Source organism: Oryzias latipes, chromosome 9 (assembly GCF_053564925.1).
Source record: "Oryzias latipes strain Hd-rR chromosome 9, Olatipes_Hd-rR_3.1".
Taxonomy (NCBI): Eukaryota; Metazoa; Chordata; class Actinopteri; order Beloniformes; family Adrianichthyidae; genus Oryzias; species Oryzias latipes.
Genome location: NC_136245.1, coordinates 25,749,445 through 25,820,540, shown reverse-complemented (window position 1 = coordinate 25,820,540; position 71,096 = coordinate 25,749,445). Strand labels below are relative to the sequence as shown.

General features: G+C 37.9%; 4 protein-coding genes across 8 annotated transcripts; 1 reads left to right on the top strand and 3 right to left on the bottom strand.

Annotated features, from left to right (window-relative positions):
* The first annotated feature begins 24,563 nt into the window (after positions 1–24,563).
* mier3b (mesoderm induction early response 1, family member 3 b) lies at positions 24,564–33,938 on the top strand. Of its 5 annotated transcripts, none has more exons than XM_023958365.2 (13): positions 24,564–24,688; positions 25,734–25,758; positions 26,002–26,147; positions 27,003–27,119; positions 27,479–27,602; positions 28,245–28,312; positions 28,395–28,467; positions 28,574–28,722; positions 28,885–28,966; positions 30,189–30,283; positions 30,374–30,501; positions 30,608–30,759; positions 30,831–33,938. In XM_023958365.2, exons 1-13 carry the CDS (start codon positions 24,680–24,682, stop codon positions 31,301–31,303), a joined length of 1,641 nt encoding a protein of 546 aa, XP_023814133.1. In that variant the 5' UTR covers positions 24,564–24,679; the 3' UTR covers positions 31,304–33,938. The 5 variants fall into 5 exon arrangements, with proteins under 5 accessions (XP_023814133.1, XP_078809239.1, XP_023814135.1 ...); XM_078953113.1 differs by having other exon boundaries at positions 27,003–27,123; positions 27,483–27,602; XM_023958367.2 differs by lacking the exon at positions 24,564–24,688 and adding an exon at positions 24,693–24,744.
* elac1 (elaC ribonuclease Z 1) lies at positions 33,649–37,001 on the bottom strand. The gene is made up of 5 exons (XM_004072235.5): positions 36,707–37,001; positions 35,703–35,909; positions 35,481–35,539; positions 34,825–35,035; positions 33,649–34,498 (listed from the first exon to the last, which is right to left on the bottom strand). Exons 1-5 carry the CDS (start codon positions 36,999–37,001, stop codon positions 34,026–34,028), a joined length of 1,245 nt encoding a protein of 414 aa, XP_004072283.2. The 3' UTR covers positions 33,649–34,025.
* A 212-nt stretch (positions 37,002–37,213) lies between these two features.
* On the bottom strand, positions 37,214–51,317 carry me2 (malic enzyme 2, NAD(+)-dependent, mitochondrial). The gene is made up of 15 exons (XM_004072321.5): positions 51,098–51,317; positions 49,092–49,241; positions 44,590–44,723; positions 44,296–44,445; positions 44,034–44,109; positions 43,665–43,826; positions 43,235–43,448; positions 42,766–42,863; positions 42,227–42,340; positions 42,013–42,124; positions 41,777–41,919; positions 41,576–41,678; positions 41,365–41,435; positions 40,225–40,323; positions 37,214–39,018 (listed from the first exon to the last, which is right to left on the bottom strand). Exons 2-15 carry the CDS (start codon positions 49,203–49,205, stop codon positions 38,857–38,859), a joined length of 1,752 nt encoding a protein of 583 aa, XP_004072369.1. The 5' UTR covers positions 49,206–49,241; positions 51,098–51,317; the 3' UTR covers positions 37,214–38,856.
* A 245-nt stretch (positions 51,318–51,562) lies between these two features.
* mapk4 (mitogen-activated protein kinase 4) lies at positions 51,563–66,795 on the bottom strand. Its single transcript, XM_004072322.5, has 9 exons — positions 66,578–66,795; positions 63,754–64,902; positions 63,231–63,406; positions 57,388–57,532; positions 56,355–56,437; positions 56,134–56,212; positions 55,702–55,918; positions 55,154–55,319; positions 51,563–54,762 (listed from the first exon to the last, which is right to left on the bottom strand). The coding sequence occupies exons 2-9, from the start codon at positions 64,118–64,120 to the stop codon at positions 53,821–53,823; spliced, it is 2,175 nt and encodes a 724-aa protein (XP_004072370.1). The 5' UTR covers positions 64,121–64,902; positions 66,578–66,795; the 3' UTR covers positions 51,563–53,820.
* Positions 66,796–71,096: the final 4,301 nt, after the last annotated feature.

The following is a 71,096-nucleotide window of genomic DNA, read 5'->3' as shown; positions in this document are numbered from 1 at the left end:
AAGTGAAGGAATTACTGATGAAAATGTGGTGTTTGTGTCTACAAATGCAACACATATTTGCAGAGAACATAAAGAGGATTGATTTAAGGAGCAGAATTAAATCGTAATTCCTCCTTTACAAAGATTGAGATACTTTTGTTTCCTATTCCTATTTCTTTGCTTCCTTTATTTTTTTCTGGCGTTATAGAATTGTTTGTTGAGCTCAGAGATGCATAGTGGGACTGTTAACACCATTGCCACACAGCAGGAATCCTTTAAAGAGAGATCCTTTAAAATCCTCGCTCAGCTCTTGTGGCTTGCTGTTTGCTTCTTCCTCATGCATGTATGGGTATTGTGTGGACTCTCCAGCTTCCTCCGTTTAGTCCAACAGCATGCTGACAAGGGATTTTAACTAGCCTCTTAACAGTCAGAGTAACTTTCTTTTCATTGAGACGAAGAGGAATAGATAAAGGCTGTCAGAGTTTTTTTAAAGACACTGATGAATATTGTGTTTTTGGTGTTTTTTAACTTGTTCTTGTGACACTTTTCTTATGATGGAGGACATTTCTAAACAAATTAAGTTTAAATTTGTATTTCTGAGTATTTCTTTATTCAAATTGTTGTAAATCAGGAGCAGTAAACAGAAAAGCTTTTCAAAGTGTTGCCTGTTTGTTCTGTAGAAAATACGCTGGGCGGGCCACAAGCTCCCTGCTCCGCTTCATTCTTGCAGAGAACTAGATCCATGTACATCTTCATTTTCCTTGTCCGAGCTGTCATCTGGCCCTGAACTGTAGGACTGGATAGCTCGGATACTGCTTTCCATTTTTGTTGCATGGCTAATGTTAGGTTGGCGGTGTGAGAGGCTGTAAGCTTGGGGAAGAGGGCGCAAACAGAGATTCTCTCAGCGATGGGTTGCAAATTAAGGGTTCAAACCTGGTGGCCTTTTGTGAAACCAACATGGCTGCTACTTCCCTTTTCTTTTACGTTCTGAACTTGTTCAGTAGCAAGAGGTTTTCTAGATACAGGTTGCCAGGGCAGTTAAACCACACAGTTTCAGGTAAGACTAAAGTGGAAAGCTCTCACGCTCAATAACCTGTCAGTTTTAGAATATTTGAATGAAGCAAGAAACCAAAACTAACTGAAAAGTATGTGAGGATGAAACTCTGTAAGAGGAATCAACACAGACTGATTTAAGCTGTTGATTGCAAACTGATATGGTTTAAATTTTCCTTGTCCATCACATTGTCCCAGTGAATTACCACAGTCACTGGTCTAAATGAAAGAGCAGTTAATGAATGCAAGTTTACTGCCTTAAAAAAAGCTCTCTTATCAACAGAAGGAAGAGATAGTTTAGGTAAGTTCCCATAAACAACTTGAAACTCAGGTTGTCTCATGCCACAAAACAATGTCAGGATGCCACTCATTCTTTGAATGATAGAGAATCTCAATGACATTCCCTGCACATCTAAGAAATCAGTGTTCATACATTCTGGTAACAGCATTGAAATGCCACACACGTGTGACATTTTTCGAATGGAATTCTTTTAAAACATTTTTAAGGGTGCAGGGTTTCATGGTTTTCATTCCACGTCTTTCATGACATTTTATGACTGAACACACAAAAGGCATATGTTTGACTGGACTTTCACCTGTGACAAAAAGTTATGAGCAGGAAATGAGGGGATAGAGTTCAGTAATTAATCGTGTTTGTAATAGTTTAAATACCAAAAACCATGTACCTTTTTTTGTTTTTTACAGAATAAATGTCTAATAAAATTATGATGTTTTAATGGTGTTGTATGCATAGGAGGCTCTTGTAATACATGTTTATGCATTTCTTTTGTACGTTCAGTAACTATCTGTTACAGTGTTAAGTCACAGTAAAGTCTATTTTATGTATATGTACAAAGTTTTTATGTATAAAATGTACAGCTGGTATAAAAAGCACAATATGCAAAATGTTAAAATACATGAATTTATCACACTACATATATTTAGTTGATGTGATGTGTATATGGAAGTATAGAATAAGTAAAAGGCAAAATCAAATAGTTTTCTAAATCCTTTTATTACTCTATCTACAACAATCCTAAAAATATATTGACAATTTATTAATTTTCAATGTGAAATAATCTGTGCTGTTTTTTTAAACATGTTTTCTTTATTATCTTTTTAATATTTATTAGCTATTAAACAAAAATAAATTGTTTGTTGTTGTGAATTCTTCATATTTCTGGCATGTCTTGGACAAAACAATCATTGGCAAGGGGAAAATACCCACCTCTTTACCCTCTTCTTCCTTGATTATGTCTATATGTGCCTTTCACACATACCCATACACACCTTTCACTTATATATTGCTTTTCTACCTTCATTAAGGGCAAAAGCGCTTTACAGTGTTCAGTCCCATTCACCCATGTACACACAAATTCACATGGTGATGGTGACAGAGCTGCCCTCTAAGCAGCCAATCAGTTTCCCAATGGCAATGTGGGGTTCCATGTCTTACCCAAGGACACTTTAATACATGGATAGGCAAGGTTGGAACCAAACCTGCGACCTTCCAATCGTAAGCTCACCACTCGACCTCTGCTCAGCCCTTTCTGAGTAAAAAAATATACAAACTAGAAATTTTGATGGAATAAATATTGTGTCTGGGGTTAGTCATGATGATGAAAAGGATAGCCAAGAGGAGAACTTGCTTTTCTGCTGAAATAAAATCTGCTCGACACAGAAGTCCTGCCCTAAAATCATATGTTCTTATATAAATTCAGTGACTCATCGTGGCTTTCCCGCATCACAGACTCACTGCTTGACTGTGCGTCAGACTGAATCTTTACTAGATAGGACTACGAATGAGTTAAGCCAAGCTCTTGGCACTAAGTAATACTTTTCTAAAGGAACAATATTTAAACAATCTTTCTTTTGTCAGTAACTTATCTACAAAAAGAACTTTTGCACAAAGAAAATCTTCAGAGTAATTATTGCTTTAATATGTTTCAATCAATCACTTTTATTAATATTAATTTTCTTGGTTTATGTGTCATACCCATATAACATGTGTTACCATAACAACCTTCAACAATATTAGACTCTTCAGTGGTTTTCTTTTAATATGATTGTCTCTCAGGTTTGACCTCAGTTGTGTCACTGTATCTTTGGTGAAAAACACCAATGACGTATTAAGGAGCCCTTTATTCTGAAGGTCTTTCACGTCAAGTAGCTTCCCAATCCTGCACAAGTCACTGTCTGTGCTGCAGAAGAGTGAATCTGGTGCAAAAATAGAATAAAAGCATCTGCATGACCTAGGACAGCAGCATGACGGAGAGATAAAAAATATATATATATGCATTTGAGAGAAACCCAGAGGTTCATTTTGGAGGTATGTGCAAGTGTCAACACGCTTGTACAAAGCCTCAAATTAAAATTAAGGGTAAAGTTAAAAGAAAAATGCTGCCAGTTATTGTCGGTTGCACTGCAGCCTCTGTCCCTGCAGCCACACACAAGTAAATTCACACAGACACTTTGTCAAGAATCATCATGTCCTTTCACCAAGCAACACCAGCCACCCTTGCCCCATGTGGCCATTACTTAACACATTTGGTTGACGTCCACGGAAACGAGCACGGATGAACGGTGGCATTCAAACATACCCAAACAGAGCTGCTTGACCAATGCATATCCTTCACCCTTCCTATCTTTTAATTTAACACAAACACATAGTGGTTGTTCACCTTCATTTATTAATATTTTGGAGTGAATATTGCATTAATGTAAAGCTGCATATTGAAAATTGCATTCCTCAATGCAATTTCCAATAACTTCAACTATGACTTTAAAATGGACTTACAGATCCCCTCCAATGAAAATTTAATATTTGGTTATTTTTACCATGTTCTTGTAGCATTTTTTTCTCAAATTGGCATGCATGAGCAGGAACTCTCACTGCCAGACCTTTGCTGCTCCCTCTGTGTCACCTTCCTAACACACTAAAATTTTATTGCAGTAAAAAATCCCCTATTACCCGATCTGACTATTCAGATCTGACTATTGTGCTGCTCTTTGCAGTCTAAGTATGTTCAGCAACGGTGGCACATTGTGTTTTAGATCCACTTTTCCGCTGAATTTATTTTTCTCTCTTTGTACTTCTTTGCATAGCAACATCATTTATAGAAATGCATTTTTTTCAATAGAACTGTCCCCATTAGAAGAGTTTTTCTCTGTTTTAGGAGACTTGTGATGATCTTCATCTGAAACAGGCTTTTCCTGATGTGGTGAACTTTACTCCACAAAGTTGACATCAACAAGCCCCCGTGAGCAGTAAAGCCAGCTGCACTCTATGTTTAAATGATGACACACGCAGCTCGGTAAACAGAGGTAAGAGCCAGTTGATGGCTGGAGGTTACAGAGGCTGCTCTTTCTCTCAAGTACATGAGTAAACATAATGACAAACAGGTCTGAACAATGTAGAATCCGCTAGCCATACTGAGGGATGGACATTCACATACATATTTTTTTTAAATCCTGCATTCGTATTTTCTCAAACAAAATAAAATATATTTTTCCTTCCACAATGCCTATTTGTTCACCACAAGTCTGATGATATATTTCATTTAGCATACAAAATAATCTTGCAAATTTTGAAGAGAGTAATCACCCAGGTGTTACAAGTTGCCAACTACAAGTAAGGCTGATTGACTGGGATGAAATATTTCAAACCAAATGAGTGAAAAAACCCTCCAAGAACACAGAGCCCCCCTCTTCTCCCTCTCATTTTCTCTCTCCATACTTATCCCTGATGACTCAGTGCACCAGAGGCTTGACGCCATTCCGTGTGACAAAAATGGGAACAATGCCAGTTAATGAGCTTTATTTTACCTGCAGGTCTTTTCATTCAAATGCAAGGTTGGCAACGCTGCAAAGACAACTGAAACCGGAAACAGCAAACTACAGATAAACAAACTGCGGAACACAAAAATGTGACAATAATTCTGTCTGGCAATGGAAATTCAGTCATGTTAAACTGTTTCACTGTTCAACTTCCTGTCTAACAGGTGTTTTGCAACTGAGCTTTTACTTTGGAGAATATTTAGGTTTTAATAAAACCTGGAAATTTTATAAACTAAATACATTTATTTTAAATGTTTTTTATAATTTTTCTAAATAAGAGATCCACTCAGCCCAAGCTCGAATTTAAAATAAGTTTTTTTTCACTGACTTGCACCTGAAAATGAAATGGTTCAAGTTTTTCGTTTATATTAACTTGTTTGTTCTTGACACTGTGCCATTTTAATGTAGTGGGTCTGTGTTCTCCTTTTTATTGATTGGACTATGAGTCTGGAACAAATCTATCTATCTATCTATCTATCTATCTATCTATCTATCTATCTATCTATCTATCTATCTATCTATCTATCTATCTATCTATCTATCTATCTATCTATCTATCTATCTATCTATCTATCTATCTATCTATCTATCTATCTATCTATCTATCTATCTATCTATCTATCTATCTATCTATCTATCTATCTATCTATCTATCTATCTATCTATCTATCTATCTATCTATCTATCTATCTATCTATCTATCTATCTATCTATCTATCTATCTATCTATCTATCTATCTATCTATCTATCTATCTATCTATCTATCTATCTATCTATCTATCTATCTATCTATCTATCTATCTATCTCAGTTTACAGAAGAGCCCCAATCCTTGTTGGCTTGATGTCTTTTAAACTTCTAAAGTATGGAGAGCAGAGGATCAGATGGCCATAAGGCAGAATAGCGCATTTGGACAATTAGCATTTTTCTCTCCACATTTGTTTATATGTGGAGGGGCAGCTGTGGTGGAGTGCTAAGGCGGTCGACCTCCAATTGTAATATTGTGGGTTCGATTCCTGCCTTGCCTGCCCATGTCTCGAAGTGTCCTTGGGCAAGACACTGAACCCCACCTCACGTCTGGTGGAAGATTCGGCAGCGGAGCCGCCACCAGGGTGTCAATGGGTGAATGGGTGTCTGTGACTGTAAAGCACCTTGGGCATTCCAAGAAGGTAGAAAAGCGCTACATAAGTATACGCCATTTACCATTTCTAAAGAGCAAAATTCATCTATTTATTTGATGGCTAATATTTTAAAGTTTTTCGTAATATTTTTATTTAGTACATCAAGTAAAGAAGCCTACCTGTAAATATATATTACAAAATAACCATTTCTTAAAAATTATTCATCTGATTACAGTTTTTCTCAGTCACTTTAGTACAATTCTCAGATCAGAATGAAATTCCCAAAACTATTTGTTCAATTTTCACATCATGATGTCACTTGTGCACATCATATAAGCAGTTTCTCACTTCTTTGAACAAGTTGCAATTGCTTTGGTACATCCATGCAAATGATTATGTACAATTCTCTGCTCTTTGCTACATTATCAATTGTTTATGTCATGTTGATCAAAATGTATTATATAGTTCACTGTGCAATAGTCTTACTCCTCAAAACACCTAGTCATTAGTTCATCGTATAAGTCATTAACTGCAAAATGGTTGACCAAGTTGTCATAATGTGACAAACATATTTCGCTGCATTGCAAGAGAGGATATTCGCTGTGATGTGGATGAGATTTTGTGGCCTATCATACAGGAACGACAAGAGGTGTAGGAAGACCACACCAATTCCTACTGCACTGCCTGTACTGTTGTACAGAATATTGTCCTATCTTTTTTTCCCTTTGTGTTACTGTGTGGGTTAGGGTTGTTTTTTTTCTATGTTGGTATGACATGGTCTGTCAACAAATTACAATATGAACAATAAAAGTGTAAATGTGAATCTTGTCCAGTCTCTGGCAATCAAACAAAAAAGGTGTAACTTACATTTTACAATAATTGTCATCAAAACTTTAGCCATAGTTTACATCAGAACTTCCCTCTAAAGTACACGGTTATTGACAACATGACTAAGTAATTTGACTGTCTTGTTCGTAGACAATGACACAAGGACTTGACATTCTGATGGCACTGACATGTTCAGTGACATAAAGACTTAGTTTTGAGAGATGAACTAAAGATTTTGAGCAAGTTACAGGCTTTTGCAAGAAATCCATAGTGTTTTGCCGTTTGTACAAATTGTTTTTGATTGTGTGCAATCGTTGCACACACGATTTTGCAAACTTCAATTCTGATCTGAGAATTGTACTAAAGCGACTGAGAAAAACTGTAACCTCTTGACACCTGTTGATGTAATATAGGCATCAAACTACTTCTGCTCCAAACTTACCCCAATTTACTGTAACATCTGCTTCAAAGCAAAAACAAGTGATTTTTTTCTCATCGGTGGAAATACATTTAGCTGTCAAGTGGTTAAAAGCAAGTAGCAGCATAAAAATGACTACACTGTCAATGTATCAATGTAGTTCCAAAAACTATAATTTAGATCAGATTCAAATGTATTAGTTTAGAAGAAACAATGTAAGGGAACTGTTTTGCTGCAGGTGTTGTGAAAGAGTATTCAAGTAAACCTTTTGAAGTACTCTGCACAGGTAACCATGTGAACAGATTTAGTCATGTTTATCCTGTTTTTTTTTTGTCAAATGGCAAGAATAATATCTGCACACAGAATCATGTATGGATATTTAATCCACATGATCACATTTCCTGTCTGCCTCAAAAGCTTGTGCAATTTCGAACCATTTTTCAACTGGAACTAACATACGATAGGTGTATTTCTGCAGTAATCATCTCATGATTCAGTCATACACTGTTAAACTAATGAATGGGTGGTTCAAAAAGCAAAATACTGGTTTGCTTTTATTGTAAAAAAAATTTTTATCACTGCACACGGTAAAAAAGCCACAAATACACAAAACTGTCTGAAAGTGGGAGGTGTTTGTTGTGCATAATTACTGGCTGTCGTGTTATCCTCAAGGTACCTCAGGGTTTTTTTCCAGAGGGAGGGGTCCGTTTATTCCTTTCACATTATTGTTTTGGCCTTCCAGCTGCACACAGTGAGAACCTTGTCCTTCCTTTCCTCTCCTCCTACCCTAAATCACTCCTTCTTTATTCAGCTCTTTGCCTCCGTGTTGAAACCCTCCCATGAAAATATTTGCTGTGGAGCGTTACCTCATCTGTTATTTGCATGATTAACTCAGCAGCTATGAACACTGGTAAACCTGCAGTAACAAGAGAAACCCACTGTTTGAATATGGAGAAGCCACAATCCCTTTGGGTTTCAAGCTGATTTGACATAACTGGTTGAAGACCATTGAACCTGAAAATGATTTGGTGGGAGCAAAATGTACGTTTCCATCAACTAATTTAGAAGTAGTTCAGAGAACATTCATGATGACTAATTATCAAAAAGGGACTGGCAAAGTCAAGCTGAGTTGAAAAAAAGTACCTTTCATTCAATGCTGTGGCCAAGCAAAAATAATATAAAGCATGGTGTTAATATGTCAGCTTTTTACTCAAGCAGCCAAGCAAAAAAAAAAAAAAAAAAAATTGGACAACTTTGTTGCATTTTCTTACTGACAAAGGAAATATTTTAAATGATAGTATCTAAGAAATAACTGTTTGTCTTTGTTTATCAACTCGCTTAAACGATAGAGAGTCTGAGACCGTGACCCAAGAAGTATGTCTGCCGTACTTTATCCCTGCATCAGACCCAGAATGTGCAAATAGTAAAGATCCACTCCGATCAGTTATTTAAAAGCTTCCTTGGTGGTCTATGATGATGCCGTTTTTCTGCCCGAATCAAGAAACTTGTTTTGTTCTCTTGGACCTTCTGCAAAGCAGCAGATGTTCATCTGAAATTTGTCTATAAGTCGGTGTAGAGAAACCCAACCCCCCTTCCGCTTCTTGTTTCTGAGAGGTTTCTGTTTACATGCTCTCCCGCTTACCGCAGCCCCTCACAACTCCAACTTAACATTACTGGTGCAACAAAAAATGCAGGCAATGTCTGAGCTATCCAGTTGTACATTTTTTAACCAGATGTCAGCTCTGATGAGGAAAGTGAAGACAAATGACCCTTGAATGTATTAAAATGGTCCAAAAGATTTCTTTGTTTTCAACTGGATGCATCAGAGCATCCACTTGCAAACAGAGTGGAGCAGGGAGACTTTGGCCCCGCCTAATTCAGTTTCTACATCACAACAGATAACTTTTTCAAATAGAAATTTTCACACTTCGAAATGGAGTTCTTTTTCTGTATAGCCTAAACATTTTTCAAACTAAAATTTGAAATTATCAATATTTTGAATTTTCATTTACTAGTCAGTATCTGTGTTAAATTGTATCATTATCTTTCAATTTCCATTTTCCTGATTTTACAACACGATGTAATTTTAATTTTGGTACCGTTTTTTTGTACTGTAAAGAAAAAAAATGGCTATCAAAACTTCTTTTACTTTGGCTTTATGCACGTAATGCTGCTGCTTATGATGGTGATATAATCTATTTTCTGAGTTTTCTTTCATATTGTTTGACAAACACTGCTTGCAAGCATTACTTTGATCTGGTTAAGTCTCTCTCCCACTGATTCCATCTGTTGTCTTATAGGGCTGTTAATGACATAAGATGGTTTTACAAATTCTGGTGTGTTACGCAAACAGGTGTGTGAAGGCTATGCTTTCACACGTGTAGCCGTGCAAAACCGAGGCCCATTCACAGGGACATTCCCACACAGGTGTGAGAAATCACATAAAGCCTCACAGGGCACGTGAAACAGTGCTTCAAACTTGCCAGAAATGTGACTTTAATTTTGAAAAACGGGGAAGAGGTGTATTTGGTTCAGCCTTTCTTAAGTCATTGCAAGCTTGAAGGCAAGATTGCAGTTCCTTTCATTTAAATTCAAATGCATTTTCTACAGTGAGACTGCTGTATTAAAGTTTAATAAAGGCGGACTGGCAACGACCTGCAGCAAATTCAATTATATAAGCTATTTGCCAGGTGTGATCCCAAAAGTTTTTTGTTTTTTTTCATCCTTGCAGGTGGAAGTTCCCTGGCTCTCATCTGATCATCACGTAGGAGAGGCTTTTTTTCTGCAGTTGCTGAGGGGGAGAGGATTCACCGTCTGCATTGTTCATGGGATCCCAGTGATGATTCAACCTTCTTCCTTGATCTACAGCTATGTATCCTCTTTTTTTTCCCAATCCGAGCAGCATTTCACATTCCTCCTCCTCTCTCACGTTAGCATGGGAGCTGTTCCTTTTAGCTTAATGAGTCACAAGCACATCCACACATATAGATGCCCTGTGTGGGCAGACGGTGCCCCCTGCTCAGCTGCAGCTATTGCAGCTATAAAGCCTATCCGTCTTTGGACTGCGGAAAAGAAAACTCCTCCACATTGTCCCTATTCTAATTGAAATATGTTTCACTTGAATTGTCTGGAACACGAGGCTATGATGATTTCAACAGTCTATCAATGAAAACATTGCTTTTCAGGTTGAGTTTCCACTTGCACATAACCTGATTGTAGACTTACTGAAAGCAATTCTGTATTGTAAACTCAGCTGTCTTGGAAATAAAACATTCTTAGGCTAATTTTGGCATAAATATTTTTAAATTCTTTAAGATCCATATGTAAGATTATTTAGTAGACTTTTGTGGAGAAGGATATAGCTTTTGTTAGAGCAAAATCAGTAAAAAAAATAAAGTTTTTCAGACCAGAACTGATAGGGTGACAGGAGAGGTTATTACAAAAAAGAACAAAATCTGAGGAATGAAGGATTTTTATGCTACAAATATTAATAAAGGAGCAAAAACAAAGGGTTGACAAGTAATTTACAAACCCCTGCAACAGGGAACAGGAAGTGGAGGACAGCAAAGGGTCATTTTTATTTCCTTTCATTTTAACATCAGTTTTGTGCACAAAGTCGAGTCATGCGTCAAGCCCACATAATTAACACATATGCCCTTTTGTTCTCTGCTAGATAGGGGGAGGTTTTCAAGCTTTAATATTTCACACCCCAGTCTAACCTTCCTGATAAAACTGACTGGGCTGAACGTCGGAGGAAAGGGTGGAACCCTCAAAGGAGGTGTGAGAGGAATCCTTTTTTAAAGGAAACACATGGATGCTTTTGCAGAAGAAAGCAGCTTCTCCTCTGGGCTGAACAAAGGATTTGGAAAGGAAGTCCTATTATTTACCGGGATGTTGGAAATGTTTTCACATGGTGTGGCCCAGCAAGAATCTTTACCACATTTTCTTTTACTTGGCATTTAAGAAAAATTAAAAGCCTTGCTCATTCACTTATTGAGTCATTTGATTACACTTGCCAGGGCAGAATAATTTTAAACAAAACAGATTGTTTTGTTTTTTGTTTTATTGTTCAGTTTGAGGGAACAAAGCTTTTTTTTTATGTCATAAGGGTTTATGCATGATAAGACTTTGTTTTCTCATATTTCATTTAAAAACTGATGTGGGCAGAGAAAAATAACTTAAAAGGAATTTAAAGCATGTTATGAAGTGCCTTCATAACATCCTTCAGCAAGGATAACTGTCATGCTTCAGCATGAAAATCTTTCATTCTCTTTCTGATGAAGGACAATAAATCAGCAGCAAAGTTGCTCCTCCCTGAAACAGGAAATAACTTAATGTTTCTGTAATAATACCATTTCCAGTTCATTTTTCAGCTTCTATTACTTAACTAGTGTAACCCTTGTGCTATCCTAAGATCTTTAACGTTGGGAGTTGGGTCATCTAGACCCACTAGACAGTGCTCTGAACCTTTTTTCTTCAATGATTTGTGATCTTCACTGGTGTCCATGGATTACATGAAATCCTCTTCACCTTTATCCACCTTTGTCATGGTAGGGATAACACGTCAATGTAAGGGTGAGGTCAGCAGCACAAGGGTTAAGGAAAAGGTGAACAAAATTTGGACATATACATTTATCAACCCTCAGAGGTCGCTGAGCTCACTGGTGGGTTCGCTAATCACATCAGTTGTTTCCAAACGAAGGAATGGCACCAACGCCATCATTGGGATAGTTTTCATTTAAAATTTAATGTGAAGATTACAAAAAAGCCATTAGCTTTGAAATTTTTGGTTTGAAACAAACATTACAAGAGTTTGTGATACCCATGAATAGTTAAACCCTTGGAATAAATCCTTGGGAGTACTTGAAATAGTTTTAGGGAGTTTAGCCGTTTTTTAAAGTGATTTTTCACATTGTCTTGCGCTTGTCTTTGCTTTTTGGGTGGTGGGGGAGTTCATGCAATTTTACTATGTCTTTACACGTTTTGATCTTTGTTATAAAAGCATAAAATTAGTTTGATAAAAATGTTTGAAGGGATTTTTGCAGTTAAATAAAGCCATAATTTACGAGTTAGTTTTTTGTACATTTTCAGGTTTGTCATAGAAATATTGTGAAATATAAGGGAAAAAATGTCTGTTAAATAAAAAAAACAAATGGAATTGTTGTCACAAAATACTGTTTAAAAGATAAATTATCAAATTGCCTCCTAAGAAACTGCCTTTTTTCTTAGACAGGTTAGCTCTCGTTAGCATCAAGTTCAGACCAGAGCCTGAGGTATTTCATCATAACTGTCTGTCAGTGCTTGCAGACGGCACTGTTTTAAGGTATTGCAAGATTAAAAATATGGAAAAAATCCAACAAAATTTTGATCTTTACCCAGTGCTTATTTGAAACACCTCAGGATAAACAAATTATGTAATTCCCCTTATGCATAAGATAAGATTGTCAAATGCTTTTAAAAACTAAGATGCAAAATTGATTTTTAGAAGGACACATTTTTGAATGAAAGTGGAGGTTATTGCAATTCCCCCTTTCAACTTTTATAACTTAAATTATTAGTAAAAAAAAATCTTTTATTTGCACCTGTTCTGTTTTAACATTTGAATAGACTAGTGCTGTAACTGCTTAATAAATAGCGCATTTAAATGCATTTACGCATTTGCAGGTTCAGTTTCTGTTTCTAGAGAGAGAGCCTGCACGCTGTTGGCCTCAACCAAGGCCCATCATGTATAGGGGTCATCTTCACATCAGAGAGGGCCATCCTGGAATCAGGCTGAGGGGAAGCTGAAAGGAAAAGGATGTGTGCTTTCTGTTGTGTGTGTAGTTAAGTGAGCGCTTTTGCTTGTTCCTGCAATAAGGCTCTTCGGTTCACAGTCCTGGGAACAGCTGCAGGCCAGGCAGGACTTCCTGTTCAGCACAGGAAACAAAATGGCAGAGCATGGAAGGCCTGGAACAATGCTGTGAAAGTCAGCCACCACCCAGGTTCGGGGCTGAGGGGCTTGTGAAACGCTAGGTGAAGAGGTGAACTGAGCACGTCCCTTCAATGACGTAAGCACAAACTGGAACGCCTTCACTGCTTGCATATTTTTTATTCCAATTAGGCTTTTTTATGTATACCTCTAAAACTGACTATTTTTGACAGCACAATAGTAATATATTTGCATGAAAATTAGGTGTGAACACATTTGTCTAACAAGATTCAATCATACCCTTAATTGTTTTTGGAGAATATAACTTCCTTTTGTAAAAAAACATTTAAACATAAAAAACTTAGCAAAAGAATGCTCACAAAAAGAACAAAGCTAAAAGGATGAACAGAAGAAAAAAGGGCTTGTTTCCTTTTACATCCGTGATGTGTCACAAATTTCAGGCATTCTGCCAACGAGACTTTTGTCATGAGCATTCTCACGTTTCCAGACTGATCAGAATAGAACAGAGGATGGACGTTTACAGCTGTGACTTTGTTTCCAGGATGTTTCACTGCTGCTATATTTAGTATCGTTGACATTTTACATTCTGCCACGTCTCCAATTTCATCTCTGGTTTGGACCAAGAGCTGCAGGAATTGTCAAGCCCCAAGCCCATACCAACATTCACAGATCACAGGATAAAGTTTCGTTATTTTACATGTGGGTTGTGCATTGCTGGAAGCAAGTAGCAATGTTAGACAATGGTGATATTTAGGCCAAGCTTAATTTAAGTCACATACTGGAAAAAGCAAGTAATTCCATGATGCCAAACTAAATGCTACTCCACCAGAGAATTCCATTGGCTCCTTTCCTTTGCCACTTTCCAGTCTAATCGCCTACAGTCTTCTGATAACGCCCGCAAAGATACGGTGGTGATGAATCCAGAATTAGAAAACTCAGGGGGTGAACAAACTTTGAACATCTTACTTCCAAGACAGACGGCATTAGTCTTATCAGTGCTTTTCTGCTTATAAATATACACAAACACGCACTGCTCTATGTATTTTTGCATCTAGCACTGTGGAGCCATAATTAAAGTTTAGCTCGTTAGAAAATGATGAAATTTGCTGTGGCCTTGAGCTTTCCATGGGGAAGGAGCTGACCCTTTCTCCCACACTAGATAAGGACTGGTTTATCTATGTCAGGTTCACTCTGACCATGTGGCACGTCTTATTGTGTTTGGGGAAAGTTTCGCTTCCTCATCATTTTGAGTTCTGTGAAAAAATCTCTTTTAAAAAAAAGAGTATAACTAAAGGAGCATCCTGTACATGCTCATTTTTTTCACATTTCCCCTGCAAAAAATTTAAGCAACAACAGCAACAACAATACAAAGTTTGTCTTTGAAGTGGTTTAAAGTTAGATACAACCTAAAAGTCTTTTATAAGCTAAAATTTAACCTATGTTTAATGTCATCCTGTGGACAATTATTAGCTGTATAATTATTAGAAAAAATCTTCCAACAATATAACATTTCTTCTTTAATAAAAACTTAACTTAAAGATATTTAAAGTCATATCAAACTAAAATTAGGAATCGCCTCCTAACGTCTACTAGCATACGCTCAACCTAAGCTTTGCTCTTCTTGCAGTCGGTTAGGTTCATGTTTCAGACAAATCATGTATTTTGTGGTACAAGCACCACATTTTGCCATGGATGTACCTGAGGACCTCCTCTTCAGAAAAGCATGTTAGTTTGTAAAGATGGCAGCCATACACCCAATTTCTACAAAAATATCCAATTCTATTTGCGCAAGTCTCAACAAAATAAGCTGTTAATGTATTTAAACTTGAGTGGCACCTGAAGAATATTATTATATTTATACTGAAAATATTTTAGCCTATATTTTTAAACCTTACATTTTCTCGTAGCCAACATGTTTTACTAAACGAGGGAATCCTAATTCCAAATTTGGTTGTTCTCAAATATAAAAAAAAAAGGTCCAGATGTTTACTGGCATGAAAGTTTTCATTTAACCCTTGTGCTGTCTTAGATGACCCCACCCTTACATTGACGTATTCTCCCTACCATGACAAAGGTGGATAAAGGTGGAAATATTTCATGTAAATCATGGACACCAGTGAAGATCACAAATCATTGAAGAAAAAAGGGTCAGCGCACTGTCTAGTGGGTCTAGATGACCCAACTCCCAATGGTACAGTGCCTAGGATAGCACAAGGGTTACCTCTGCTGACAGCACATCTCACATCGGTCTTGACGTCCCTGTAAGAGGCCTGCGTTCCGTCTCTGCTTTGACGTCGTTATCATAATTTGGTGGGGTACACAGAGGACTGATTGCATGAGACAGTAAACTTTGAAATAAGGTTTGTCAATGTATTATGGCTTTAATAAGTAGTTTGAAGTCACTATTTTTTGGGGAACAGAATAATGTTCATAATTTTTGTGTTAAATTAGAGCACTCTGAACCAGGTGTTCTGTTCTTATTTTTGTTTTTTCTTCTTAATGTTTGATATTGAAAAAGATACTTCTTATTGATGTAAAAGCTAAGATCGGAAGTCTTTTATAATGGAAACGTCATAAAGACATTTTTTAGATTTGCTCTTTTACTGTGTCACACTATAATGAACATAAATGAAAATACCTAAAAAAAATAGATTAATTCGATTAATTAGTTAAAGGTCATGATTAATTAATTTCACAGAAAATTTTTTGCATGACAGCACTAATTTTAATAACCACTTTCTGTAATGTGGATCATGCAATTTCTTGATAAGATCCTTTGTTTTATATTTCTATAAAGATAAAACATTTCCAGGTCTTTCAATAAAAGCAAAACTACTGTAGCACATCTGAGGCATAACAGGGTCCATCTATTTTTGGCCTCCTCATGCTCAGTGGTTTCTTCAGGAAATGAACCAAGCTGCTTGAAAGCTTTTCAGAAATAGCCTATGCTGAATTTTTACATCATTTCCAGCCAAACCCGGTACTTGGGACCCAATGAACAAGAGGTTAAACAAAATGATCCTGTTTGAAGTTAGTTTAATGTTTACATGCAAGTGAGAGAAATGAATGGAGGACGGAGATGGCCAGCAGCCGTGTGAGTCTGCACGCCTTGTTCTCATTCCCCATCTTTATTGTTCTTGCCTTAAAATTGCTTTTTCAGTCTACCAGTTTCTGAAACATACACACAAGAAACAGATAACACACCTGGCTCCCTGTACTCAACACTTTTCTTCAGTACATTGAAAAAAATGTGACTTGTGCTGATGGTTGGATCTATAGTTTGAAGCAGGTTTATCAATGTTTTTTATGTTGTTAATTAAACATCCACTTAAAGGAGTGGATTACTGCTTGCTTCAATGCATGTTTGTGTTGGTCACTAAAGCAGGAAAAAGGCTTCTGTTCTTTAACTAGCATTTGTCCGAGCCCGTAAAGCATGAAAAGTTTCAAACTGACTGACTTCGCTTGACTCCAGTGATTATGCTACTGCATGTAATAATTTAGGGTATTGTGGCTGTCCCTAAATAATAAAAAAATCAGCAGTGTGTTTTTGTTGGATACATGTCTAATTCATTATGGCCTCACCAACAAGAAAGCCTGTTTTGTTAATTAGTGTGTAGGTGGCCAAGAGTGGCAGCTCCCTTTTGTGTTTTCGGGAACTGTAAGAATGTCTCCATACGAGCACCGGACGTTTGATCGGCAAACGAATTGTACTGTGAAGTAAAGAAAAGAAAAGAAAATTACACAAGTTTTCACCTTCTGTCCCCCTCCTCTGTTCTTTTTTTTCTTCACAAACTGTTCTTGTGGTAGAATCTTCGGTTGCTATGGAGACGTGATCACCCACATGTCTCCTCATGAGGAGCCTCTTATCCATGACAACACAGCTGTTTCCTCTATCCTTCATGTTGGTGTGTTGCTCATCACTTTGCATATTCTTCACCAGACTCAAATGAAGCAAGCTTTGGAGCACAGCATCCGGCCCAAATTGCTAAAAAAAAAAAAAAAAGAAACAAAAAAAAACTTTCACCGTTACTGCCATAAAAGGAGGTTCTGCAAAACTCCCACCAGAGCTGACAATTTTTAAGCAATACACCTACACAAAAACACATGAAAGAGTACTTTGAAAGAGAGCAGGTACTCTGGAGATGAGAAATAACAGATCTGCTCTGTTGTTATTTTCCTGTTTTTCTTTGTGTGCTGAATGTTTTACACCTTTTGTGGACAAAAGTGTATCTATCTAGGACTTTGGAAATGTTTCCGAAGCACTTCCGCACCGACTCATCTTCACAAATATGGGCACTTCCACAGGTGTTGCCGCTACCCAGTCACTCAGAGGACTAACCTCGTCTGAAACGTGAGAGCCCGGCATGACGCAGATCATGAATATACACAAACACCTACACATGCCTGACTGCAGGAAGACAGGAAATTGCATTGCCCACTCACTTTTACACCAGCTAACCATCTATAAAAGCTTACTGGCTGACAGAGTGTCCGTTTTGTGGATTGACTTTGCACTGATAAGTAGTAGAGTTGTGGTTTGGTTGCATTTAAAGTTAGAAGACTGAGGCTGAAGCAATTTTGGTAATCATCCCTCTAATATCCTCACAGCATCATATTCTACCTGAATCTGATTTGTCAAACTTCAAACTACTTAAGGTAGTCGACGTGACAAATACTGTATGTGCATCTGTACATGCTGTGTCATATCAAGACACTCCTTGAGCAACATGGAGCTCAGTTAGGGGGCCAGTACAAAGGGAGGGGTACTAATTGTTGAACTCCTAGCTGATGCATGCTTTGAACTCACCAACCTTAACAAGACACAACAGACGTCCCACAGGCTGCAGGAGTTCGTGTGACACTTTGCAGTTTCTGTATTAACCTAAATCCAATGTGTGTAGCAAAAATTGACTCAAGCTTTCAGTCTGTTTTTTTTTCATAAACAAATTAAATGTTCCAATGTTATTACATTTTTTTAGTTTGAATTAACCATTGTGAATAATAACACAAGCCATAATTGTAATAACTGAGACATTCATAATGATTATTCTAGCTCAACTTCATCATGCACTTTTGGATTTCCAACCATTGGGACATCACTAGTTTCAAAGTCTTTTTAAAAAAAGGAAGCATTTTCCATTCATAACAATTAATATTCTCTCAATGTAGGAGAATAATTATAGGAGCTAAGTCTGTAACTTGAAGCTGCTGAGGTGTGTGATGCCAGATTGACTTGGTTGATGCACTCCGCTGACTAATCTATCATTTTCCTGTATGACGAGCAAAATGAAAGTCTTTGCATTTCGATCAAGGTTATAGATAATTTTTGATTTTATTATTTTACATAATTGAAAACAGAATTCACTCTCATTCTTTCATTTCTTTCTGCAACAACGGCCAAAGACCTTTAGCCTTTCTGGCAGAAGCACACCTGGCTGAGGTAAGCTCATTAACATGTATTTAGTATTGACAGCAAAGATGACATAGCGACACCCACAGGATGAATTACTCAATATGGCTTCTACACGTAACAATTTGTTAATTTAGTAAAAGAACTACACTTAATTTATCAGTACCACTTAATACTATGGACAAAACTGAATACTTCCAATGTGTACAAGTCTGATGCAGGTTAAAAGAGGTTGTTAGACTTTTATTGAGGTTATTCTATGAAAAGTACAAAACAGAAGGACACTGTTTTCAAAGATTCATTTAAAATTATCTAAAAGGACAAGATCAGTGGAACAATGGAGGAATAAAGGAAAGTAGCGGAAAAAAGCTTGAGGCGAGTCCGAATTAACTCAAGGAGGCATTCGGCAATAATCAGATTTGGAGACAAAAATCAAGCAAATGCTACATCGCTAAAAATGCACATAGGCATCAGTGGGACTCACACTCAAAAATTGTCTTTTTTTAACACAAAGTAGCTTTTGTCAAGTTTTCGCCCAGGGGGCACTATGTTTCATAATCTGTTCATGTGGTGCACTTTTGTGGAGCATTTCACCTTCGTGGAAAATGACACTTCCATGCAGCAGTTCCTAGTACATTGTTACTAATGTACCATCAGTGTACGAGAAAAACCTCTTCAAAGACAGAGTGGGCACATTTGGAATTGGACATACTCAGCTTTTTTATTATATCTCAGTACCCTTTTAATTTATTTATTTTTCTTTCAGTGCACAAAGTAACCCCCTCTTTGGTTTATTTTAGAGATAAATACAACTGAATGAATGAAAAAGTGTCTGAGATTTTATACTGAGTGATGCTTGCACCAGCCCCAGTTACTTATTTTAACCAACTTGAATATGAAAATAAATAAAGTGCTGTATTTTAGAATCAGAATATTGATTTATTGATTTTTATTACATAATTTCATCTTTTTTTTCAAACATGTTGTTAAAACAACATCCTGTTTTCTAAAGCATTTAATCGTAAATAGTAAAATGCATTTCAATATAGTTATATTTCGCGTCATAGATGATACAAATGTCATGGAAATTGCATCACTGTTGCCTACAGAAATACCAACAGGATTTTGAGGGATAATATAAACTCTGAAAGGTCTAAGTCCTTTAAAAGAGGCTCCAATGGTAAACTGCAGCTACAGAGAATTTATGTCAGAATATATATACTTCAGCTGTAAATACACAAAGTTTAGTCATTGCACATGTTGGAGTTTTGCAGAACTCACACAAAAACACATTAACAATAACATACACTCAGTGTGTCTGATGGGGGTTTGAGAGCAGAGAATCTCCTCCTGCTGAGTCATGGGGAGCTGGACGCTGTCACACACTGCCACCTGCTGGTGCTGCTAGATATGGAGATGTTCTCTGTCCAGATCATGAGAAGTACACAATGAACTAGCCAGCACAGAACACAATGAAGCTCATTGAAGCATCATTCAATAATGATGCTTAAATATAAATTGTAGATTCCCTTTTGAAATGCACTTCTTTGGTTATTTCAAACATGTATGTTTTAACTGAAAATAAAACAAATAATAATAAGCACTATTTTTATCTTGTAAATAGAACAAATTTGGGAAATTCTTAAAGAAAGAATAAAAAAAGAATAAAAAAATTAAAAAAAAATTTTTATGAGGAACCAAACATTTCAACTCTACAAAAAAATAGTCCGGCTGACATGACTGAGCTCTCATATCTTAAATGCTTTACCAACATATTGTAAATTTTAGTTATCCTTCACATTATCCTTCCTTGAGTGCACAAAAATATCTTGTTATGTTATCAGTGCAATTCATTTTCTATCACAGTTTCTCTGTAGAATATTTGGGTTAGTTTAAGTCATACAGAGATCAAAGTTAACCTACTCCTAAATCTTCAAGGGGATGATGGGAGTTTTGGTAGTCAAGGTAAAGAAAGGTGTAGGGGTCAACAGTCTAAAGCAGGCATGTCCAAAGTCCAGCCCGTGGGTCGAATGCAGCCTGGTTTCAAATTTCCAATGGCCCACAGGTTCCTGTCATAAAGCTAAAAAATATGCAGCCCCTAGCATTTTCTAAAAACTGTATGTATACGATTTTTTGATTGTGGTTGGTTAAATTGCATTTTAAGCTTTTTAAGCTGTTTTAAACCTGGGGCAACATGATCGTGCTGCCCTTCTGTAATGCTTTCTAGACCATTTCTAAATGTAAGCTGTAAATAAAAAAGAAAAAACTGATAGTGAGGGCCACCACTGCCAGGACAAGAGAGAATTGGCATATTTTCTTCAAGGAAATATGAAACAACTGTGTCCACCTATAAGAGACTGTGGCTGTGTTCAAGGAGTTCAATATCAGAAGAGACTACCATACATGACAAGCTATCTCTAGGCCAACTGGAAATGAGCAGAGCAAAATACTGACAAATCAAAACTAATTTTGGTTAAAAAAAACATTCGTTCAGATTGGATTATGTTAAGAAATGAAAGGTATGCCACTGCAATAAAATGTTCATAAAATCGTTCATATGCATTTAACGTCATTAAAATAGTTCAGAGAATCTGCTTCTGTGCCGGTCCCAAGCCCGGGTAAATTGAGAGGGTTGCGTCAATAAGGGCATCCGGCGTAGAACATTCCCAAGTTAACCATGCAACTCATCCACGAAAGAGAGGTTGTTTCGCTGTGGCGACCCTTGATGGGAAAAGCCGAAAGAGAAAGAAGAAAATAGTTCAGAGAATGTCAGGCCGAATGATTGACCCTCAAACATTTTGACCTCCCCAGATCTGGCCCTTTCTGCAAAAGGTTTGTACAACCCTGGTCCAAAGCGACATAATGGGGAAAAGTGTGGATCAGGCGTGTGCAACCAGGTTGGAACAGCAGGAGGAAAGTTTCATAAAGTTTCAGCAAGAATGATAAGAAAAAAGTGTACAGGTTCAGAAGAGGAATGGTGAATATACAAGTAAAAAGATGCTAAAGACATAGCTGCCAAGCCTAGAAGTACAAGACAAAGACAGTAGACGACAAATGGAGGTGGCAAGAGTATTCGGCAAATAAACCTAAATGATCTGCTCTAGCAACTCCTGAAAAAAGAGACAACAATAACACTATTCCAATAAATGATTCCGTACTGAAGTTAGTGGTTGCAAGACACTTGGAAAGTCGGTGTAGGTGTGGACCAGTGTTAATCAGGAGCTTCTGTTTTGCACTATAACAATGGACTGTGACCCTTCGTGACCCACATCTCTAGAACTTACGTCAGAGGATAACTTGGTGACCTGACAGTTTCACTCATTAGCTCAGGACCCACATCTTCTTGACCACATTGTTTTGTTAAAGTAGGCGTTGAAAGCACTTTTAAATGACTCATCATAAATTATTAGACAAAAGTGCGAAGAGAATTAGATAATAAAGATTACTTTTGTTGTTGCATTCACCGTGCTCAAAGTGGAGGAATCAGCAACAAAGAAATATATGTTTAAGCAGACAACCTTTCTAGTAAATGTGTACAATATTGTATTTTAAATGTGAAGGTTAGGTAATCACATGAACGGGTCTTTTATTGATTGTGATGGCTCTTCTAAAGAGATGTGCCTCTGAATTGTCTGAAAGAGTGACTCAACTCTAACAAAGGCTGCTCTGCCCTCCTACACCTTATGCAGATTTTTCAGTACAGTAACTTCCTCTAACAAGTTTTAAAAAGGAAAACAATTAAGATAAAGCATCCATCTATTCTCATTTCATCATGGTTACTGCTGAACAGGTCATCGGTTTGTTAAAGGGCGTTGAGTCAGACAAAACTGTAAATAACAGCTTGAGATTCTGCAGTCGTCTAATTGAAAAGTCAAGTTGCACAGGCAGCAATTTTGAATCATTTCAATACATATTTTGCCAAATTGCACCTCAGAATAATGACTGTTTGTGCAGTAGTAGTCTAAATATCTTTTTTATTCTGCATTTGAGAGCCAACATATCCTTCAAACTGACATCCAACGCATTAATGCAAATGTAACGGGTTTTTTTAGGCAGACATGTGAAATGCAAAACAAACAGCAATTCAGAAAGAACATGCTTTATTTGTGGTGCAAATGTAACACTGCAACCGCATCTCACACACACAAAACATGGCAAGATTGTTATAGCATGGATACTAATTTTATTAAAACTCCTAGATTTCTTTGATACAGAAAGGTTACAAAAAACAACTCAAAAAGTAAAATACAAGTTATATTTGTATGGAATAAAGTAGAATCAAACATGTCCTTTTGTTGTTCTTGGCAGGAAATATTGTTGGAAGCATCTCCTGTCTTGGATGTGCCCATGCCAAAGGAGCCAGATTATCCAGACTTTCTTACAGCAGACATCCATGTAGTTATTACCTTCGGGGCCAGTGGGATCAAGTTGCATTCAATACATGACTGAAAAGAAGTTGCAAGTTTTAAGCGGAATTTACAAAGGACACAATGATTATCACACCAGAAATGTATCACTAAATGATTGACAATTGGATGGTCAACTGTTTAATGACAACCCACAATTGCACCACTCCTGGCTTTGAAAGCTAATGCCTTAACCCTTGTGCTATCCTAGGAACCTTAACGTTGGGAGTTGGGTCATCTAAGCCCACTAGACAGCGCTCTGAACCTTTTTTCTTCAATGATTTGTCAACCTCACTGGTGTCCATGGATTACATGAAATCTTCTCCACCTTTATCCACCTTTGTCATAGTGGGGAGAACACGTCAATGTAAGGGTGGGGTAATCTAAGATAGCACAAGGGTTAAGCATTTGACCACTGGGTCTTTTAAAACATACAAATTGAGTTGATGGTAAGACAAAACAATTATCTCACAGTTCGGCACCTTTATCATGTCTCAGTTAAAAAAAAAAAACGGAAGGAAAAAGAAATAGAAAGACAGACAATTTAAGTGTGAAAAAATTGAATTACCGTAAACATTATTTGACCCACTAGTGCACTAGTGGGCTATTAAAAGGTTCTAGTTTCTACGACACGACTTTTAATTGAAAGTCATGTGACCAAGGATTATGAATTGGTAGTGTTCTTTTTCTCCTATATTCTTATATATATTCTGTATATTCCTAAATTGTTATTAAACATAAATAGATAATAAAAAGAACCACATTAAACCTTTTTTTTTTTTTCCAGAATGAATTAGGCTATTTTGACTCTTTATGTACTGGTATTTTATACAGATATCAACAGAATTTTGTCTTTATTTTTTTCAGATTAACAGTCATTTTTTTATGTAAATTGTATTTTGCATTTCTTTAATAATATATATTAAGACATTTGAAGTTTTTTTTTTATTTTATTTGTTCATCCCTATGTATCATATTTTATGTAGACAAGACCATTTCACCATTTCATCGAGGTTTTTATCTATTTTTTGGTCACTTGGTCATTAATTGTTGTATTTTGTTCTTAATTTGTTACATTTCTCGGATATAACAGAGAATTATAACGTTGTTCGTTTAGGAACCTTTCTGGATATTAAAGTTCCAATTGACTTATTTCTCACTGGTGCATATTTCAGGTATTTTATTGTCCACCTTTTGAAAAAAATCGACATAAAAAGAAATTGCCATCACAGAATGAAAGAAAACAAGCGTACACCCAATTAACAAAATTTTCTCTAATTTTATAGTAAATAGTGCACGTTTAGACGCTGTTAAAACCTTGACTGAACAGACAAAAAACTTGTGGTTAAAATAAAATTTGCTTTATTTTAGAAGGACGCAACTATGGGTAAGGTTGGATGCTGCAAAGAACATTCTGTGAATATTCTAGAAATGTATCTTGACAAGGTAATACCCGGATAAATTGGTAAATATATACTTAGATTGAATGCAAATCCATATTTTTGTACATTTTTGCATTCTCCCGTAAAATTTGCTTGAAATCAGCGTTAAAAAATCCTACATATTTTTCTCCACAGCAGTCGGTAGGAGCGGCGTCCAGCGGCGTCACGACTCCAATGGTCACCTGGATCTCTGATTGGCTCATCCGGCTCATCCGGGTACTGCGCTACAGCGAGCCCATTAGCTAAAGGTACCAATATGGCGGAGGTAAGAGGGAAAACAGGGGAGAAGCAAACGGTCTTTAATCGATATTTTTTAAAATTGTGTGTTGTATTTTCTCTTTTTAGCTTATCGATTGCGAAAATAATGTTTTTTGCCTTCCATTGAGCTTGTTTTTAGTTGTATATGTTGACTTTATTGGTCTAAAATGTGCTTGAATGTCTGAACCGATCCAATATTACGAGGCCGCTGCGCCTTTGCTCTCAGCTGCTTCGCTGTAGCCGCTGTGTAAATTGAATAGGTTAATTTAACGTTAGCTCACTGCTTATAATGTACACAAGATTGGGTCGATTAGTGTTGAATGAAAATTAATGTTCCGTTTTTAGGCCTAGGTGACGGCTTTAAAGTGTCAAATTCTGCCCCAGCGCATCGATTGCCTTCCGTTAAGTGAAATTACTGTTTACATTTTTCGATGTTCGGCTATAACATTCCGGGTTTTTGGTTAGCTTGTTAGCTAGTTAGTGGTATCAGAAGCCGACAGTGCGTAGATTTAGGCTATTCTCACTTCAAACTAATTTTAGTTTTACTCTCATCTTCGTGGTCACTAAGTATTTTCGAAATTTCAATCGAAATATCTCATTATGGGAGTCAGTTGTTGGTCACAATGCTAATTTTAAATTAGCTAAGTACGAGTGGGAACATTAGCGGTCTAACTACCCTATTTTGAAATAATTTGTTAATTACATTTTTAAAAAAAAAAACATAATCTATATACTTTTATGACACCTTTTGGCAAAAATACCGAAGATTCACTTCGATGTATTTTTTGGCCAAAAGGCATTTGGGAATGCATATCAGCTGAAATTTTTCTGCCAGATGTGTTGTCAAGTTCTACATGATCAGAGTAGCTTTTACAGCTTTTGAAATATATTTTTTTAACTACTTCTTTCATCATTAGCTTTGTGACTGTGTTGCTTCTGTGCATTATTGAGTCAGGAATAAATCATCTCATTATGTTTTAAAGTATTCTTCAAGGTTTAAACCTGGCTTTTATTGTGGTAGTAACATCAGCTTTTAAAAAAATCTTTTTCAGGCTTCCCTAGGGAGTTCAAGTCCAGGTAAGAACACTGCATTTATTCTTCATTTTGTTAATGTGTTTTAAAAGAAATGTGCATAAAAATAATTCAAAATTCACTGTCTTTAAAAGCCTACACATACAAAAAGCACAAACACACAAACAGAAGTGATTGTCTTCCAGACATTTCGTTGATGTTAATGGGAATGGTCTGCTTTAGACAAAATCAAGCATTTTAAACATTTTTGCTTTAAAAAAGTTTAACACATTTTTTTTTCTCCCTCAGTTGGCTCTTTATCATCGGAGGACCATGACTTTGACCCAACTGCAGAAATGTTAGTTCACGAGTTTGATGATGAAAGAACTCTTGAGGAAGAAGAGTCTATAGAAGGTGGAACAAACTTCAACTCTGAACTTGCGGATCTGGAAAAGGTAAACTAATAAAAAAACGATACACCTGTGTTAATTGATAAGTTACTTTGTGTGTTATTTTTGCTAAAGGGTCTCTTGTTTTGATCCAAAATAAAATAAAAAAAAGTAAATAAAGTATTGGACAGGTGTCTTTTATTTCAGAAAATCAGTTCAAATGTGTGCCATTTATACAGTAAACAAGTGGAGGATGGAAGAGGTTATTAAAAAAGAAGTAACAGGCCTTTGAGGGACAGAATCCTTGTCTGTAGGAGCTAGATATTTATTTTCTGCACCATTAAAAAAAAAAAAAAAAAAAACGGCTGAGTAGCTCGGTTGGTAAGGTGAGAAGCTGCCATGCAGGAATCCAGGGTTCGATTCCTGGAGGGGAATGAGCAATGGTACTGGGGCAAGTACCATATCAATGGCGAGCAATTAACATCACTCAGTGAGGGTCTTTAGGCAAGACCCTTAACGCTAATGCCTCCCGAGCGCAGTTCAGGTGCAGCTCACCGCTCCCCCAGGGGATTGGTCAAATGCAGAGAGGAATTTCCCCACTGAGGGATAAATACAGTATCAGGGAAAAAAAAATTGTTAAAAATCATACAATGTGATTTATTAGATTTTTTATTTTAACATTCTGTCTCTAATAGTGGAAGTGTAACTAATAAACATGGCAGACCTCTTTAACCCCTTTAAGTGAGACATATTGCTGAATTTTTGATTTACAAATACTAATTTGCCTCACTGTATAAGTGTTGCTTTGTGTGTAATCAGTTTTCAATAAGTAGTAATTAAGATGATTTAAATTCACCCACTGCACAAAGGCTTTTCTGCCGTCTTTTGACTCAAATGTTAAATTCTTTTTTTAATAATCAGGAAGGAAACATGCCGTTGGAGGAACTTTTGGCTTTATATCGCTACGAGGCCTCGGCCAGTATAGACAGCTCCTCTGGAGACCTGACTGATGAGCTGCCGGACATGACTTTGGATAAGGCAAGTCCTTTGATATATTTACTGAACACATTTTCAATTGGCAGTTAGAGATAGATGCACCAATTTTTGTGAAAGAATCTTGTGTGAAAAGTTTTGATTTGCTTGTGGTAAAGATATAAGTGGCATTTTTGTGTATTTTACTAAGCATCAGTTTTATTTAGACATACAATCAGTCTAAATTGAATGGAAATTGTATTTAACAGATTCCTTAAAGAATTGCCTCATCAATACAATCAACTGTTTTGGGAAATAAAACTTGATACATTTTTAAGATGGATCAAGATTTATTTATATGGATCACATGACCGTTTTAATACTTGCCTGAACACTTTTTTAATGGTGTTGTATTTTCTATTTAGGAAGAAATAGCTAAAGATCTGTTGTCTGGAGATTATGAGGAGGAGACCCAGTCTTCGGCTGATGATCTGACTCCCTCAGTTACCTCACATGAGGCCACTGATTTCTTTCCAAGAACACTTCGATGTAAGTGAGAGATATTCAAAACATATTTACATAAAAAAATCAACAGCTTTCATATTGGTGGGATTTTTATTTTGTCTTCTTAGTGCTTTCGTCGTCCCTGCCATCACAGCAATATTACTCCTGTCAGTTAGGCTAATTTTTAAAAAATGAGATTGGGAACTTGGCTGTCAAATTGCATCTCTATATGAAATATCACAATTGGATGAAGTTGGCCAAACTTCAGAAAAAAATGCAAAAAGTTAAGCCTTATATTGAAAGACTCTCCAGTTTGATCAGTTTATTAGGGATTTATGCCAATTTCGATTATTGCAGTTCCCCATTTCCCCTAAGTGACACATACCTGACAGGTTAAATGGCCTCAATAAGATTCTTTATATTGAAAATTTTTATTTATATTGAAAATTTTATATATATATATATATATATATATATATATATATATATATATATATATATATATATATATATATATATATATATATATATATTTTTTTTTTAACAAACATATTTTTTCCCTGTCACTTTAGCACCAAAATTTTTTTTTTCCATTTAGCTTTCTTGAAAAATATGTTAAAATAGTTTCATCAGTTTGCAAGGTTTATTGCATGTCTCAAAAAGACTATTTTCCTTTTGTGTTTTCAGCTAACGCTGTCTCTGACGGGGATAAAGAATCAGAATGTGATGAAGATGGCTTAGATGACACTAGAAAAGTAAGTGGTTACATGTCACAGCTTGTGTTAAGTTTTGCAATATTGTTTTTTTTTTATCATAACTTTTCTTTTTGTTTAAAAGGAAATCATGGTTGGATCAGAGTACCAAGCAGAAGTTCCTTCATGCATTTGTCACTACAAAGATGGAGAAAAAGGTGACGCCGCCTTTTATTTGAAAACGCACAGAATAACTGCTGTTATATTTCCCTTAAGTTTAGCAAATGTGATGAATGCTAAAATGTCTGTACTGTTTTTGTGCAGTGTATGAAAATGACGACGAGTTGATGTGGAGTCCAGGTGTACTGTCAGAAAACAAGGTGAAGGGATTCTTGTCTGATGCGTGGTCAAGGACAGCCAATGAGAGGACGGGAAATGACAAAGCAGCGATGAGTGTTCGAGACAATGAGCAGGTAAACCGTGGCTCCAAAGACCAATCCAGTATACACTAATGGAATGAGAAATGCAAGCTTAGCAAAGTATGAAACTTTTACTAGTTTAGGTTGTACTTCATTACCTCATTACTGGAGTTCTGATGGTATCACTTTTTCTTTCTTTCTTTTTTTTAAATAAAGGCTTTGCATGAGCTTGTCAAATGCAACTACAATACCCGAGAAGCACTAGAGAGATACTGCAGCCATCTAAAATCCTCAAAAGGTAAGTAAATGAGTTCCATTTTTATCCTTAAAGCACTACAAAAAAATGCAAAAATTAATTTAGGTTTGAGTTCCATTATTTTAACATGTTTGAAGAGGTTTAATAATATTGGAAAATTGAAACTAAAACTGTCAAAACTATTTTAAAATAGTGGAACAACCCACAGTATCCATGTATTTTATGAAACACTGTAAGGTGGAGACTTCTTTTCTAATTACTTAGTGTTTATTGCAGTTTTGAGCAAAGATTTTTTAGAATCAATTCTAATTTTCATAATTTCCGATGGTCTGGTATCAGAATCTTTTGTAACTAAGGTCATCATGGTGTGGACAAACATTGAATGGGTTTGTTAGAATCCTGTTGGACACAAGTCACCCTTTTCACTTCAGATGCAACAAACTCAAGTCTTAAATCCTCACCTGAAAAACTGAAATATAGATATATAGACCAATATAGAGGGCGGCAGTGGCTCAGGCAGGTGAGCGCGTCGTCAAATGATCGAAGGGTTGACGGTTCGATCCCTGCTCCCCCCAGCCAACTGTCGTTGTGTCCTTGGGCAAGACACTTCCCCCTCCTTGCCTCCAGTGTGGCTCCACTGGTGTGTGAATGTGCCTGAATGATCCCGGTGATGGTCAGAGGGCCGTAGGCGCGAACTGGCAGCCACGCCTCTGTCAGTCTGCCCCAGGGCAGCTGTGGCTACAACCATAGCTTACCATCAGCAAATGTGAATGAGTGAATAAATAATGGACACAATGTAAGCGCCTTGAGTGACTTGAAAAGCGCAGATAAATCCAATCCATTATTATTATTATTATTAATATTACTGGGATGCTGTCCACTCTGGCAAGATGGGCAGATATCTTTGAATTTTTTCTTTGGAAAAAATCTTTTGTTTAGTTTTTATCAATTTGTGAATTACAACTTCCAGTCAACGCATGTTTTTACTTACCAGATAAGTTGGTGTTCCTTTTCTTGGAACAAAGAGGAACCGTTGATGAGGAAACCAGAGGGATTTTTGATCTCATCTATATTAACCTTAATAGACAATAAACAAATAAATGAATGACTTTCATTTCATTCTGTCATGTCATTGGTATCGTTAGATACACTGATGATGCACATCAATGTTCCTCGTTTGTTTTTGATAAATTAAGGAGGAATTTTGGGATTTTTTGCAATAACACTCCTGCTGTTGTTGAACAACAAAACGTTTCTCTTTCAGAAAAATCCCCCCCATGGTCGGAGGACGAATGTAGGAACTTTGAACACGGGCTGCAGATGCATGACAAAAATTTTCACCTCATTCAGAAACACAAAGTGAGTTTTCTGTTTTGCAGAGAAACATGAACAAAAGACATCCAAGGTGTCGTGTTTTCACCCCTCCTCTTTTGTCATTTTTCCTCTCAGGTCACAACACGAACAGTTGCAGAGTGCGTGGCGTTTTATTATAGGTGGAAAAAGTCCGAGCGCTTTGACTTCTTTGTTCAGCAGAATCGGTTCGGGAAGAAAAAGTATAACACCTATCCAGGTGTAACGTAAGTAACAGGGGGAAAAAATCAGTTATTTCTAAAATAATTAAAACCTTTTACCCAGAGAAAAGTGATCAGAGGTGTTTTATAATACCTTTATTTTTGTATGCAGTGATCTGATGGACAGGCTGGTGGATGAAGCTGAGGGCCTGGCAATGGACAGCTCCTCCTCTGTGTGTTCAGGAGCAGGTGGAGGAGGGAGGATGGAAACAACAGAACAGCAGCTCAGTCTGCTCAACTCCATCACAGCCAGCGACCTTACAGGTCAGTGATGGGACTTGGTTGAGAAACTGGAAAACTGTTTTGTGTGCTAACTGAGTTTTGTGTTGTTGTAGCTTTGAGCAACACTGTAGCTACAGTTTGCTCGCCTGCTGAAGTCAGTTGCCTGGACTCGTACAGCTTTCCCCCACTGGACAGTCTTCATCGCAGTTCTTTGAGCCACGATGAATCCCTGGGATTTCCCACGAACGGTGGAGACCCCGGCTGCCTCAACATGCTCGACGCCGGCTTCTACCACTCAGACCTGGGTCAGCTGGGAGGAGTGTGCGTCACGAAGGAGTGCGAACGGCCATCCAAGAGACTCAAGATGGCCCTGCCCGACTCTTTTATCAGTGACGTGTCTGTGGGTAACCTGGGCGTGGACTTTGAAGCGCGGCGAACGACGCATCACCACAGAATAACTGGCGCTAAAATGGCGGTGTCAGTGACGGACTTTGCCAGCTTAGCTGGCAGTGGTGAGCCCAATGGTTTTCTAGGAGCTCACACACGGCACCACACACAACACACTGCAGCACTTCAGTCCGAGTGATCTTCCTCGTTTCCTCTCTGTTCTTCCCTTTTGAAACTATTTTCTTGTTTGTACATAAGACTGACCTCACTGGAAACTCCGATTTGTTTAAAATCTATATAAATATATATCTATATGTATATAAATATACTTTTTTTTTATTTTTTGTAATATGACATCAGTGATGTCTACCATATAGAACTAAAATCTTGATTTCTCTCAAGAGTTATATAGCCATTTATTTTATTTTCGTCTGCATTCTTGAAGTGTGTAACGTCCACATGCAGTGGGGCCCAGAAGCTGCAGGAGAGCTGGGAAATCTTCCCTTTGCATTTACCCACAGCATCGTCAGAGCTCCAGTTGGTTATCCTGCCATTCCTTCAGCTGCCAAAATCATGTTAGCATTTAGTTACCTTTCTTTTTGTGTGTGTCCTGAAGTGGTACTTTTAATTTAAGATGTTTAAAGTGCTTTGTTTTACAGGTACCAGATAGGTGTAGATTTTCCTATGTCTACACCTGGGTGCATATTGTGTTGGCAACACTAGCACAGAGACTAGCTTGAAAAGATGTAGCTTTACCCATGAGGCCCTCTTTGTTTTATTTTATTGCTTTTATTCCTTTTGAAGCTTGTCCAGACCTTTTTTTTCTTCCACGGATTTTAAGCTTAATTTGGCGAAACTGAACATCTTTTTTTTTTTCTGTCAGCCTTATTCATCTCCCATGTTGCAAAACAAATTCCATTCATTTTAATATTCCAAACGGTTGGTGCAGGCTGAAACAATGGGTGTCGCCTTGTTTCCCTGTTCCTCTAGGCAAACTTGCAGCAATGCAACAATTTTGCTTGGGTTGATAGCCATTGAAACACTGACACAGTAAAGTTTGTATTTCTTGCTTATTCCTTTACCCTAATGAGATTTCATTGAGTTCCAAGCTATGAATTATGCTGCTTGTAGTCAGGTTCAGCTGTGTTGTTTTTTTTTTTTTTTTTTTGTAGAAGTGGTAAAATTAAAGTAGCGCCATTTGTTGTTTTTTTTTCTGACTTATTAGCCAGCTCGGGTAAACCTGCTAGCAGTATTACGTTAAAAGCTTCTGTCATTTTGTACTGAACCTCTGCCTACCCTGTCCTGACTAGAGATGCCTTTTTAAAAATCTGGTTGACAACTTTGTGGGAGTAAAGTAGCAGAATTGGAGCGGATTTGCTTGACTGAAGTCCATAATTGTGAAATGTTAAAAATGTTTAGGCGGTCAGCATCGGTTCATCTGATGCTGTAGTGTTTACTTAATTTATCTATGCATTGTGCTATGACTATTTAGTTTGTTTCAAGGGGCACATCGTGTTTGTCAAGTCCAGAAATGTAGTATTTTATCATTTGCAGAGGTTTCTCACCAACCATTGGTCATTTTGAAAGTCATCGGTTTGGTTGAGTAATTTGGTTTCCAAGCCCAGCATCAGAAAAGGAATATCCACCTTTGTATTTCATGTAAATATATAGCAAATAGCCTTTAAATAGTCTATTAACTGACCTCTTACACTTGTGAATCTGTGTTGATACATGAGTCTTTATTTGATACCTTGTCAGAAAGGCAATAATTTGTATATATGTACAGACTTTTGGGGTTTTGCATTCTACTTCTTTGGCTTGTTGTTCAAACTTATTTTTTCTCTTTTTTGAAAAAAACAAACAAAAACATACTACCCAAACACCAGGACACGGCTGAAAAGACGCATGCCAGCTGTGCTTGTCCCTGAAGTGTACCACTGAAAACGGCTTTACCTAAAGACGTATTGATATTAACTCAATGTTGCAATTTAGTTTTTTTTTGCATTTGAGACTTGCAGCCATGTGTAAAAGACGCATCTTTCTTTCATTGGGGGAAAAAAACGTCACATGTCGTGGTCTATATCTGTCTTGATGGTAAAGGGGTGGCTGCTGCTCCAAGTCTGTGGAGAGCTAGTTTCTCTTTTAATGCAACGTGCATAATGCAGTAGGTCCTTCAAGGTCTTCTAGCTTTAGCGGTGCAGTGATATTTATTTCACCTGTGGTTTGTACAAAGATGAAGAAAACTGTCAGAATGTAAAGGCCATTAAGTAGTAAAAGTACATTTTCACCACCCTGTGAACTCGAAAATGTGATATTCTATGAGACTTGTGTGCAGGAGAGCACTAAACAAATTTATTTTATATTTTGTATTGTGTTTTGAAGTTTAAAAAAAGAGAAATAAAGCAGTTGTGGTTTTAAAAAAAGAATAGAGGGAAAAAAAACTCAAATCCTTTGGAAAAAAGAAATACCTTTGTGAATAAAAACCTGCAAATTTTAAAAAATGTATATCCAGAAATATAGACAATCAAAAACTTCACTATGAGAAATGTTCAAGAAGCTATCTTTATTGTTTATAGAAATTGTACATAAACATTGCTGTTCTTTTTCTTCCTTTTGTTAAACATTATTTTGTATTTTATGTTGTACTTGAATACCTTGTGTACAGATCCAGAAATAAAGCTCTGGAAAAGGTTCAGTGAAACTGAGTTTCTTTGCTGTGGAATCGATGTTTTCATTTAACACCAGTGAAAATGTGGATTATTTACTCAATAAAGACGCAAACTTTTTTAACTTTGGTTGTAAAAAGATTAAAAGAAACTTTTTTTTCCCCAGAACTGCTAATTCTCTTCAATTTTCTCCTTTTTTTAGATTTTGCTTCTTTTCTTATTACTCAATTGGACACTAGTAATGTAAACAGTTTGTTACCTTCTTAGAGGAACAGGTAGAGTCATGAAGTCCTCTGCTAGTGTCACCTCTACGTCTCTGCCCTGAAGTGCCTCCTCAGCGTCCCTCTTAAGCCCCAACACTTCGTTCTCGTCCCCGTCCTTCAGCAGCGAGCTGGGTTTGTACCTCTGACTGAAGTGGTAAAGAACCAGCCTTTGCGCACAGCAGGCCCGCGCCACCGCTGCCGCCATCCCAGGCGTGCTGTGTCCGTGCTCCACGGCCTTTTCCTGATGCTCGTTCCCCAGCGTGGCCTCGTGAACCAGCACGTTCGCTCCGTGACACAATCGGAGCGCCGCCTCCCCGAGCACGGAGCTGCAGTCTCCTAAAATGCAGACTTTCCTTCCTGAGATGGCCTTCTCCAGAACCTCACTGGGCAGAACCACACGCCCATTTTCCAGAGTTACTGTCTCCCCAGCTTTCAGACGTCCAAAAAGAGGTCCTGGCTTCATGCCTGATACATCACAAAAGGAGTTTGTTTAGTTTACAAAAAATCCCTTCTAATATTTCCAAAGCTTGTTTACTCCAGTCTAACATTTACAAACTCCTCCGTTTACTTTTTATGGTTTTCTTCCTTTACATATACTTCAGTGTTTTAAACACGAAGTTTGGTCTTTAAGAAAAAAGGATTTTGAATAAAATACGCTCATCAATAGGCTTAAAATTCTTTGTTTATACTGCCATAGAAAATTACTGGACACATTAAAAACAGTAGGACATTATTTTATTGTAATTATTTACCAAATAAGCTAAAGCAACAGATGAAAAACGGCTCCATACCAAGTTCTTTAAGTAGCTCAGTTTTAAGTCTCCCTGGTCGATCGTGCTCCTGAATGCAAAACCCGAAAGAAGGGATGCGGTGAAACAACCTGAAGGCTTTCACTACAAACTTCTTGTCCTCAAAGAGAAGGTAAGAGTCACTTTCAGCATCCAGACAAATTGTCCTGCCAGGCTGCTCCTGGGGATGGAGCGGGCCGCGCTCCGTGGCTAGCTGGTGGAACAAGGGCAGAAAAAAGGACCACATTAAATTTAAACACGTTCTAGTATGTTTAAAATCAACAGCCAAAATTTAAAACTTTGTGGGTGGCCGTGGTGCAGCGGTAGGGCGGTCGACCCATGATCGTAATATTGCAGGTTCGATTCCCGCCTTGCACGCCCATGTGTCGAAGTGTCCTTGGGCAAGACACTGAACCCCACCTTGCCTCTGGTGGGAGGTTGGCGCCAGCGTTCGGCAGCGGAGCCGCCACCAGTGTGTGAATGTGTGTGTGCGTGGGTGAATGGGACTGTGACTGTGACCTTTGGTCTTTCGAAAGTGGGTAGAAAGCGCTATATAAGTATACGCCATTTACCAAAACTTATGGCAACAAATACTTAAAAAAAACAACTCCCTTTTTGTCTAGACATGTCTTTTATATAACAAAAAGTTAAACGGCTACCTCAATACTAAGCAGTCCCTCTTGTGGACACTGGTCTGGTGTCGGCTCCAGCTCATGAACTGTGGAAACATTTACACCAATAGAGCAGAAAAACTAAGAGTCGCGGCAGAAATCAGTTATTTGACAGGAAAAATGAAAATTTCAACTCAACAGTAAAGAAAAAGCATTTCTAACAAAAAAAAAAATGCATCTTATGTAGAGCCTTTTTTTTTTATAGCTTGCCTGCATAAGGGAAGAGCAGTTGTGATCCTGTGAGCCCCAGTGTGACCCTGAGAAAGTGTCGAAGGCCCCGGGGCCCGTAGATATCCACACATTTCAGGTTCTGTTGGGATTCAGCGCTGCTGTTGAGGCTTACGGTGCAAAGAAGACCAGGCAAACCGAACAAGTGGTCTCCGTGCAAGTGGGAGATGAAAACCTTGGTGATTCGACCTGCGTGGACAGAATGGCACAGGGGTCACAGCAGACATATGAACATGCAGCCCTTAAAATGTCCAGTGTTCATTTCATGACGACATATCTTTGTCACACATGAAACGCACAAACATTTGCCTACAAGCAAATGCTACCATCATAGCTGCAAACAGGTTAAAAAAAGTATTTTTGTTCATTTGAATAAACTCATTCAGGTGTTGCTTGGCATGAAAAGAAAGAATAAAAGCAAAAATGATGCTTTTAGTTTACGTCTAAAAAAAGGGACAAAAAGCGTGTGGACAGTCATACGATCTAATTGAAGACTCTGGATTGTTTTTGTAAAATTGATCATCTTGTACCATCATCAAAAACAAATTGTAAACTGCAAATTTTGGGTTAGTTGATCGTGTTTAACTTCTGCAGTCAAGTGACTGTGTCCAGAAAAGTTGGTTTGTGGTCAGAACAGTTTTGACCAATCAGAGCTCTGCTTATGGAAACTTGACCAACAACCACATCAATAGACATTGTAGTTATGTTTAACTTTGTTTAAAAAACCAAAATAAATAATTTCTTTGATTCAGCTGTAGAGCAAACAATTAATTATACATTAATCTAAATAATGTTACCTTGTTGTTCAACACAGAAATGAAGAATTTTTGCAGAATATGTATTTGAAAAAGGTTTACTTTTTTGTTTTTGTTTTGTTTGTTTGCAGCATAATTTGGTGAAATGTTACCCAATATTCAGTGATATTACCAAGTGTTATATGACCCACTACATATAACTGGCCAGAAAAACAACAGAGAACGTCTAACCGGCTCGCAGCTGGCTCTTCATCAGCTGAGTCTGGGTTCCCTCTCCACAGTCAAACAACCAGCAGTCCCCGTCCAAACGCAGAACCAGAGCCGAGGCACCGCGGTGAGGGGACGGGTAAGCCGACCCAGTACCAAGAAACGTAATATCCATAGTCATAATAAAAACTTTAAAAGGAGTTTCCAGCGTGGATAAAAGGAACCACGCTTCCTGTAAACACTCGCCGCATGTTGATGACGAAAAAGGGGTGGAGCTTAAACCAGCAGGAAACTCAGGTAATTTATATTTTTTCGCCATAAATAGAATTTATTCTTAGAATGGATATTGTTAGACAAACAAACAAGGAAACAACAACTACAATGTCAAATAAATTGTATTTATCAGGTTTGAAACATTGTGCGTGTCTGTAATTAACTTTGTACAAAACATTACAATAAAAGCTCAAAAACCGGACAGCATCAATGAATACTTGGGTCACGGATATGTAGGACAACATCAACAAAATTCAGTTTCAGGACAGACATAGTTTTATTAGAAATAAACATTTGAAACAATTGCAAATCCACTTACATAAATGGACATTAAAAACAAGTGACCTTTTTTTTGTCACAAGCTGCACAGACAAAAATCTAAGACACAGGTGAGACTATTTTTAACAAAAAGAAAAACACATTTTTTGTGTGTGTTTTAGCTCAACCAGCAGCATGTTGAGAGTTGAACATGGAGTGAATTTTAACCCATTTTTTTTCTGGCACTTCAAAGCAAACAGATACAATAGGTACAATACCCTGAGGTCTATATATAATAATCAATAATAACTCCACTAGAGTTCATGAAAAGGCAAGCAAGTTATCAGCTGGTTAACCGACAGCTGGATTTCCTTCAGAAGAATCAAGATGATCGCGTGACATATCCGTTGTAAAACATCAAGGTGAACAGAAGAACAAAATAAAGTCTCATTCGTTATTTAGTTGTGCACAGTGTTAAAGATATTCACTATCACCACTACAAGCTACTTTATTCATTGACTAAACATTTTATTTCGGCTCTTTAATGAAGAGTTTATAATAGTACATTATATTTATCAGCTTAATCAATATTGCACTCTGTTTTGTAAATAATAATGGCTACGTACAGTTAATATACCATTTCTGCTATGTCCTTTATAGGGATTTTGTTAAAGAATGGAGTTATTATATATTGGACTTAATGGAGTGCAAACACAAAATAAAAGAATATATAAGGGAAAAAACCAGGAGCAACAATGTGCTGAAAGGACTAGCTGTAGCAATTAGTCATTTTACATATAAAATATAACACATTTCTCCATGTGAATCTGCAGAAACGTCAGCTCAAAGCTCTAAAATAATATTCAGGTTACCCCATCAGTCAGGTTTGTTTCCCTTCTTGTTTTTTCACCCCCCCCCCCCTCCCCTCCATCTCTAGATGCGCTTTACTGGCTGTTTAGAAGATAGCCATAATGTAGTAAAGGGCAATATTCAAATTAATATGTGATGTTGAGTCGTTTAAAACACTAAATAACATTACATGTTTGCACCACCTCAATATTCTTGTTACAACTGCACTGAAACCTGAAACCGAAATAGAATAGCAAACGAGTCAACAGTAACTCATAAAAGACCAAAATAATATACAATTTCTTTAACATATACATTTTTCCCATTTAAGTTAATAATATTGATGTCAATTTATTTATTCTGGAGTCACTAGTTCATAATTTTTTCAATGCTTTTTGCTTAATATATATTCTTTCACGTAAATCTATATCTTTCATTTGTTATTTGTTGACATATATGATCACTGCAAACAATAAATGATGAAAAGGTGAGGAGTCCCCCAGACTAAAATGTGTTTTCTCAACTCCATATTCCAAAATCAGTTGGCTATCCAACCCCACAAGAGCTTTCTTCACCTATAAGGTGCCCTTTTTGCCTAATATTTCCCTCTTTAATTTTAGCAAACCCAAAAAAAAACAGATCTAAACCAGACGAAGCAAAGAATAAAGATTACGGAGGATTTCAGCCGCTCAAAATTGCACAGAAAGAACACAGATCTTATGCTGTAAAATGAAAGTGGAAAAGGAAGAAAATAGGCGTCTGAGCGTGAGGCTCAACGAGTGCTTGCGTCACGTCTAGTCCGTCTTTGGCTTAAAGCTGACGCCTGGCCAGTCGTATGTGTCCGGCAGAAAGGAGTCGTAGCTGGTGTTCCACACAGTAGCACGTATGAAACCATTCTTGTCCATGGGCTCAGGGTAGCGGAATGCCATGCCTTTGGAGTAGACATATTCCATCGCCTGAAGAGGAAGAGGAAATCCAGTTCTGACTTTTTTCAAGCAATTCTTCCATTTCTTAAGAATGCAGTATTCTGTAAGTGTGCATGAAATTATAATATTCATAACCCTTTCATAAGATGTTCTGTGAACTTTACATCCAAATGCTTTTAAAACCCCCTCCAATGAAAATCATGTTTTTTGAGTTCTTGACATGAATGTGTGGCAGTTTTCTTTTGAATGAGAACACATGTACCGGTAATGAAAAATCTTTTCATTTTTGCATTTCTGAGTTTTTCTCCTTTTAAATGGCTGTCAATCAAACTGTTGCAAAGATGCTCGGTTTGAATTAATGAGCCGTTGTGATCTCAATGTCCAAGCGCCCTGATCTGCATTCCCCGCACGCATTTTAAGTGCGTCCATGGCTGGATTTTGTTGTTGGCCGCACATATTTAAAATTAAACTTAAAGTCCCAAAAGTGTTCTCCGCATTTGTGTTCTTGCTCTGACTGAGAAGAAAAAAAGAAAAATGTCATAAAGTTCAGGAGGCCCGAGCAGGCTGGCTCCCCATCCGGCAGCGGGTCTCTATCTGGCTGCCAGTTTGCCTCCCCGGAGCCGGCATAGTGATCGCTCCAGTTCCATCGGCCCTGCAACAGACTGTCCAGGGTGTACCCGCCGTCGCCCAACAGTAGCTGGGACGGGTACGGTTTGTTACCCGTCTGAACCAAATTGCTCCACTGCCAGACCTTTGCGCTCACCCACCCCTCAAATCACGCAGCTGAACCTCAGACTTCACATTCAAACTGGTCGCCTCTGCTGTGCAATTTGCGTTCGGTGTGAACGCAGCTCAACTCTAAAGGTCAAAATTCATATGAAACAGCAAAACACCCCCTCGATGTAATAAATTTTCCAGTTGCATAGCTTTGGGCTTTATGTGTGTTCAAATTTAGATTAAAATGCAAACTGTCACTTCCTGAAAACTTCCGTTTTTTTAATGTAGTTTTTATGTTTATGACATAGCAAGGCCTAATTCACATACTGTAGGTGTACTGAGTAAAGGCAAACTCCTCCTTCAACGTTTGAAGACTAAATAGGTTTGAATGCTTCACAAATGCCCTCAAACGGACTGTGACCCCGAAAAGGATTCAATAGATTTAGAAAATGGATGGATTTTTTGCTGTACAATGTTTTCCAATATGACCAAAAACGTATGTAAACCCTTAAGTCTTACCTTAATAGCAATCTGGACAGAGACCTCTCTGATGTTGGAGAGAGGAGGATAGAGTCTGCCTTCTGCAAGCTCTTCATCAGTCAGCTGTTCTGCAAGAGCCTGCAAAGGTATGGAAATCTTTCAAGACTGTTGCTATGGACAAAGACCCCCCCCCCCTTAAAAAAAAAACAATAAATTGTCATAAATTACCTAACAGCTTAAAACAGCAGAAAACTTAAAGCAGATTTTGCTTTTATTTAATGAAACGCAAGACCAATGTAACCCCCATTTCTGGGATGAATAATGAATAAATAAACACACTGTTGGAATCAAAGTCCAAGTTGTGTTTTGAGTGACACTTTGTAGTCTGGACTAAAAGGAGACAAACATTCACCTTGAGAGTAGCACCATTTTCTAAAGGATTAACAATAAAGCTCAGATCTGGGGTCTAAGGTTTTAACCCTTGTGCTATCCTAGGCACTTCAACATTGGGAGTTGGGTCATCTAGACCCACTGGACAGTGCACTGAACCTTTTTCTTCAATGATTTGTCAACCTCACTGGTGTCCATGGATTACATGAAATCTTTTCCACCTTTATCCACCTTTGTCATGGTAGGGAGAACACATCAATGTAAGGGAGGGATCATCGCACAAGGGTTACTTAAATTAATAAACCCCGTCTTCTCCACGGTATATATGGGTACCATGTCTTTGGTTATATGCAAAGCGACTGCTTCTCCACCGTGCCCTTTTCCTAGGGATGGGTACCGAGGCCCGGTATTGAACGAGCCCCGGGGCAACATTCTTCAAGAACGCAGTATTGTTAAGATCTGACCTCAACGGTTCTGCTATCGGTACTGGAGAAGTCATATTTTTTTGTGTCACACAAGATATAAACTAGAGCTGTAACGGTGTGATGAAGCAGCAGGAGTCGTGGTCATTAATTTATTAAATCGATTTTCCGCCCAGGCCTATATCAATATGTAAAGCTTTTGATCAAATATATATTTAATGCCAGACTTTAAAACAGTATGAGAAAGAAGAAATGAAAAGTTTAGAGAGAGTTTACAAAACATGCTTAGAGGACAATATTGCCATGAAATGCAGGGACAATGTCGGCAAAAGAAACAGACTTTTATTTAGAAAGTTTGGTTTCAAACCTTAGCAGCCTCTAGGAATACTGTGTCACTGATGTGCCTCACTCCGCTCAGGATCACAGCCAGGGCCACACCTGAAATGTCAAAATTTAGCAGGAATTTTTGTTGGTTTCTTCCAATCTAATAATTCCTATACTGCAAAAGGTCACAGAAAACAGGTACCTCTATTAGTTTGCTATTCATTTTACAAATGATCAATCTCCTCCAAGTTTACCTGGAAAGATGTAAGCATTGTTTCCTTGCCCAGGGGTGAAGACCTGTCCGTTACTCAAAGTAACTGGACCAAATGGACTTCCACTGGCAAAAAGACATCTCCCCTGTAAGGGCGGGAGCACAAAATTTAACATTGACCAGTCTTTAGGTTTGATATTTGGTGTAAGCATTTAATACAAAGAGACAAGTAAGGAAAATGTACATCAGTTAAAGTGTAGGCCTCCTCGGCTGTGCACTCTGCTTTATTTGTTGGGTTACTCAGAGCAAAGATGATTGGTCGTTCATTGAATGTCCCCATGACTTTAATAACATCATGGGTAAACAGGCGTCCAGCTCCCGCCACTCCTAAACAGATTTAAAAAGAAAATTATCCTTACTTCTTTAAAAATTAAATCAAAAGGTTAAATTTAATTTGGTATTTTTTAAAATGATTATTACCAATAATAGCTGTGGGTTTGATGGTGTTGACAGCATCCAGGAAGCTGTGCACGTCCCCTGGACTATCATGGACAAAAGCCTCCTGGTTATTATCAGTTTTCTGTGATCTGCCCTGGAGTTAAGAAAAAAAAAAAACACACAGCCAAATTGCGTTCAGTTAGCAGAAAGGCAATGGAAAATAAAATAAAAATGAACAGGTGTCACCAAATCTAACCTTAACAAGTAAACCGTGGGCGTCGTACATCCAGATCTTTTCCTGGGCCTCTGCCTGCGTCATCCCTGCCTCCATCATGGCCATCACGATCAGATTGGCAATGCCCAGAGCAGCCTACAATATTTAGAAATTTTACATTCTGACCACAATATATATATACATAAGAAAACTGAAAAATGTACTTTGTAAAAAGTTAGTCATGTGAGTTTTGAACCATTTTAAATATTTGTTCTTCCCATTTGACTCCTCCCCTCAGGGAGAGCTGAGCTGCAGTCGTAGCTGCACTCTGGGGCCAATAGGTGTTTTAACCCCCAAATCCATCTGTTTTTGCAGAGTTCCAAGCATTCAAACAAAAAGTCCTAATCTCAATACAAACACTTGGCAACTGAGCTGTGTTTTCTGCCCTTATTTGAACATCCAGTAGAGGGCAGCAGAGCCCAAAAAGATGGGATGGGATCGGTTTTAACTGCCACCATCAACAACAACAAAACCTGCAAAACATGAATTGATCCCGTTTTTATGTCTACATTCTAGCTTACCTCTCCAGCTCCCAGGAAAAGCAGTTTGTGTTGTGTGATCGGTTTGCCAATCGCTCTTTGAGCTGCTAACAGACCAGCAAGGGCTACAGATGCAGTGCCTGTAAAAAACAAAAGCAACAGAAATGCTAAGCAGTACAGCAGAGCATAAAGACATGACATTTCCTGAAAGTGCTTCTACTGAACTACAGCTCAGAACAGCTGTAGCTTTATGTCTGAAGAAAAAAAACTCAATGACATAGCTTTCTTCAATAAAAACAGGCTATTTTTTAAGTGCTCATACAGTTTTCCTGCTTTTTTCATGACTATTTTCAGTGAAACTCCCAAAGAATTAATAGGAAAGATAGTTATTAAATGGCTAGAAAGCTGCTTTAGTAAAGGAGCTCAATGAAATGAGAAGTTAAGCTTTTGATTGAGGTGATAGCTTTGAAATGATTTATTCTTTGGAATACACTGTCTGTTTTGTGCAAACCTTGGATATCATCGTTGAAGGTGCAGTATTTCTCCCTGTACTTCCTGAGGAATCGGAATGCATTGTGGTTTCCAAAGTCTTCAAACTGGATCAGCGTGTCCTGGCCATATTTGTTCACCACAGCTTCCATGAACTCGTCAATAAGGTCATCGTAGGCTTGAGACCGGTCTCGCTTTTGATACAAGCCCATGTAAAAGGGATCCTTAAGGAGAGTCTGAAATGAGGAAAGGCAACAGGCAAAAATGTAATACTTCTTTTTCCCCAACTGAGGCCATACAGCAGGTGGGACGGGGAAAGTTGTCACGTAACTGTGAACAATGCATTTCTATTCACTTCAAATGTATACTTTGTTAAAAGATGTGCTGTTAAAATGGCAGCACTAGTTGCTAATAACCAACACAAAGCACACAAATAGGTAACAGAGTCTTACCTCGTTGTTTGTGCCGACGTCGATCACCACAGGCAGACATTTCTCAGGTCTGATGCCAGCGCAGGCAGTATACAGGCAAAGTTTACCCACAGGGATGCCCATTCCATAGACACCAAGGTCCCCCAACCCTAAAATGCGCTCGCCATCAGTTACCACAACAGCCTAGAAAACAACAAGATGGAAAACGTATGCAAAAACCAGCTGGAAAAACAACCCCAATGAAATTGTTGTTCATTTTAATGGTATAAAGATCTTGATTCATCTTTATTATTGGCTATGTTAGAGTAGAACATTTAGTAAATCATCGTTGTAAACAAAGATGGATGGACGAAGACAAAAAGCTTTGGTGTTAGCTTTATGAGCACTTACAGATACATTGGTTTCTGGCCAGTTGTCCAGGATGGAGCGGACATGTCCTCTGTCCAAAATGGAGATGAACAAGCCTCTGATGGGAGAAACAAGATCACATTTAAGCCATTAAAAAAAGAACATAACAATCCAAATATTTACTGTTTGCTATTAAGAGGACCAAATCCCCCCCCCCCCCCCCTTTTTCTCTTGAACAAAAAGATATCAAATATCTACAAACAAAAAACAAGTTAAAACCCAATAAATCATATTAAAGCCTTACTTGGGTCTTCTGAAGATGTGTCCATACTGTGTGCAGGCCAAGCCCACAGTGGGAGTGTAGACAATTGGCATCAACTCCTCGATGTCTTCCATTAAAACCCTATAGAAGAGCCTCTCGTTCCTCTCCTGGATGCCCATCAGATAGATGTATCTGTTTCAAATAGCATCAAGAACAAATGGAGAGTAAGAAAGACACTTATCTAACAATATTCTGCATGTATAGTATTTTCTAGGTTTACAGGAAGATTTCTGATGACAAGAAAATTATTGGAAAAAGAAAAAGGAAAAACAATACTTTTCTAGAGGATCTGTCATTTTCTTGAGATTTTTCTGAAAGCGCAGCGTCTGAATGTCCTGAGTCTCCACTTTAGGAGGCAGTAAACCATGAATGCCTAAGATCTGTCGCTCCTGGAGAGTAAAAGCCATGCCCTGTGTAAAAGCACACACAAGAAAAGAAGTTAGTTATCAAATTCTTATGAATTAAGCATCAGCTCTTTAATGAAGCATTTATTTATGAGTCCACTGTCATTTTAGTTATGAACATTTCTAACCGCCAGAGATGGGCCAAAATGCAGACGTCCAGAAGACAGGAACAGAAAGTAAACAAATTATCTGCAACCCAATGATTAAAGCAGCCAGCAGCAGTTTTCATGTGAAAGCCGTGCAAAAAAAATGCCTACAACCGAACACACTTTATTTCTTTGTTTTCCATAAAATGTATTAGATAACTCATTGTGTTCTATAATAAGACAGAAAGATTATAGATTTTACACAAGTTTTTCATGAATAACAGTAGATAAATTCCAATTTAACTGTATTTACAGAGCACTTTTCCTGTTACAGAACACCCCAAAATGCTTTACATGAAATGAAAAAAACTAAATTAAATAGGGATAAATAGTCTGTTTAAATAGGTTAAGTTGATATTTTTAATAACTGTTTTGTAACATTGGATTTTTCCAAGGCTTGAGCCATGAAAAAACCCAGTTGTCTTCTCCCTGCCTCTGGGTAAGATCTGGCGAGATATTCCACAGGTAGTGAAAATGTTACAAAATGGGGAGAATTTTAAAGCAGCCAATGGTAACATCTGTGTGATCAAACCCAGATTTGAGTTTTTTCTTAAATTAAGAATATGGGGGAAGTGAGACAAGCTTTTGTTTTACAGCGTCTGAGAACGTGTGTGCACATGCTGAGCTACGGACTTCTGCAGGCAAAACGCAGACGGGACATATGAAAGTGGTCTATTACTCTGTGGAAGAGAAGAATGGAAGGGGCTCCCCGAACAAAAAAGCTGAGTCATGCTGATGGAGCAATTCACTCCTCTGCAGCTCCATTTCATCACAATCCATTAGCATCACTACTTCAAAAGACTTTTAGATCATACCGGTTAATTCAAGTATGTAAAATGAAGGGAGTTCACAGTATTTCTTTTTGTATACCCGTCTTTCAAATTTTGTTTTTACAAATCTGTGTTGTTCAGAAAAGTAACCAAGGATAAGCAAGTTGAGCAAATGTAAAAAAAAAAAGAAAATACACGATAATTTCTACTAATGAGGAAAAATATCTAAAATCTGTTTTTTTACATGTGTTTTGGTTGCTTCTTCATTTTAAGAGTCTGTAAAGTGATTATTAGCCCATTTGGTTTTTTTTTAAGTCTCATCTTACAGTTTTAAAGTCCGTCTTTTCTTACAAAGCTAGGTCCATTGAGGCTTTAATAATCTATTTTTATGCACAGTCAGCGTTCTGTCATTCTAAATATGCTGCAGCTCCACTGCAAACTAGACGCCATATCTTGTAACTGGCCAGTGACCAGTTTGCCTCTTGGTTGCCATGACAGCAGGGGCTCCCTGTTTAACAGGCCAAACCTGGGCTAGGTTTAGCATAACTAGCATAGATCAGTTCCCCTCTTGCTGGTGAGGAATCAAGTTACAAATGTCAGCTATATTTTGAGTTCTTACAAATGTATAAGAAAAACCTCTACAAGTTAAAAACATCATTTATTTAAGATAATTTTTTAAAACACGTTTTTTGCAAACATGCAAAATATCTAAAATGGCAAACATTAAACAATGTGAATAAATGTTGTGTTTAAAGCTCTTTAAGTGTTTTTTTAATGTCATTTTCATCTACTTGCTGTTTTTAACAGAGAACAGTAACAAGGTAATTTTATTACCTTAAGTTTATTCTATTCTATTCATATTTGGGCGACTATGGAGCAGAGGTAGAGCAGTCTGATCACAAGTGTCCTTGAGCAAGACACTGAACCCCACATCGCTCCTGGTGGTTACAGGTTGGCGCCAGTGTTCGGCAACGGAGCTTCCATCAGTGTGTGAATGTGTGTGTGCGTGGGACTGGGACTGTAAAGTGCTTTGGGCCTTCTATGAAGGTAGTAAAGCTCTATGCAAGTACACGCTATTGACCATTCTGAAGCCATTATCACGTCCCATCTTTTTCAATGTTAGCAATAATTTGAAAGCCAAGAGGAACAGCAAGATGATCAAATACAGTGGTGGACAAAATTGTTGGTACCCCTCAGTTAAAGAAAGAAAGTCCACAATGCTCACTGAAATGACTTGAAATGTTCAAAAGTAACAATAAATTAAAATTTATTGAAAATTATATAATCAAAATCAGCCATTACTTTTGAATTGTTGATTAACAGAATTATTTAAAAAAAACAATCTAATGAAATAGGGCTGGACAAAAACGATGGTACCTATAACTTAATATTTTGTTGCACAACCTTTTGAGGCAATCACTGCAATGAAACGGTTTCTGTATTTGTCAATGAGCCTTCTGCACCTGTCCACAGGTATTTTGGCCCACTCCTCATGAGCAAACTGCTCCAGTTGTCTCAGGTTTGACGGGTGTCTTCTCCAAATGGCATGTTTCAGCTCCTTCCACAGATGTTCAATGGGATTCAGATCTGGGCTCAAAGAAGGCCACTTCAGAATAGTCCAACGCTTTTCTCTTAGCCATTCTTGGGGTTTTTTGGCTGTGTGTTTTGGATCGTTGTCCTGTTGGAAGACCCATGACCCGCGACTGAGACCAAGCTTTCTGACACTAGGCAGCACATTTCTATCCAGAATGCCTTGATAATCTTGAGATTTCATTTTATCTTGCACAACTTCAAGACACCCTGTGTCAGATGCAGCAAAGCAGCCCCAAAACAGTGTTCTTTTGGTTGTATGCTTCATTTTTGAGTCTACGAACATAGAGCTGATGTGCCTTGCCAAAAAGCTCATCTGTCCAAAGGACATTTTCCCAGAAGCTTTGTGGCTTGTCAACATGCATTTTTGCAAATTCCAGTCTGGCTTTTTTAGGATTTCCTTTCAACAGTGGTGTCCTCCTTGGTCGTCTCCCATGAAGTCCACTCTGGCTCAAACAACGACGAATGGTGCGATCTGACACTGATGTAACTTGATCTAGGAGTTCCCCTTTAATGTCTTGGGAGGTTGTTCTGGGTTCTTTGGATACAGTTCCAACTATCCGTCTCCTCAATTTGTCATCAATTTTCCTCTTCTGGCCACGTCCAGGGAGGTTAGCTACTGTCCCGTGGGTCTAAAACTTCTGAATAATATGTGCCACTGTCGTCACAGGAACTTCAAGCTGCTTAGAGATGGTTTTATGGGCTTTACCTTTACGATGTTTGTCTATAATTTTGTTTCTAATGTCCTGGGACAATTCTCTCCTCCTCTTTCTGTTGTCCATGTTCAGTGTGGTTCACACTTTTTCACCAAACAGCAACGTGACTATTTGTCTCCCTTTAAATAGGCAGACTGACTGATTATGGGTTTGAAACCAGCTGTGATGTCAAGTAAAGGACATACCTGAGTTCATCATGACCCCCTTGGCAATTATTTCTCAGTCTTTTATGGAGGTACCATTATTTTTGTCCAGCCCTATTTCATTAGTTTGTTTTTTAAATAATTCTGTTAATCAACAATTCAAAAGTAATGGCTGATTCTGATTATTTAATTTTCAATACATTTTCATTTATTGTTACTTTTGAACGTTTCAGGTCATTTCAGTGAGCATTGTGGACTTTCTTTCTTTAACTGAGGGTTACCAACAATTTTGTTCACCACTGTATAAAAGTATTGCTCAGAGATTATGACATGCTTCATTGTTGTTTCTATTATTTCTTTGCAATATTTGGCTTCAATATAACTGATATCAACCACAAAAAGTCTGAAAATATCATTGTGTTGTCCATGGCATGTTATCTGCAAAACCTTTTAAGACCCACCCCTTTTCATCTGAATTGTTATTGATAAAGCCAGATTAGATATTTTATACCTTTTGTGTAGCACCTTCAGAAAACCTCCTTGTGAAATGTTGCTTTAAAAACAAACTGAGTGAATTTCAACCAAAAGTTTCTTATTAACATCATTTTTGCACATATTTTTTTTAACTTAGTTTCTAGATTTATGAGTAAGAATACAATTGTGTTTAAAGTCTTTTTTTTTTTTTTTTTAAAAACACTGTTTACATATGTCTGCCTTAAAAGGTTATGACCTCACTTGATCAACTTAAAATTATTGTTTACAACAGAAAGTAAAAAAACAAACAAACATGCTGTTCCTGATTCTTTACATAGTAAATCAATGTATTTAGTCGTCTCCTCCATATCTCAATAGTTTATCTACTTTAACCAATTCTGATAAATTCTTACAAAACTGCATTAAACTTCCAGTGCAATCACATGATTTGTTGTTTGTTAGTTCCTTTCTGGTGTAAATCTAACAACACTACAAACACTTTATTTTAAGTATGGCTCATACGGCATTTGCTTACCTTGTTAGTGTGGGGGTTTAACATGAGGGGCTTGCCTTTTTCTTTGGTGTGGGCCCATCTGCAGGCAGAGACACAGGGCCTGAGGGAACAGGCCGTTCTTAACCTAGACAACATGGCAACTCGTTTGGAACGTCCACTGCGTGAAGGTGTCTGTGACAAAAATAAAAACACAGAACTGAAACACAGGTTAGGTTAACCAGCTCACCCAGGTTAGGTTTTTGCTATTTCCTTGTAATATATAGTTGCTAGGTATGTTGAAATTATGCCTGCACAATTAATCGCAAATTTATTGTTATCAAGCTATGCAATTTCCATATCGCAAAAGTCGGCAAAAATCGCAATAAATGGTAAACCTTAAAGTGCTAAGACAATCTTATGGCAGCTTGAACTATTTAACGAATCACGTAAGTCCCTTTATGCACTTGACCAATCAGATGGAGCTTTTATGTTAGATGTTGCCCTCCTGATCAGACGAGGGTCATTTGGAGAATAATTTAAGGTGGTTTAACTCCTATTTAAATTAAGCTTTTGCAGTGAAATGTACATTTTTTTGTGCTATTTATTCATTTATCACAAGTTATCTTCAGAAAAACGCCACAAGAACACATCAAAAACCCCATAAACACAATTTTTAATGGAGTGGGTCTGTAAGATGCTCACAATATATATTTTTGACAACAGAAACACAATGTTGTCCATGGTATTTACAAAAAAAGAGAGAATTTACAGTATTTTTATCATTACAAAGACTGACTAATCGTTTTAATCATTGCAGTTTGAGAAAACTTTTATTATAGTCAGCTAAGAATAATGGATAAACTATTACTGCTCTTTATCACAGCGAGAATCCCTCTCACACACCTTCCGCCTTAAAATTTTACTGCACAGTGGGTTTGCATTGTCTGCAGAAAAAAATGTCTATCTGGATGTGGTTTCCTATCTAAGCAGTTTCACTTGGTTAAAATGACCTCAGATCCATTCCTTCCTAATAATCAACTTCAGCAAACAACTAAAACAACATCACTATAGAGCAAAGATTTCTGAACTTTCTCAGACATTTTTGTAAACCTGTTAAATGTTTGATTTTGTGTTCAATAATTCAATAATCAAATTTATTTTTTATGTAACCGCTATCTCAAATTATTATTAGTATTTTATTTTTATGATTGCATTGATTCGTATCTGCACACACACTTGTCTAAATCCTAGGAGAATCTTTCTTTTGAGGATTAAAAGTGTTTCTAGCAGCTGCAGTCTTTAATCTGGATGAGGTCAGACATTATTTAGCATGACATGTGAGGAGTGAAGCTTTAGAAAATTGTAATAATCCTTTTTTATGTAATAGGGAAGAAGATAAACCTACAGAGACAAAAATACCACACACCATATACATATAATAAACAATTTGTTTTCAGAGCCACCACATACTCATACACAAGAGAGCCCTTTTCAGTTGTTGCAGGAATAGCATCATCACAGTTTAAGCTATGTCATGCATGTGACCTCTAATTCAGATTGCATTATCTTGTTTTGATAGCAGAAAGGGGCCTGTTACAGAAAGAGTTGGACCCATAAGCTGCTATTTTCTTCCATAAACCTTCAAAAATCCATAAATTATTCATTCAAATAAAGAGTTAAGAGTGGGGTGTTCTAATCACTTTGGAAATAGACAGCCAAAAATATTGTCTTTATCATTATCAATCACGTGGAATCCATATAAAGTGCTTGAATATGCAGCATAAAAATTAGCGCAACAGGAAGTTCAGCAGCCTGACATCTCAATCAATGCGAAGGAAGCTAACAAGTGCTGCAAGCTAACTGTTGCCAACCGCTCAGTGAACAGGAACAAGTCATGAAGCCTACAGCTTCGTCCTGAGCATAATAAAATGACACAGCAGACCAAAGAGAAACATGCTTCCCATAATTATGTTTTTTTCTTCACCGAGGTTCACTTGTGAATTTGCATGGTTTATTTTTTGCTCTGGAAGTTCTAGCTTGAGACTTACCTGCGCTCGAAATAACACTAAAAGTCGCTCTTTCTTTAGTTGACAGTCTTAACAACTGCTCAGCACATGTCTTCCGCCTTATTCGTAGTGTAACCGTTTGGCGTTTATCTTTTAGGAGTTTCCCCTGAAAGTCTATGCGCTTAAGTCAGCCAGTCCAGAGGAGAGAGGAAAACAGCGCTGTATCCAATCGCAGAACGGAATGTCCTTTATAGGTTACCGTAAAAACTGATGCATGCGCAGTAGTAATATTGCGCACATTGAAAGTTGTTGATAGATAGATAGATAGATAGATAGATAGATAGATAGATAGATAGATAGATAGATAGATAGATAGATAGATAGATAGATAGATAGATAGATAGATAGATAGATAGATAGATAGATAGATAGATAGATAGATAGATAGATAGATAGATAGATAGATAGATAGATAGATAGATAGATAGATAGATAGATAGATAGATATTGTTTTAATGTCCTTTTATTGATTTTTTCACGAAATCTGACTCTACAAAAGAGATATCAGGACAAATCATTAAAATAAACAGCTCAAAAGCCTATTATATTACAAATGAAGCCAAAGAGATTCAACAAATAGTCAGCACAAACTGATGATGCAGTCTAGATGCATGCAGTAAGAAGGGCACATGGATATGTTACATTCAGCAAGCTGGATACATTGAGGTATGATGAAGCACATGATCTCAGTAGAACATGTTACAGTGTCAAGGTGAATGGTATTGGTGGATTGTGACCTGCGGATGAAACTGTGGCCTACTGCAATAGCTGAACTTGCAAGATAGTTTAACTACGGTAGGTCAAATGCAGGGAACACAGTCTATAATTCTATTGATGGAACATCAATAATAAAAGATTAACTAAAAGTTTTTCTTAACCTATAGATTAAAAATATATCACTGACAAAGCATATGGGGAAATTTAGTATTTATGGGGTTTTCAATGATTAAATCCTTAATGCAATGCTGAAGCTACAAGTGCTTTGGAATATAAATAAACAATTATTCAGCCTTGATGCCTAATGAATTTAACTTGTACCTCTCCCAAATGCCATCTTTTGAACTTGTGCATGCATGTACAGAAGGTGTGCATCCAGCTATTTTGAAAGTGAACTTCTATTTTAGAGTGGTAAGCCATTCAGAAGTAATTCTGTAATAAGTGTGTATTTTAAAAAAAATCAAATAAATATCTGATGAAACTATTGATTTGTTGTAAACTGACTGCTAATTGACTTAGGGCATTTCTGTAAAATGCAATACTCAAAAAAAATACCTTTTGCTAGCCTATGTGTCTAAACTATTTTTTTTTAAAGTATCCCTTTGGCTCTTCTTGTAGCTGGAGCTATACATATGTGCAGCTAAAACGCTGTTGAGTAAACTGAAAGAGCAGAACATTAAAATAGCAAAACAGTCATGGGCAGATAAGGATAGAAAATGAAGAACATTCAGTTGACTGTCTTTTTGGCACCAGTTTTTTGCCATTTCCCAATGCTCACTGTTGGGATTCTAGCTTCATATTTTAAATAAATGTACAATTCCTTGAACCTAAAGATTTGTTGGAGAAAGGCAACACAATACATTTTTAAGAATATCCCATGCACCTTAACGCAAGCTCTTTCAAAAAGTGGCAAATTTGGTTGTGAGTTATTGGATACAGAATGATTACTGGATCCACTGATGTTGAAGTTGACGCAGAGCAGCACTTTAAGGTTTTACTTATAAATATATATATATTTCTGGTTATGAAGTATTTGTATGATTAAGCTATTGTTGTTTGCATTAGTGTCTGCTGCAAACACCTAAATTATTCCAACATGGAGGGGTATAGACTGTCAAAAAGAATTTAAAAATTGGTTTGTTTGGTGCAATAGACAATAAAATAAAATAAAATAAAACCTAACACTTAGTCAAAAATCTAGTTAAAATCTTGAGTGGTCTTCCTATTTTTACAAGACAAAAATAAACATTTAACAGAAATCATTTGCATTTCATAATCAAACAACATACTGTTGAAAAACACAACAAATTGTTAAAATGATTCATCATAACTTTAACCACAAAAACCGCACACAAATCTTTTGATCAATGTTAGAGTTAGATGTGATAACAACTAAACAAACTGAGTTTACAGTGACAAACTAGGTTTTTTAGCGTGTTAAACCAGCAAAAACAAATTTACAGCTTACTATGGCATAAACAGTTGTCTTTAATTACGTATAGTACCGTAATCCATTCAGAACTATTTTGGGGAAAAACACATAACCTTGATTAGTTTTAATCAATGACACCATTGGAAGACTTTGAAACAATTTAAAAACTTTCAAGACTCACCTTTTTTGTGTCACAGAAAAGGCTAAAGTGGAGTTTAATTCAGTCTTAACCTGATCTATTTTTGCAAAAACTGTTGATTGATTCTACTTATATTCAAATCAAACTAATTCTTCATATTTGCAGGGTTGAAATCATTGCCTATTTTATACCCAGAATACATCTTGACTCCTTTTGCCAAAGACCGTCCCACAACCGTCCCACAACAATGTATGGTTGTGTGTTTCAGGTAAAGTGTTTTTGAAAATGTGCTAAAAACACTAAAAGCTGCTAGTAACAGGGTTTTGCAGCAGAGAGAACATCTCAGGTTCATATGATCATTTGCCTGTGCTATAATATGATGTCATCCAGTTGTGGGTCTGACGTCGAGGGTCAGCATCAGTAGTTGGGAGTCTGTGGTGTTGAGGTCCTGTGCTCTGGCAGTTTGGGTACCTTTCTTTTAATGCTATTCTGCTTGCTTTCCTCCATCCATCCTGCATCTTGTCCATTCTTCCCATTAGCTTTCTCCTTATTCTGCCGGCATAGTTGGAGTGCCCGAGATATAAAAGCGTCCAGGTCAAGCAGTCGCTCCTTATGCTTAACAGGCAGAGACTCCAAAGAGTCAGCTTTTACTGACGGAGCTAAAGAGGAGGTGGAGGAAGGGGGTTGAGATTCCTTATGTTGAGAGTGGAGAGTGTCGGAAGGTAAAAGTCTTTCAGTTACGTCCGGAGAGAGAAGACCTGTTGGTGATGAGGGGAAAAGGGAGGGAAGATTATTGTAAGAGGATGCTAGAGATGGAAAGAGGCTGAGTTGTTCATCTTCAGCTGATGAATGATCCACAACTTCTGTGTACTGGAAGACGGGTGTTTGGAGATCAGTGGGAGAGAGCGGGAGAGGTGGAGAAGAGGTGTAGCAGGAGCGTTGCTCTGATGAAGGACTGGGACTAGGAGAGTGAAAACGACACTGCGTGCTCTCCACCCAGCGAGAAATTTCTTGAAACAGATTCTCACTCTCCTCCTCATCCTTACTTGCTTCTTCTTCCTTCATTTTCCCCAGGTCTTCCATGCTGCCACCAATGGGCTCAGCAGGCATTGACAGGTTGCTCTTTTTGCACTTCCAGTGAGACAGATCCAGAATCAGCTTAGGCTCGGAGTAATGTTGAGGCTTTCCCTCTCGCCAGGCAATTTTATCGAGATATGAAGGGGAGCCCACTTTGTAGTCGCACGAGCGGCCGCAGTCTAACTCCCCCAAACCGACACCACAAACTCTTTCCAGCGAGGAGTGAGAGTTCTCGAGGAAGCGCTCGGCTGAGCTGCTGTGAGAGTATTTGCGTGGGTCAACCTGTATAAAAAAAGGAAACAAATTAGGAGAATAGGACTGACATTAACTTGAGGTCACGTGATTTGAACCATTTCATAGACTCTAAGTCAGAGGTTGGCAACCTTCAACACTTAAGGAGCCATTCAGGTAAAGTTCTCACTGACAACAATAGGAGCCACAGTCTTATTTCCCCTTTTTAAAAAATAAGACACTTATTTGAACATATGCGATTCTTACTATCATGGTAAATAGAAAAGATTATTTTTTAAATCAATATGAAATACAATATCAGCAAACTAATGCTCCTTTTTGTCTTTCAAAGGATTCACCCTAGCTGCTTTGTTCTTTTCATACGACTGAAACAGGATGCTTCAGTCGGTACAAATCAATAATAGCGAAATAACTTGACAACCTGAGCCTCCTCTGCCAGCGAGCTGAAACTGGCCCGTGGATCTCTGCGCACCTCTTCATTCTCTGAGTTATCTCCCAGATCAGATCGAACTTGACCAGCGGGGATGCAGCGACACCTGTCAGCTGACTGTTGCCAGCACATGCCAGTTGATAAACTGTTGTCATACCTGCAGATGGGAAAGATATTGACATTTCCTTGTAGTACATGTATAGTTATGTATATGTATGCACATATAAAGATATACATACATAGATATACATATTTATCATCGATTTATGTACAATATGTTTTATTTATAATGTAATTTACATAAATAAATACATCTTATAATGTACAGTAAATAAATTTAATGATACTTATACATTGTCTTCTTTTTCTGATGAATTCTAATCAGACCCTATACTTATGTAATAACATGTTGTATTTTTCCGAATGTAATGAAGCAATAATTATGTCAAAATAATAATTCATGGCATTGCTATCAAACACTTTGCTCTGTATAGTATTTATTTAGCAAACCAAGGGAATAAAGAGAACAGAATCTGCACCTATCCCAGTGGATGCTGGAGGTGTGACTGCTGCTGGCGCTTAGGCTCTGCTGTGAGATGAGGCTCTCCAGCTCATCCTCGATGTGAAAGGGATTGGATGAAATGGGTTCATCTTCAGGACAGGAGTACTGCTGAAGGAAAGGGTGGGACAGTGCTGCTTCAGCTGTCAGACGATCCATGGGGTTAAAGGTCAAGATGCGCTCAAGACAGTCCACAGCTGGGAGAACAAAAAGGGGAGATTCCTAAGAATAACTAAAGCTTTTACGTTGTACTCTTTGGCATATTTCAGCATCTCTCTCATCTTTTCATCAGACACAAGTCAGTGTGTCAGAGTTTCTGTATTTTATTTCTTTCAGACTCTTCCAATGCTTTTCTCTGACAGTTCACAGGTTCGCTTCCCCCTTCAAGCTCCCCATAATTCCCCAGGCTCACCCTGAGCATCCACTTCAGGCAGCAATTCTGAGACGGGAGTCTTGACTCTCCATCCATGACTGACATATGAAGGCATGACCTGTGAAAGCAGGATAAAAAAGGTTCTATAAATATATTGTGATTAAATGTCGACTCTAACCCTTTTAATTTACCGGTATTTGATATGATTTAATGTAATGTGATTTTGGAATTGTTTAGCTTTAAGTGTCCTCTGGCGTCACCTGTAATAGCTCTTGTCTGTCTTCCTCCCTCTGCACAGGCACTGTGTTGAGGATCAGCTGCATCTGTTCCAGCTCATGAGCTCCTGTCAGAGGCATTCAAGCAGATGGGGAAAAAATAAATTAAAATATGTGACCATATATAAAAAAATCCCAGTTGATAGACATAACAGTTTACATTTTCAATAAATAAAATCAGAATGTAAACTGCAACAATAGTGTTCAAAATAGAAAAAATACTTTTAGTATAACAAAATTACAGTAGCCACTTGACAGTTTTGCTTAAAGTATCACTATGATATTCATTCACTTAAAACAAGCATTTGTCTATCTTAATACACTGAATTAAATTGCTCTGAAAAAATACGTATTTTAGGCCTGCAAACCATTGAAAAATATATTATTTGACATTACTGAGCAAGTTTGCAGCTTTGCAGCAGCAAATTCCTGACGCAACAATGAATTTGCGTTTGTCAAACAGCAGGTGGTGCTATACCAACACTTTGAAAGCTAGAGAGGTGCACTTCATATTTGACTTAGAGCATGTCCTGTTCTCTCGGGTAAACCGAAATGAAGTGTCTAGCACCCACTGTTGGATCAAACCCAGCAGTGTGTTGCTCCTAATGTGTGAAAGTCTCATTTGGTGAAACGATGGGGGGAGAAATAACACCTCTGGGTTCCTGAAATTATTCCTGTGGTGTAGAGGGCTACTGGAGGTCAAAAACAGTCTGTTAGTTGGAACCACATGTGAATTAGACAGCCACAATGGATCTATGATTGTTGTTATTCTGGTCAGTCCTTTAGAACGAAAGCAAGGCACACACTGTAGACAAGTCTCCTTCACTGTCCGCAGTCCAGTCTGCACGAGTTTTTGTTCAGTGCAATTTGAAAGGTAAATATTAGCTAAAGCACAAGTGCTCAGCCTACCAATGTAACCACTCATTCGTAAAAAGAAGTCAAAATACATTTATGTTATTGGGGTTTATTCTTCAGGGGTGTTTCAGTGACTGTGATTTCCCTGTTGCTATAAATCTACCTGCAAACAGTGTGCGTCCAGTGAGCATCTCAGCCAGAATGCAGCCGGCGGCCCACATGTCTATGGCCTTCGTGTAGTTGTTGGGTGACAGGAGGAGGCGGGGAGAGCAATACCATTTAGTGACCAAACCCTCAGACAGATAGCCCTGCAGGACAGAGGGATAAATATAGAAGAGAGAAGCGAGGAGCATCTCAGTTGATGGATAGATACTTATTACACCACAGCTGCAGCTACTCTATCTTTCTTTTCCTTTTTTTTTCTTTTTATTTAAAAAACAGACTTTTTTCTGAAATTGGTTTTGGAATCATGAGCAGAAAATAAACACAGAAATTAAAAAATGTACACAAGCAAAACTCCAAATTCACTACTTAGAACATTAACAACATAGAATTATTGTGAAACAGAAGAGAAACTAGAGCATCAGCTCACACTGAAGACAGCATCAGGGCTTTAATTAGGGGATAAGTACATTCACTCTGTTTCTCAAAGCAATAAATCATGTGTTTGTGTCTATTCAGCTTTTAGAGATGATCATATCATATGAATATTAAGAATTTTACACCAAATCTAGTGACAGAAAGTTTGAATTAGTTCTTGGTGTTTTTTTACCAGAAAAATTTTTTGATCAATTTGAGGGTAACACTCCTTCTGTTATTACCTTCACAAACTTTCCACTGTGTCTTCTGTTTTTTATAAAGGAAAAATATACGTAATCCTTTTGCTCTCCTAGGCACTTCAACATTGGGAGTCATCTAGACCCACTAGACAGTGCGCTGACACTTTTTTCTTCAATGATTTGTGATCTTCACTGGTGTCCATGGATTACATGAAATCTTCTTCAACTTTATCCACCTTTGTCATGGTAGGGATAACACGTCAATGTAAGGGTGGGGTCATAGGATAGCACAAGGGTTAAAAACTTCTGTAGGAATAGAATCTCAATTCTTCTTCCACTTTCGGCTTCTCCCATCAGGGGTCGCCACAGCGAACAAGTCGCATGGTAAATTTGGCAATGTTTTACGCCGGATGCCCTTCCTGACGCAACCTTCTCAAACCGGGCTTGGAACCGGCAGAGGTAGAGAAGGGAACAGGGAGCAGCCCGGAGTCGAACCCGGGTTTCACGGACGGAAGGCGCCGCAAACCAGCACGAGCTAAACTGGCTCAGGAATAGAATCTCAATTACACAGCTGTTATTTTTGAGCGAATCTGCACTTGCCAAATCTCTCAAAGTCCCACTCCGGTCATCAAGATATCCCAGCTCTGATTGGTTAGAGATTCTGCAGAATGAGCAAGCAGCTTTGCATTTCAAGTCCCACTTTGGTCATCTTTGGATCTATTTTAAGTGTTCCCAATATGATTATGGTGTTTTTTTTAAAAAAAAAATCCAAAAATGAATAAAAACTTGTGTTCTTTTCTAAGACATAGTTCTGAGTTGTGAGCAGAACTGTTGGTAAGGAGTAACCCTCCCCCTTCCCATTATCCATATGTTTACTTATTGCTTGCAGCCCCTTACAACCCCAACCAAACATTACCAGTACTAGTGCAAAAAAAATGGTTGAGGAAAACAAAGTCATACATGGATCTAGTTGTCTACAAGTGGAAGGAGCAGAGTAGAGGGAGCTTGTGGCGTGCTGTAGTAACTTCTACGTCGTACTTACAAGCTTTTTTCAACTGCATTTCGTCATCTGCTCTTGAATCACAATGATTTGAATAAAGGAATACTCGGATATGCAATTTTAAGATACATTTTCTTTATATACATCCTCCATCATGAGAAAAATGCCACCAGAAGCATGATTTTAATCAAAGTGAAACTTTAAATATCTTTGCCGAAGCTGCACTTTTTTTTTTATTATAACACTAACTCCTTCTGGTGTCTCCACTTCTAATTATTGCTTCTAGGTTGTGACATATGGACAACGTGGCATTTACCCTGACACAAATGAGTCATCGTTCTCCAAATAAATGTCAGAAACCACCGTGAGCTTTTCTCACCAGCTTAATTGATTTTACAGTAAGTCTTCTGTAACAGCAGCTTAACATTACACCAAGCAGATTACAGCCCCCTAATTTGAATTTAAAATGTGCCTGAAGGTGGATGTAAATCTTACTGAAAAGCTAAAATGTCTTTGCCTTCTTTGTGTTGCTGGACAGAAAGGGACATAAAGTGGTGAGCTTGGTCATGGTCAGCAGTTTGTGGAGGGTTAATAAAGCTCCTAAGGTCATCCGCACTAACATTCCTGACATGTTGCTCGGCAAAGCTGCCTGCCTGACTTAAAACCACCGCCCGTTATTTTACAAGTTTAATTTCTTAGGTTATTTTTTTAGTAGCACGGCTACAAGAAAAAACAAAATCCCACTCACTCCTCTATGCAATTTTCTACCCTTTTAACTTCTTTTAGCGTCTTTGTTTGCTGAGCTACCTTTAATTTTCTGTGTACTCTATACACCTCTTTTTGTGCACACCTCTGTGTGTACCGCTCCTCTGTCTCCATTCTCAGTACTTGCTCCTGTCTGTGCTTCAGCAGATAACAGAACAGAAACTGACACTGAGAGCTTCATCACTGTCTGGTGAACACATAATCTCGCTAACTGCCTCTGACTTTTTTGCTGAGTGGCCACTATCCAAGCTCCTCCTGTTGCTTCCCGGCAGCTGTTGACGTACATCCCTTAGGATTTGATATAATTTTACCATTAAAGATGATCATAAAAACTACCGTCTTGGAAAAAAGGTTGTTTCAGATGTCACCGCTGTGTACACAGAAAGCTTCTATCATTCTCTTTTACCTGGAACCCTCCTCATTTTTTCCATCTCATTTACCTGATGTTTTTTTTCTTTTTCCTACCACCCTGCTCTCCCACCTTTGCCTTATGACCAGCAGCTCAACCTTCCTTCACCTGACTTCTCCTTCTTTCTTTCCATCCTCCATGCAGGTCATTAATAATTTCTGAGCATCTCCAGAGCGGCCTCATGAGATGACATTCACACATGAGGACAAACTAAAGACCTTTCGGGATGAATAAATTATAAATAAAGTTTTTCTTTGACTGTTTTTTTTTATCTTTGACCCTTTTTCCCTTCTCTGCTATCCACTACAACTGAGCAAATATTTGTCTACCTCTTGACATGTCTCTGTCTACTGCACTGCACTCACATGTTTCTATACTTTCATGACCAGTTTTGGAAACACTACCAGCTGTTTAAGTCTCACTCCATTCATCTTTTGATCTACTTTAAAAGCATTTCCAGTGGTCTTTTAAATGTTATCATGCCATTTTTAGGTAAAGTCAAAAGCCTTTGCTGGTGTAGGAAATAGTTTCTACAGAGCAACAGGAGTTCATTCGAAATTTGGCTGAGTTATGGCCGTGACTTTTGGTGTGGCGTTAGCAGAAGTCTTTTTTGGCTTGCAGTTGTAGGTTCTACATCACACTTACAAGCTTTTTCCAGGTGCATTTTTTTGTCTGCTCCTGATTTACAATGATTTGGATAAAAAATACTCAGAAATGCAATCTTAGGCCAATTTTCTGAATATATGTCCTCTATCATGAAAAAAATGCCACAAGAACATGTTAAAAACACAATTTTTTATCGGAGTGGGTCTTTTAATGTTTAGCAGCTCAGAAGTCATCAAGGTGTAGGTCACTTCTGACTTTATAAACATTAAATGATAAAAAATGAAGCTTCATGTTCTCAGGTAGGTAGGAAATGCTCCCCTTTTCACTGTTGGCACCTGCTGTGGTGTCAAGACTGAATCACAAATAGTCCGGCATAAACTCACATATGCTCATAACACTTTTATGGGGAAAAGACATATTGCTCAGCTGGTGAACAGATTCAGCCAAAATAAAAAATATTTCATAAACTGGTAGAAGATGTTTTCTGTATTTCATTCTTGCAACTTGTGTTTTTAGCACAATGTCCACAGACTTTGTTGATCTTCTGCAAAGCCCAAACAGATTTGCTCAAATTTTCTGTATCTCTTTGATCATTGTTTTCATCTTCACTTCTTTCCTCATTTCACCTCTCTGCCCTTTTGGTTCTTTTCTAACTCTTTTCATGAGTTCTCCTTGAGTCACCTTTGTTCCTCATCCAATTTTTTCAGGCTCTCTTCGTCCATGATCCTGCTCGCATTCAGAATGCACCCCTGTGTCTGCACCCAGCTGATCCAGAGTCCTGTGTTCTGGTCTCACAAAGACTGCCTTTCACAAGGGCTCCTCTTCACATGCAAAGAACACACAAAGGCTCAAACACGCACACCTCTGCTAATGTTACACGACTGTGCCGTGGGACCTTTGCACAAAATAACACTGAATAATGAAGCAGTACTATTTCACCTTATCTCCAGCTGATGAGCTAATCACAGTGTTAGATAGGAGAAAAACCGGATATGAGAACCATCAAAAGGATTTCATTGCAGTCTTTGATGAAAAATAAGCCCATTGTAAAAGATCAGCAACATTACAGGGGGTGTGCAATAAAATAAACGATCAATACTGTAATACTAGCTGTAATCTGTGCAAAGATGAAACTTCAAAAATAATTTTCCAATTCTAGATTTGTGTGCAGTTTGTGTGAAATTCTTTTAAAACACAATCAAACAAGTTCTGCTTTAGACACCCACTGGGACAGCACGCATAAGACAAACCTGGCAGACAGATTATTCTGCTTTTACAGCCATAAAAACGACACACTATATGTGTTCCCCACTGGTTATCAAGAGGAGACTTGCAACATGATGGGATATCCAGTGCTCCACATGGAGACTGACACAGGAGATGGCGCACAGATAATTTACACGTCCTAAAATAGATTCATTTTTCATCTTGCAGAATTGCTGTTCAGAGGAAATAGGGAAAACATAAAAAGTTAATTCAGTTTTAGTACATTTTTCTTGTGCTTTGCATTAAAAATTGAAGTTTTGTTTCTCCTTGCTATGAACTGACAGTATTATCAAAAACTCTATGGACAACCAATGGGCAATCACTTGTAGGGTTTATAGATGACAACATCCCACAGTAAGTGTTACTGGGTATAAAAGAAAAAGCAAAATTTACTTTAGTTTTGTGGTCAATAAACAAAATATAACAAAGTACAAGAATCAGATCAACACCAGACTTTACAACTGAGTAACTATTGGATTTGAGGGGTAAATAACTGCAAAGTGCTTTCATTTAAAGCCACTGTCAACAAATGTAAACCCTGTTTTAACCATAAACTTCATGCCTCATCCAAGGGCTAAAGTGAAAAACATCTAAAACACTTCTTAGTTTATCTAAATGTTATTCCAGCAAGGATATCTCAAGGTCAGTCTAAAAAAAACTCCAAAATCTAAATTTTAAATTCTACAAGACTTTGTTTATATGTTTAATGCAATAAAGATTAAATGTACATCTCCTAAATTACTGAACATATGATCACTGACGTATAAATCATTAGACTAAACTACTATAACAGTTAAATATGCCTTTCACTGTTCAAATGAGCAAAGAGCAGACAACAAAACCAATACTTTTTTTATCTCACCGTGGCAAAGGGGTTTTGCACATAGCTGAATATTTTCTATTTGTGTCTATTGTATAGAAACAGCTCAAGGAAAACCATTAAGGGGACTTTATTTTACTCATCCCAAAGTACTTCTACTGATTATATGTGGTAGTATTGATTTTTAGCCCAATTTGAGACTTATTTGGTTTGTTAATTTCTGACCAATAAAAAGTTAAATATTAACATATGAGATAAATTTAAGTAATTATGAATGGAAAAAAATAATCAAACCATAATACTGGCAGGCAAAACTCATGGCTAAGCAAATGTTTATGTTTCTTAGACTTTGCACGCTCACCTTATGGGAGTAATGAGGATCGACTATTCTGGCTAGTCCAAAGTCTCCAATCTTGAGGAGCAGTTGGTCTGTGTTGATGAAAATGTTCGCAGGTTTCAGGTCTCTGTGCAGGACATTGGCAGAGTGGATGAACTTCAGTCCCCTCAACAGCTGGTAGAACAGCAGAGTGGCATGACCTGTTCAAGAGCAAACTGTCAGACTGCTTTACTTCCTCTGTTAATGAACCCATAACTTGGAGGAAAAAGACCCAGTGCGCTGTTATATTATTCTTAAAATTAAGAGCTGAGATGTTTAAACTGTTTCACATCAAAGACAAAGTCCTTTTCCCAGACCTTTCATTAAAATCTGACCCCTTCTTTCAGTATTGAGAAAAGCTCCAAGCTGCCATGGATAGCACACAGGATGAGAACGTTTCTAACACAAGCTCATTTTTCCCTTTTTAAATATGAATCTTCCAGATAATTTGTTAAATATTGAATTATAATAAAGTTTATTATTTAAATACGTTTTCCAAATTTCCTACCTGTGGGCAGAGGTCCAAGCTCCAACAGTCGAGCCAGATCCGTTTCCATGCACTCCTGGACGATGTAGAGGGCATCGATTTGGGTGGGGTCCAGGGGCAGTGGACGTCCATATGGTGCTACAACCTCATGGACCCGTACAATGTTTTCATGGCGCAGTCTCTGGGTGATTTTTGCCTCACGCAGGGCGTGCTTTACTGTCACAGCATCTCGCATCCCTAATTTCTTTATTGCTACACGCTGTCCAGTTCGCTGGTCCGTAGCTGACAGGACCAGGCCCGTAACTCCTGTGCCAAGAGGCCGCGGGTCAGAAAAGTGACCGCTGAGCTCAAAGCCAATGAGAAAGAGAGGGGTGTCTAGGCTAGCCATTATGAAAAACAAACCAGTTTTAACAAATGAATGGGATTTGACTATGTTTTGTTAAAATTTGTCACATCTCGCTGGCTTGTAAAGACAAAATGTTTCTTTTCTGCTGCATGTTGATTCATTTTATTTCTGTCCTGTCCAAAAAAATGAATGTTGATTTCTTCTTTGTCCTTGTAGTCCTGTTCTTTTTATGGTTTCGATGGAAATGCAAATAATTCGAAAAAGGAAATGTGAAATAAACTTAAGTTGACATCTTTTCTGCTTTTATCTCCATCTATTTCTGCACCGCTTTCATATGCAGAGATTTGGAAAATCAGTCAGACTTGTTAATACAGGGCAGGGAATGGGTATCCATAGAAACAACCCTCTGTGATGCTGATTTTGCTCTTAGAAGTGTTGACATATCATGGGACAGCAGCTCTCACCCCCTCCCCACCTTTTTTTTTCTTTCTTTCTTTTTTTTGTTGCACTTTGCTCTTTGTCTGCTTTTTGTTACCAATCTGTTATTTTTTAAAGAGCAAGCAATAAAGGAGGCGGGGTTAAAAGTCAAGGAGTTTCTGTCGGCTCCTCCTCTTCTTCCATGATACCGGAGAAATAGTCGGGGAAGTTCACTCAGAGCAGCAGTCAGGTGGAGGAGAAATCCTGGAGCATGGCTGTGTGTCCATTTGTGCATCGATAATCCCTCGGTAATCTGCTTCCTGCCGCCTTCTTGTGAGCGTAGGGGTGTTCCGAAGTCAGAGCAATATTAGCTGCATCACTCAGCACATCTGCCGCAGCTGCTGCTTCTGGGAAAGGAGAGGGTAAACAGGGTGAAAGCCAGGAGATGAAAGTTACACGGAAACGGGGTATGTTGCAGAAGAGTCGCCCTTACATAACAGTGAACAGTGCAGAAACCTAATCTACACGAGGAACTCTGTGTGCCAGGGAGAGGGATAATCATGTCAACTCAGTGATGCTCAAATACCTACTGTATGCAGCTGCTGACATTTTAACACAGGCTGAAAACACGCTTTGAAAGTTTTCACCCAAAAAGAAAAAAACACGGCTTTTCTGCTTTTATTTCCAATGCAGAAAATTCAGGAACACAAACAGGATTTCAATCAAGAAAAAATGGATTTTCTTACAATCTGGGTTGAGTGATAAAAGCTCGCACTCAGGTTGTAGGACGCGCGTCAGAGGAGACAACAGAGTCCGGGGAAATGGAGAATTGACAGTGGTGCTGGGTGGGAGGTGTAGCATGGGGAAACTTCATAAATAATGCATAACCCATTGCTGCTGGTTCTCTTTCTCTCATTCTGTCTCTCATTGAACGTGTATGAAAGACCCACTCCAATGAAAATTGTCTTTTTAACATGTTCTTATGGCATTTTTCCCATGATGAACGATTTATAGAAATAAAATTAGGATTAAAATGGCATTTTCTTTTTGCAAATCCTTGTGAATCAGCTCAGTGGCCTTGTGGTGGAGTGTCTACCCTGAGACTGTGAGGTCATGAGTTCAAATCCATGGTCAAGTCATACCACAGACTCTAAAGATGGGACTCAGTACATCCAAGCCTACTCAGCATTAAAGGGTTGGGTTGAAGGGTTAAACCACCAAAGGGTTCCCGATCGCGGCTGTGTCTGCAGCTCATCGCTCCCCCAGGGGATGGGTTAAATGCAGAGACTACATTTCACACACCATACTTGACACCTAATGGGACTTTAGAAAGAAGAATTGTTTCAGAGTGGTGTTCTTTTCAGAGCTTGAATGGTCATAGCTTTTATGGCCCCAATGTTTCTCTGAAAAACCATGTCTGTCTTTTTTTCCCCCCTCTTCCGAGCTGAAATCTGGTTCAAAAATGCACGTCTGGAAAGCTCCAATGTTGCTTGCCATTTTTGTTGCACATAATATTAGGTTAACGTTGTGAGAAATGGCAGGAGAGCGTGTATACAGAAGGGTGACGGGAAGCAGGGGCGGGCTTGCTCCACACCAATAGTCCCAGTTCACAAGTCAGAGGCAAATTTCCAATAAACAACCGCCAATATCATGTCATAACTATAATTAAAAGACCAAAGAAACACTTTAAATATAGATCAAAAGAAAATAAGAGAAACCTTATGCAAGAATTGAATTATCAAGAATAAATAAAATAAAACCCTCTGTAGAAGTAAACATAAAGTGATTGCTTTTTTGTTGCCTTTTTAGCTGAAGTTTAGAAATGCAGCATCTTCCCCGCACACGCCGGGCTTCCCGCATCTGCCTTTGTGTGTCCACAGTGACGCCCCTCTCCCAGAACAAAAACAATCCCACTCGAGTCGAGTGCATCATGACACCAGAAGAGCTCCAATTCCAAGCAAAAAAAAAGTGCACCAGAAACCCTGAGCGATCCCTCTCAGGAGAAGAAAAAAAAGAGGGAACACCAGGAAACGCGATCTGCTCATTGAAGAAGTAAAAGAAAGCAGAAAGATCAGCACTCACCCGAGCAGACGCAGCCACACTCCGCCGTCCAGAGACAAAAGATCCGGGAACGCAAGCGATCCTCGGCGGCAGAGAAAGTGAAGCAGCAACTCTCCGGAGATGGACATGGAGGGAGATTAGAATGATGGAGGGTGGAGGGTGGCGATCCGCTTGGATGAGAAAAAAAAAAAAAACCAAAGGATGATATGGAGCCGAGGACGACAGTCCGCCCTCTGACTGAGCATCACAGGAAAGATCTGAGAGGAGGAGGGGGAGGGGGGAGGGATCAGCCCAGGTACCACACACGACTGCGCCTTAGCGCATGAACTCTGTCACACACACTGCAGATCAGCGGAGGAGATCTCTGCCATTCCTCCTGTCCTGAGGAGTTTAACACTCCCTTCATCCACTGACCTCAACTGCAAATTTTTTTTGTCCTGCTGCAGAACTTTGTCTCATGAATCCAACAAAAGTACTGATGAAATAATAAAAACAAGGAAACAAAAGCTAAGCTCTTCACAGAAAGTGAAGAAATGTACAGGTTTCCAGATTTTAACTTTCTGCTGTTACAAAATTCCTATTCTGTGAAAACAAAAAGTTGTTTTACTCATTTTAACCCTTGTGCTATCTTAGATGACCCCACCCATACAATGACGTGTTCTACCATGACAAAAGTGGATAAAGATGAAGAGGATTTCATGCATGGACACCAGTGAAGATCACAAATCATTGAAGAAAAAAGGTTCCAACCACTGTTTAGTGGGTCTAGATGACCCAACTCCCAATGTTAAAGTGCCTAGGATAGCACAAGGGCTAGATAAGGAATACATCATATATCCTGGGCTGCTCAGTAGTGTAGCGTTCAGCACTCTCACCTCATAATGGTTCAATAGTTGGGACCCTTCTGTATGGAGTTTGCATGCTCTCCCCGTGCAACCGTGGGTTTTCTCTGGGCACGCCTTGCCTCTTTCGTGCAATAAATATAAATAAAGCAAACCCTACTCGACATTAGGCAATAATCACGTGACCTAAGAAAAATATCTCTATTATGAGACACAATTCTTTTCCCTTAAATTTCATTTTTCTTTTTTTTGCTTTTTCAATCAATGCATTTAATTATTTTTGTAAATGAGTTTGACATAGCTTTGTGATTTGGCAGTATTGTGGGCCATCAGTGCCTGTAATCAATCAATCAATCAATCATGTGGCCCTGCAACAGACTGGTCACCTGTTCAGCGTGTCCCCACCTTCACCCAACAGTTGCAGTGTTGGCTCCAGCAGCCCTGTGACCCCGAGAGGGATTCAGTAGGGGATGGATGGATAGACCACATGTAGCCTAAGACTAATTATCGTCTGTCACTGCTGAATATCAAAGCCAAAATACTGTATATCATGAACCAGTTGTTCTTGAGAAAAACCTGTAAGAGTGACTGGATACAAAGAAAACAAACAGGAGGACGACAAAGATCAAAGCTTCGACCAGCGTTTGCTGTGTTCAGTTCTGGAGTTTGTCATGTTACAGCCCCCTTCATTGAAGGGGTTCTGGCTCTTAAATGAGTCACTGCATGACACCAAAGAGAGACCAGGTCATGGTGAGGGTAATAATGATCAAGCAGAGGTGCAGCAGCCAGGGGGATTAATGAGGAAGAGGGAAGCTGTCAGGGGAACACAGTGATCTGACACGTAATGTAATGAACTGTGTGGGATGCTGTTAACATGACAGCTCTGACACGGAGAGGAAGGAGTGCTGCACGGTGCTCTGCTTGTCATGGATCTTTATACTTTGCTTACCCAAGAGTCTTACTTCTTTTTATGTGGCATACTTGGACCAGTACAGAAATAATACCTTCAAAACATGTCAGAATGCAGCCCAGAAGTGATGAACTCCACACACACACACACAAAAAAACTATTTTGGGACCGTCACCCCCTAAGTTTTTTTTTTTTTCTGCCAGCATATAGATGTGTCATTGTTGAAATGTTTAAGAAATAGTTTGAGTTTTCTCCCTGGATAGTAGAGAAACCTAGAAAGCATTGCTTGCAAAAACAAACTGACAAATAAAACACATTTGAGTGAGAAAATTTGCTTCAAAGATTAGTTAAAGTGGTTAAAGTAGAATTTTTTTTTTTTTTTACTAATAACATTAAAAAAATGCATTTGTTAAAAATAAATAGCCACATATAATAATACACTGAATCAAATCTCATTCAAAATAGGTTTTTAAGACCGGTGCAGAAAAGGTTTTTTTAGTTAGGTTTCAAAGATTTTTGCTTGTGACAAACATTACATTTCAAAAAGAAACCAATTTGACTGGGACGCATCCCCCTTTTGTTAATAATTAGTGTCTTTTTGTTATTGTTGTATTTTTTGTTAGATATCTTTTGTCTTCTTGTATTATGACAAATGACCTGCTAAATGCATCCAGTAAATCAAAGTTCAGGGGTTTGGCACTGTGATAATGGAGCTAGCTTTAGCAGAAATCCTTATCATTTTAAAGGTTGGCAAATTTATTTTGTTAAAGCTGATCTCTTTTTTTTGTTCTTACAGAAAACAGGAAGGGGCAGAATTCAGAAGCTTCACATTTTAATTTCTCTATTACTGATTTTTTATGAACAGCTTTATTGTGTGATTTATTTATTTATTTATGAACACGTCAGGGAAGTGCAGAAGCTGAAAGGCCTACACTTGTTATCATGAGAAAACACGTTTTTTGTGATTACAAAAGCCCAAGTCCTGAGTGACACGCAGTCCTTCCATCCTTCCCCTCTCATGCATCATTCTATGACAGTGCTGACAGCCTGATCCAAAAGTGAAATGGAAACATGAATGGAAAAGAACTAAGATTTTGAATACTTTTTACTTTTAAAGACCTTTTTTTGCACAGATTCCATTCTCAGTCAGCGTTTTGGATTTTTCTAAAGTAAGGGCAGTTTCCTTCAGCTTCCTGCCCGGAGGCTGCAACAGACTGGTCACCTGTTCATCTGCTGGCTGTCAGAATGGTTTTCTAGCATTAGCCACTTATCCCACTTTGGATGGAGCTGTTACAAAACATAACATTTTTGATAAGCTTAAACTTAGATTTACTCTTTCAGACTTTCATATATGAAAGTCTCCTCTTAATGTTTAAAATCTTTCTTCATTCTTTATTATTCCCAGTAATCCTAATTTGGTAGACATATGAAGATCTGATCCCCTCAAATGACACAACACCTGAGACCAGCTTGTCCCACAAAGCAAATATTTTCATACTTCTAAAAAAGCCCAGAAGCATAAAAAACCCAACCGTAGAAAATTTGTTACAAAACCAGTTTTCATAATTTATAAGAAAGTTGTACAAGTTTTACCAAAGTTTGAGACAAAATACAACAATAATTCCAGCTTTTGATTTGTCATGGTGGCAATACCCAAAGCCAGAGATGGACACACAGGGAAGCAAGAGGTTCATGATCAGGAATGTACTTTTTCTTCAGACATAAATGATGATTTTATACCTAAGCCTCTATGATTTTGCTAACCAAGGTAAGATGTTCAAAAATAATGAGTATCTTCTCTGAGAGTTGTATTGAAAAAACAACATTCTTTTTAGAGATCATTGCTTTTGTTGCCCCAAAGTTTCTGTGAAAAGCCAGCAGCAGCTGATGCAACATGTTGCTCAATATTCCCAGAGTCTCGGAGGGATAACATTTTTCCTTAACTTCTCTTCACGGGCTCACTGTTCTTCTGCTCACATGTGATGTCTGTCGTGACCAAAGAGGATCAGGTCTAAAGATTTCATTGATTTAAACTTTAATAGACTTTATAGGCTCACTTATGGGGCTTGGATTTTTCAGAATGTAGAGAATCTTTTGTGGATTCTGATGGAAGACATTCTCTTTATCTTTGAGATTAAATGTAGCACTTTGTTTTATCAACCCTAAATCAGGATGGCATAAATAAATCGGACCTCATCCAGTAATAAGACTCATGTCAACCTGCTGCATTATGCTAGTATTGCTGCAAGGTTTTTTCCTTCTTTGATTTTTTTACATTATATTTCTTAAGTAATTGAAGTATCTGTCTTTTTTAATTGTTTTATCTTTCACAACAGTAATTTATTTGTTGTTTTTAATTTTGACAGAATCTCTAACCTCTTAATTTATCAACTAAAAAGTCATTACCTGTCATTTTGTCTCTCAAACATGAACATAAATGGACCCATGAATTTGAACTTTTCAGCATAATTGCTTTTAAATTTAGATTACAAAAAGGATACATCTGGCTTATATTCAACTTGTTTCCTTTTTCTATAGGTTGCCTTTGCACAACAAAAATAAGAAAAAAACACAGTAATATTAGCAATAATGAAAAAAAAAAACAGTAAAAGGAGGGATTTAAGAGACAGTAAAGAGGACTAAAATTGTGCCATTTGGAGAGATTAAGTTTAGTGCTGCTGCTGCTTTGGACCATGTGCTTTTTCTTTTTCTTTTTTTTAAATCTCCAAGCTGTGTTTCTGTTCCTCTTTACTCACTTCTGTTTTTATTAAAAACTGATTTAAATAGA

Coding starts and splice junctions, on each gene's coding strand:
- mapk4 (XM_004072322.5), bottom strand. CDS start 64,120: ATGGCTAGCCTAGACACCCCTCTCTTTCTCATTGGCTTTGAGCTCAGC. Junction 57,533..63,230: donor ATCCTCATTACTCCCATAAG/GTGAGCGTGCAA, acceptor TCTGTCCTGCAG/GGCTATCTGTCTGAGGGTTT. Junction 55,919..56,133: donor GCCTGAAGTGGATGCTCAGG/GTGAGCCTGGGG, acceptor TTGTTCTCCCAG/CTGTGGACTGTCTTGAGCGC.
- mier3b (XM_078953111.1), top strand. CDS start 25,002: ATGAAAATTAATGTTCCGTTTTTAGGCCTAGGTGACGGCTTTAAAGTG. Junction 27,120..27,478: donor CGGACATGACTTTGGATAAG/GCAAGTCCTTTG, acceptor TTTTCTATTTAG/GAAGAAATAGCTAAAGATCT. Junction 28,723..28,884: donor GTGTTCGAGACAATGAGCAG/GTAAACCGTGGC, acceptor TTTTAAATAAAG/GCTTTGCATGAGCTTGTCAA.
- me2 (XM_004072321.5), bottom strand. CDS start 49,205: ATGTTGTCTAGGTTAAGAACGGCCTGTTCCCTCAGGCCCTGTGTCTCT. Junction 42,341..42,765: donor TTTTCCTGGGAGCTGGAGAG/GTAAGCTAGAAT, acceptor TAAATATTGTAG/GCTGCTCTGGGCATTGCCAA. Junction 41,436..41,575: donor CAATGCTTACATCTTTCCAG/GTAAACTTGGAG, acceptor TTGACATTTCAG/GTGTGGCCCTGGCTGTGATC.
- elac1 (XM_004072235.5), bottom strand. CDS start 37,001: ATGGCGAAAAAATATAAATTACCTGAGTTTCCTGCTGGTTTAAGCTCC. Junction 35,036..35,480: donor AGGGACTGCTTAGTATTGAG/GTAGCCGTTTAA, acceptor TTGTTCCACCAG/CTAGCCACGGAGCGCGGCCC. Junction 34,499..34,824: donor TGAGCTACTTAAAGAACTTG/GTATGGAGCCGT, acceptor GTGATGTATCAG/GCATGAAGCCAGGACCTCTT.